Genomic DNA, 68,010 nt, shown 5'->3' with positions numbered 1-68,010 from the left:
AAAACCTCTGAAAATATATAAAATTACGGTGTGCAAATGCGTTTATTTATTCTTTCAACTGACGCAAAGTGGCATTTATCTGAGCCTTCAGCCGTAACCTTGAACTTTCACACAGACCTGCTCTAAATATTGTCTAGTGAGGACGCAGATTCACGTTAACTCTCATCAAAACATCAGCACTAATAAAAGAGTCTCACCTAAACAAAAGACTTAAATTCCGAATCAACTTTTTTTTTTCCAAGGATGACTTTTACCCTAATAAATTCTTGTTAAAATATCTATTACAGCTGTTTTATAATGACACAGTGTTACCCGTACACCATCCACACGAGTATGGTTCCTCCCATCAACCTTGTTCAATCTAGTATACATGCAATACGTCATCAACCACCATGATGACCCGACCCATGATGACCCGACCCATGATGACCCGACCCATGATGACCCGACCCATAATGAACCTTGACGACCCTATCCTCACTCGTGGGTTCGGGTCTTCAGTTGACAGGCCATACCTCTCCTGGCCACCCCACCCACACCCCCTTCCCTCTCATCTCTCAACACACTCAAGGCGCCCCTCGTTAAACACCCCTCACACACGTCCTAGGTCTTGAACCCGGATACTCCAATGTCCGTGCGTTTAAATTCCCTCATACCGGATGATGTCAGAAGGAATGGAAATTGCTCACTTAAGCTACTACACAAGGACGATAGCCCCGACTTCACCTCCTAGACCGTATTATAACAAAAACACACTGATCGTAACTGTAGTGAGGAGGAAAAACTGATTTACGATATTTTTTTTTAATCTAAACTTTACTCAAAAAAATCGTCCATAGTTTTTTAACCCAAATTAAGTTGCTGTCGAGTTTTAAAGTAATTTTTGACGTCATTTCAACACTCAATCGTTCTCACTTCTTCATAGTGGGGAAAATATGAAAATAGAAGCCATGAACACTGCAACAACACTGCAACAACTTCTCTGTGTTACTTAAAACTCCCAAAACTTCCCTCATATTTCAACACAACCAAACAAGTCTTGCCTCATTTTTCAGGTTGGGTGGGAGGGAAGGAAGGGAAGGAAAGGGGAGGGGAGGGAAGGGAAGGGGAGGTAGGGAAGAGGAGGGTCAAAATGCCTTCATTAGTCCTTATGAGTTTTGGGGGAGTTCCTACACATCAGTCACGACCATGCGAGTCTATACCATTACTAACTAACCATAAGACTTCCCTCTCTTGAAGAACAGTTAAGGTCGAGTCTTATATCTCAGTGTAATTCATTTCTCAGTGTAATTCATTCCTCAGTGTAATTCATTTCTCAGTGTAATTCATTTCTCAGTGTAATTCATTCCTCAGTGTAATTCATTTCTCAGTGTAATTCATCTCAGTGTAATTCATTTCTCAGTGTAATTCATTTCTCAGTGTAATTCATCTCTCAATATAATTAAGTATCTTTCTCATGCCTCGTGACAGCTAAACATCATCTCATCATATTTACAAAGTATATAAAGTTTACCCTTAATTACCAAGAAAAGTTTATCCCTTAAATTAAGAAAAGTTTACTACCCTTTATCACCTAAAATATCCCTCACTAATACAATAACACTTAAGATGTTATATATATATTCCCCAGGTCGTCTTCACTACATGTGTGTGTATGTGTGTGTGTGTGTGTGTGTGTGTTACTTCCCAGCACTACCAAGTACTCCTTTAGTATTCAATGGTGAGACAATTCCCCCCCCCTCAATCTCTCTCTCTCTCTCTCTCTCTCTCAGTGGTGTGTGACAGTTCCTCCCAGTCTCTCTCAGGGGTGCGAGAGTTAATTCCTTTCTTCTTTCAGCAGTGCAACAGTTACTCTCTTATCTTAGCGGTACGACAGTCCCTCCAGTCTCTCAGCAGAATGTGTTCATCTCTGTCCTTCCATATATCTTCTCTATGTCTTACCACTGCAAAAAACTCTCTCTCTCTCTCTCAGTGATCATTACCTCATCATCATCATCATCATCATCTCTTAACACCGTGTTTGTGTTCCTCCTCATCTCTCAGCAACAAATACACAATCCTCACTGTCTCTCAATCCTCACCATAGTTCTCTCCCTCCCCTCATCTCTCTCTCTCTCTCTAAGCAGCGTAGTGACCGGGCAGAAAATCCACAGACTACACCCGTGGGGGCTATTAATCCACACCCAGCACTGTATAACCTCTTATTACCTCCCCCCGAGCCATTTAAGAATTAGCCACCGAGTGAAGAGGGAGGTACAGCCAGGTGTCGGGTTACTCACTCACAAAATAGGAGTTTAATGCATTCATATTTACTACCTGGATGAGATGACGTTTAGGAGCGATTTACAGGTTTTAATGTTTCGTGGGTAAATAAAAGAATGATTGGTACAGGTAAAAAGGTGAACGCCAGGTGTAAGTATGGATGTTTTTTTTTGTCTTAGAGATGCATATTCACCTTGGCCCATCCAGTCATGTTCCCCAGAATACCTTTGCCTAATGACATCCTCTGCTGTTTACCTCTCTATGCCAGGTGTTGGTGTAGGGGCATCTGGGTGTGTGGTCAGGTGAGTGGTGTGGCAGAATGTGGGTCAGGAGTGTGTTGGGTGTGGCGCTGGATCATGGTGTGGTGTTGGAGTGTTACAGTGTGGGTCAGGTGGGGTGAGTAGTGTGAGTGGTGTGGCAGAATGTGGGTCAGGAGTGTGTTGGGTGTGGCGCTGGATCATGGTGTGGTGTTGGAGTGTTACAGTGTGGGTCAGGTGTGGGTGAGTAGTGTGAGTGGTGTGGCAGGATGTGGGTCAGGAGTGTGTTGGGTGTGGCGCTGGATCATGGTGTGGTGTTGGAGTGTTACAGTGTGGGTCAGGTGTGGGTGAGTAGTGTGAGTGGTGTGGCAGGATGTGGGTCAGATAAGAGTTAGTGTGGGAGGCAGAAGTGGTCAGGTCATAGCGTGCAATCACATGCATCTGACACACACACATTTGGAGGCATAAGTGAAATTAACAGGATATAACTATAGTGAAATTTATCAGGAATTATCATTAGACCACAGTAGGAAAGAGAGAGAGAGAGAGAGAGAGAGAGAGAGAGAGAGAGAGAGAGAAAGAGAGAGAAAAATCCTTAACTATGTATCCAATCATTTTTTACACACACACACACACACACACACACACACACACACACACACACACACCGAAAATTATCATACTTACATTAAACTCTACAATGTGAGATGAAAAACAAAAAACAAAAAAACATCTAAAACAAATTCAAATATTCTCCTTTACCTCTAAGCATTACAAAACACAAAAGACAAACAAAACAATCTTAAACCTCCTTCCTTTACCCTCAACAGCATTCAAACACACTGTCCCCACCCTCACACACACACACACACACAGACATGAGGAGGTGAAGAGGGAGGACATCACCAGCCCTGCCCGCCTGGTGTGTGGTGATGGTGATGGTGGTGGCCAAAGTGCTCAGGCAGATGGTGTCATTCAGACCATCTGTGTCCGTCTCGTCACTCCTGCCACACAAGCTTCACTCAAACACTCCAACAATGATAACCAAGTACACAAACACCGATAAAACCCCTTGATGGGAATATCCGCTTGGCTCTTGACTCACTCATTTGAATAATACTCAAAATAAGACATCAAAATGAATATCAATAAGAGGAATAAATTTTACCAATGTTCTTTTGCTTTTAAAATAGTTTGTCCTGAATCCCTAAATACCAAAGAAAGGTAAAGATTCATCAATATATTTCAATTAACTAAACTACGACATTTATTATCAAACTGTAGGTCTAATTTCGTCAGATATCAAGACCAGATGTTGGGGAAGGTTCAAGCAGTCAAAGTTCACTGTCAAAATACCTGGAAGTGAGACGTGTGTGTGTGTGTGAGGGCGACTCAGTGACTGGCGGCTTGAGACTGAGTTGAGGGAGGTGCCGTGTGAGGCGAAATAAAAAGGCTTAAGGATATTGCATAAAAGGAAGTTTACACGAGGGAATCCCCTGCAAGCAACTGTCATGTCGATGAATTAGACAAAAATGAAAGATTAATTATTTAGTTAATTTCAAATATACTACGTAATTTGTTTATACTTAAGGACAAACACGTAAGGCTCATCGAACTTTCACATTTGTTAGTTTGAATAAATTTAAAATAACTTATAACACCAAATACACACAAATAAATTAATATACTTTTCACTCAAATCATAATACAAGAAATTTAAATAAAAGAACGCAATAGTCAGAGAATTTTTTAAAGATTTTTAGTACCATAATTCAGAGAAAATGTATTATTAATATCTACACAACCCTTACACACACACACACACACACACACAAACACACACACACACACACACACACACGCACGCACGCACACATAAACCTCTTACATCTATTTAACGCCAAATCAATGTATTGTCCACATCCCAAAAGCAAAAGATATATGTAAATACCAATTCAAATTACAGGTTTTTAGTCACACTGTCATGTTAAAACCGCCCGCCCGCGAACAAAGGGGAAGAGGTGGGTGCAGCATTTAAGTTTGGTGATAAAAATGGAGAAAAATAAAGTGGTGGGTAGCGCGGGAGGGTAAAAAAGACAAGCAGTACAAATACCCTTCCTGTTTAGAGAGCCTCACTGACTATACCACGGGAAGTTATATTTTACCAAGTGGATTTTTTTTTACCTATTATAGCGACGGGTGCATTTTTTTTTCTCTGTACCAAATGTAGCGGCGGTTGTGGTGATATTAAACACTCGGTCACCCACCTATCCACACCACATTTAATTGTATCATAACCTGGTAGCTGTGATTTAATAGCATTTGGTGATGATTGATTTATCGTGAACTCAAACTACCTCTTGAACTTTCCTGAAAAATACCAGATAGACAAAAAAATCATAATCGTAGGAAATTATCATATGGTAAAAAAAAAATTGAAGGGAAAAAATCCATACTTGAAGGAAAATACACAAGTCCATCTCACTCAAGTCAATCTTTTAAGTCAATATCAGATGTTAAGAGTATTTACTGTACACTCTCGCGTTCACAAATTATAAATCTCACCTTCACGAATTTCCCACAGATGAAAGTGACTAAATATTCTCTGGGAACACCACAATCGTAGTCACTTTAATATAGCGGTTACCTTACTAAAACGACCACCACCACCACCACCTTCTTCTGTAATTATCATATTGTAATAAAACCACCCTGGTGAACTCATTTTAACGACCACCATACTATTAGTGACCACCTCACACCTACGACCACAACTTACTATAACGATAACTTAATACAACGAAAAACATACACACCCACCTCATGTATACATACCCACCTCATGTATACATCGTGACTGTTTCTCTCTTAGTATTCAACAAAATATTTACTTCCCCACATATTTACCTTTCTTCATCATTAAGATCAACAATAACAGCCCCCACCCCCTCCACCTGCCACTTACGGCCATCCACCACGCGTCCTACTTAATCATCCACCTTAGTAATCAGAGTAGCCATCTCTCTCTCTCTCTCTCTCTGTTCCCTTCCTCACACACCTCCTACACCCACCCCTCCTCTCACACCTCATCCACTCTATCACCCCCCAACCCACCTTTAATGCACCCTGGCACCCCGTAAAGTTTCAGGTGAAGGATCATGTTGGACACGCCCCTGCACCCGTCGGATTACCTGAGGAAGGCCCCGTGCAGGTTCCCCCGAATTCTATATATGGTTCGTTTCATCACACCCACTGAGCCGCTCACTCGTCCATGAAAGAAAGAAAGAAAGGGAAAAAAAAAGATTCTACATGATGTGAAAGTTTGTTTACTGTTGAAGAATTGTCTCTAGGTTTAACATTTCTCTACCAGACTAGCTTGGTATCTGTCAATGTGAATGTCCTATTTCTGTCCTACTGTGTATCTGTCCCACTGTGTACCTGTCCCAATTTGTACAAACACGGGAAGTAACATACAACAACAACAACAACAATAACAACACTAACAACATTTCCAATCATCACAACAGCGTATAAACATCTGGCAGGGATATATATGTGTGTGTGTGTGTGCGTGCGTGCGTGTGTGTGTTTGTGTGCGTGTGTGTGTGCGTGTGTGTGCGCGTGTGTGTGTGTGTGTGTGTGTGTATCAGGTATTGAACTTGCTCGACATCCGTAAATCAAGAGGAAAATCACCCATTACCAAAACCGGCTCCTGACAAAAACCTAATTGGTTCTGCATCGTGTTTTTTTTTTATCCGGCCAAAGTGTACCGGACTCTTAATCACATCAGTCTAGGTAATTTTTTTTTCTTCAGTTCCTGGTAAATGGGTGAATGCAATCTAAGGGTTACTTAATGTTTTTTTCAATGGCAATAGTGTGTTTTCCTCCTCCTTCACCCCCTTTTCTCCCTTTCAGACAATATCCATACGACCTTCCATAGATGATACATTAATACGTTGGGGTTAGGTTAGGTTAGGTTAGGTTAAGTTAGAGTAGCGTTAAGGTGTTTAATCATAGAGTAAAATAAGCTATGGTGTTTTTTTTCCCTTGTGTGAGACATATTTCCCTCTTTATCATCAATTGCCTCTTCCTCTTATTTAGTCTTATTTATCTATAATTAAAATCCTTCTACCTCACGTGCCACATAATACCTCCATAACCTCAGCCCTCGCCGCCTCCTACCTCCACCACCTACCTCAGGCTATAGACTCTGCTACACACGTTTAAAAGAATAATCCTTCCTCGAGTCTCTTAAGTCCAACATATAAGCAAGACGGTCACAGAGGAACCAGACACGTGTTACAAGCAGCAACTGACAATGACATCCTTATTTGTCGCTCTTAAACAAGTTTCCCCCCCCATCCCTCCTCCTTCTCCTCATTACCCCATCCACTCCTCCTCATTATCCCATCCACTCCACCTCCTACCCCCATTCCCCTCCCCCCCTCCCCTCCTTCTACCTCCTCAGACAATCCAACACGAGTAAGACATCTGTCACAGGGCGCCAGAGCTGCCCTGGGTCGCCACTAACACACACACACCCCCACAATTACATCTCTACCAAGACCTCACCTGCTGCCGCTTTTGGTAAATGTTCATGAATGTAATTGTGAGACTGAGGAAGGTTGGTGGTGGTGTGTACAGGGCACATGTATGATGGATCCAACCTCCACCCCACCCCACCTCCCCCACCCTTCAACCATCACCGAAATAGACTTGTTTCATTAACTGACAAATACTAAAAATGTATGATCGTATCTCTCGCCAAACGATCGCCTACAGAAAGTGGTGTTAATGGGGAGAAAACAGCTCAATGGAACACTCACCCTTATCCCTCCAGCCCACAGAGATGATCTTCACACCTCAACTATCAGGTACAACCAACACCACCAACTCAGGTACATCGGGACGGTTAACATGCATATGAATACATAGTTAGACGTGTGTTGTATAGATCAGGGTAGACCACCACCCGTTTGGCTATTGTTCGTTCTGGCCGCTGGCGGGATGAGGAGGAGCAGCCAGAAGTCCTCGATTTTTTGTTTTCACTATCCCCCAGCCAGTGTGGTGAACTGTATGTCGGCATCTTTAAGTGTGTCAGTTTTAAACGTGTCATCTGATAAGATCGTGTCAGTTATGGTGCTACAAAGTCAACACCAGGTGATAGGTGGAGCTGGAATAACACCTGACTAACTCAAGGGTAATGTTTTATCTTCAGACCTCAACTCTTAACGCCTTACCTACAGACGTCACACTGATCTCTCTTACTGCAGCGTCACCCTCCCACACACACACACAGCAGTTTGAGGAAAGGTTCTCAACAACCGTTGTAAGTCTTAGTGTTACTTTGCCACTCATAAATTTTATAGAGACGAGATTTTCCGTCAATAGGAGAGAAAAAAGATGGTTAGTTTAGTTTAGTTTAGGTTAGGTTAGGTTAGTGGATGTTTCAGAGTTGAGTTTGGTACAATGTCATTAACTGCATGTTCAGACGTCCTATAGCGTAGATCTACCTTACTTAGACGATCAATTATGACAGACAGACAGACAGACAGACAAAGATAGATAGATAGATAGATAGATATAATCAGTAACACATTAAAGCTCTCTCTCTCTCTCTCTCTCTCTCTCTCTCTCTTAGTGTACTGACCTAGGCTATAATCCCCATCCCAGTTTAGACTCACCTCCCTAATCCCATAGTAACATAGTTCATATAAAGCTTGTGTGGGTTAATCCCTATGTGGGGTGTAGACCAGCTGGCTGTGGGTAATTTCAAGCATTAATTCAGGCTTAATGTATTAGTTGATTTAATGATATTTCTTAACAAATAAATTTCTCAATATACAGTACTTTTTTGTGTGTGGGGGGTGGTGAGGGGGTGGGGTGGGGGGTACTTTCCGGGATGAATTCAAACACCAAGTACCAATAATCTTCTAATTCGTGTTTTATTTTTTTCCGTAAAGCTGTAAGATTTTTGCACATAGATGGCTTTTATTTTTATTTCATACACTAAAGTATTATTAGTTCTTGCGTTACGTCACCATCAGCAACCTCCGCCATATTCCAAACCATTCGTGCTGACTTTAATCTGATTTTACTTCCCCTTCCACCCTACCCTCTCCCCCTCTCTTCCACTTCCCCTCCCCTCCTTACCCCCTCCCCCTTCCCACCCCACCCTTCCCCTTTCCCTTCCCCTCACAGATAATAACGTGGGAATATAGTAATTTGCTTTGGGTAAACCTGACCAAGACTAACCTATCTCGTTTACTGGGCGAGCGAGGATAAAATGTTATACTCTCCTGTACTACACGTTGACGCTTCACTATTCACCCTCTGAGTGTTATGGGTCAGTTACTAAGCACATACACACGTTTGTTATCAGGTACCGGTCGATTTTATCCACTGGAGACGAGGTTAGGAAGAGTAGATGTTTAAGGAGCCAGGAGATTAGATAAAGCAAGGGCATGAAATATTAATGAGAGAACATGGATAAACGGAGCTGGTGTAATGTGGCCCCGCCCGTGATCTGGGCCAGACTGCCGCAGCAACAGACCTTTTCCCCGTATCCTACACCGTGTCGACAAGCCCATGGGTTAGTTTATATGTCCTTTACTATGTTAGTTCTCGGATATTTAACTACAGAGTACTTCGAGCTCATAAACGAACTGATAAAGGAAGAGATTTAACTAATTTGTAGACGTCATTAAGATCTTGATCAGTGAACAGAGGATCGATATACCGACTGGCGAACAACACTAAACGCGATTAGTACTGAGTGGAACACGGTACAGCTGACCTGAATGTAAAAGAGTGAGGGAGAGGAAGGGGTGAGGAAGGGGTGAGGGAGGGAGAGGGAGGGGTGACGGAGGGAGGGGGAGGAAGGGGTGGGGAGGAGAGGGAGGGGAGAGAGGAAGGGAGAGGAAGGGAGAGAAGGAGGGAGGAGAGAGAAGGGGTGAGGGAGGGAGGGAGAGGAAGGGGTGAGGGAGGGAGGGAGGGAGAGGAAGGGGTGAGGAAGGGAGCCGGAATGGGAAGGTTGTTCAGGTACGAAATTAGGAAAACTGATAAGGGAAATGAGACGCTAGGAACCAGAAAAAATCGTCTCTCTCTCTCTCTCTATCTCTCTCTTTCTTTCTTTCTTTCTTTCTCTCTCTCTTTCTTTCTTTTTAGGGTGGAGGAAGAGACGTAAGAGTGAAGATTATAAAAATTGCTATAGTTCCTAATGGCAAGTCACTGTCTAAACATCAAAATATAAGGAAATTTCAGTAGGCCTATTGGTCCATACTAGGCAGCCCTGTTTACACCCATCCCTTAACACTCATACACCTGCCCAACCTATACTTAAATCTTCCTAACAAATTCGAGTTAATGGATGATGTTTTGGTCACTTGTTCCACCATTTCCACAAACTTTATTTCCAAACCAATATTTACCTATACCTCCCCCCTAAATCTAAATTGGTCTATATCAAAACCATTCCTAACTTTTCGCACCTGGTTTGAGAGTTTTCATGTACCTTCGTTATATCAGCTTTAATTAACCCCAGTTTTATAGTTAGATCAAACGCCTAAGGTCAATACAAATCTAGTTTTCATAATGTCTCTAAACTCAAGGATCCTAATACCCGAGATTAACTTTGTCATCCTCTCCTGAATGCTTTGTAAGGAATCATTATCCACTCGATTTTCCAATGATCAAAACAGAACCGCATAGTCCAAGTACTGGTTAGGTTAGGTTAGGTTAGGCAAGGCTAGGTTAGGTTAGGTTAGGTTTACTTTATTTCATACGTAAGAGCTCTGCTGATAGTTTATTTCCCTGTTTTCTTTCCCTTGGCTATAAACTTTATTTTTTTCCACGTTAAACTGCATCTGTTAGTTCTCAGCCCAAAGAAAATTACCATACTTAAAAAAAATAATTCATAGACTAGAGCTATGAGATAACTTAAAGTAAATAAAAAAAAATTACTTCTTCACTTCCTGCCATTGAATCACACACCTCTCTAGAGTGTATATCCTCACCTACCCTTCCACATCACCTCTCTATCATCCACCCCCATCAATCCATCTTATATAGTCTCTCCTCATCATCATTTCATCCCCATAACCCCATTCAGTATCTGTACCCCATTATTCCACCCCATTATCCATACCCCATTATTCCACCTCATTATCCATACCCTATTACCTTATCCTTTAGTCTTCTTATCATCCTATCCCCATCATCCTTCCTCATTACCCCCATCGGCTGATCAATGGCCAGGTAAGACAAGACTAAACCCTTTATGACCAGCACCTAATTGGCATAACCCTTCACCTGAGACGATGGCTTAATTAGTAGACTCGACCTCCCCTTTAATACTGGCTAATTTATCATGGTAGTGAGGTGAGGTGAGGTGAGGTGAGGTGAGGTGAGGTGAGTGGCGGGTGAGACAACGCCAGCTCCTGCATCATCCCAACACATCATTAAATCCTATTCTATCCTTCATAATACATGGGTCCTATACGCCAGACCAACGTTAGTTCACCTTCTGCCTACACTGGCGATCGTTTAAACTAAAAGCACATGAAATCTAAACCTGTTGGGATCACGTTTGTCTCTTGAGTCAGTTTGAACACCTGTTTATATAGTTAACAGCTTTGTGTTCGCTTATTCAACAATATACGCAGCCACCTAACCTAACCTAACCTAACCTAACCTAACCTAACCTAACCAAACCTAACCTACCCTAACCCAACCCAACCCACCCTAACCTAACCTAACCTAATCTAAACCAACATAACCTAACCTAACCACTTGCTTGTTTATCATGCTTATCCATTTAAATGTTCCTATACCTACCGTGCAATCTGTATACCAACGATAATAATAATAACAACAATAATAATAATAATAATAATAATAATAATAATAATAATACCACTACTACTATTACTATTACTACTGCTAATAATAATGGAGAGGTTGCTTAATATAGCACTTATTTGTTCCTTTGTCCGCCTACAGTAAACAGAAAGCTCAAATAATGTGAATTGATACACAGTTAATCCGTTGTATGTGTGTATGTATGTATGTATGTATGTATGTATGTATGTATGTATGTATGTATGTGTGTTTCTGACAGTCCGGATAATGGCATGGTAGAATAGTACAATATTACGTTCTATAATCTTATTTAAAACCTTCACACTGCTTTATCTTCGTCTTGTCACTTAGATAAATAGTCATCCTATCATCCATCTCTTCTCCGCCATATTGAAAAAAAAATAAAATAAAATAAAAATAAAATAAAAAATAAAATATCCTTTGTAATATATATGTGGAATTCCTTCGTCGTATTTCATAGTGAAGATGGCTGTGTAGTGATTAAAACTCTCTAGGTTAGGTTAGGTTTGGTTAGGTTAGGTTTGGTTAGGTTTGGTTAGGTTAGGTTAGGTTAGGTTAGGTTAGGTTAGGTTAGGTATACATCAACTATCATAACACTGATATATTAAACAATTACCTTTACAACCTATCCCCACTCTTACCTTGACCAATACCTGATAAACGAGGATTGATTGATACCTGGGCCATTAATGACATAATAGAGGGAGGAGAGGAAAAGGCCGAGAGTCGTTATTAAGGTAATGGAGGTAGGTAAGTTGATACTAATTACCCGGAGATTACCTGGCTAATATGGTAGTAATGACAGGCTGCTGGTGAGGGGCAGAAAATTGGCCAGGGATAGTAGAGGCGCGGAACACAGGGGGAGGTGGCGTGGCGTGGCGTGGCGTGGCGTGGCGTGGCATACCATATAGGCCTGGTGATCTATTACGAGTACATAAGGAGTTAGCTGTGGCCGTTACTACCTTACATTGTCTTCTATTCCTCAACTAATAAATTAAATTCCCATTCTGCAGCTGGGTCGGTTCGGGACGCCCCACACAGTCAAATAGCTGGAACTGGCGAACGTTGAATCAAGATATGAGTGCAATATTGACTCGGCCAGCGTACTTGCTTGATCAATTGCGTTAATAGCGTTGAATACGGTGACGTGACAAGGTAGTAGTAGTAGTAGTGTAACCAAAGAAAAAATACTGTGACAGGAGAATGGTGGTCACAAGGTAGAGCTATTGTGACAAAGGGTAGTGGTAACGAGACACAGGGAGCCACTGAAATGACAGCAACCAATGGCCGTGTCATGTCAAGTAATGGTAGTAAGAACTTAGTAATCTAGGAGAGGAGGATTTAATTACGCTGACATAACATTTTCCAAATTATTCTGTACACTAAACGATGTTAATTTGACAAATGCATGACGATTTCACAAACAGGTGACAAAAAGCCATTGGTAATAACATTCAAAATACTACAGAGAAGGTATGGCAGGTTTCCTCCTCTTCTTCCTCCACGAGAAACCAATCGTCTTTACTTGAACCAAATCGTAACATAGAAAGAACATACACAAACACCTTCTGTTACGCCACAAACACATCCCGTATATCAACTTATACATAATTAACTCCACCGTATACATTATTATTCAGTCATATTATTAATCGAAAATACAACTAATTTATTATTTATTTCTTGAGAGGGAGATAACATTCCTACAATACCAACCACCACACAACCCCCTCCCCTACACCCAGGTACTCAAATCAACATGTTAATTACAACACCAGCAGGAGGACCTATTTATATATTCACTACCCGCACACCTGACCACTCCAACAGGATTCATGACTCACCTGACCACCGTGATTAGTGAAATTATTCCTAATGAAGAATTATAGGTGAATAGAACCCCGCCTTCATTATAACGTCAGGTGCATACATATATCTTTTCTCTCAACAAACCATAAATCTTGAAGCTGAATATACACGCCAGCGAGTCTGTAATAATGACCCAGGTGTCCAAACTTTCACCCGAGGAATATAAATGACTAGTTCTTGGCACTTGACTATATAAGTTTATGAATGTTTAAAGGCGGAAGAATGATCGTCAGGGAGAGCGTTATGACATTCTCCTCCCCGAAGTAATTAACTCAGCCTGGTGGAGCGGTAACTCAGGCTGGTGGAGCGGTAACTCAGACGAGACTATCACGAGTAATTGTGGTATGTGGAACAACTCTTCAGTCTACTCTACACCTCAATAGACTGACTAACATAATCTACAGCCCTTAGTGTGTGTGTGTGTGTGTGTGTGTGTGTGTGTGTGTGTGTGTATGTGTTTGTGTGTGCGTATGTGTTTGTGTGTGTGTGTGTTTGTGTCACGTCACTCCATCTTTTACATGAGCTGAGATGTAGACGTATGTGTTTGTGTGTGTGTGTGTGTGTGTGTCACGTCACTCCATCTTTTACATGAGCTGAGATGTTGACAATGTGTAGATTTGATCAATAAAGGCGGTGGTGATAGATTGAGGGTGAGGGTGGTGAGGGATGGGTGAGGGGTGAGGGTAGTGGTGAGGGGATAGTGGTGAGGGGGATAGTGTGAGGTATTAGGGTGATAGTGGTGAGGGTGGTGGTGAGAGAGGATAGTGATGAGTGGGTGGAGAGGTGGGGGTGATAGTGAGGGTAGTGTGGTGAGGGTGATAGGGTGTATGTGGTGAGGGGAGGGGGATAGTGGTGATGTAGGTGTAGAAGATGGTATTTGTGATGAGATTGGTGGTGATAGTGTAGGGAAGTGGAGGTTTGTGGTGGTGGGGTGAGACTTGTTAGTAGTTGGTGATGAAGGCAGGAGGAAGTGGAGGTGATGAAGGCGGGAAATGGCGGCGGCGGTGATGAGAAGTGGCGGCGGTGGTGAAGGTGGGAGAAGTGGCGGTGTTGATGAAGGCGGGAGGTGGCGGCGGTGGTGGTGGTGGGAATGGCGGTGGTGATGAAGGCGGTGATGATGAGACGGGAGGAAGTGGCGGCGGTGATGGTGAAGGTGGGAGAAGTGGCGGTGTTGATGAAGAGGAAGTGGCGGCGGCGGTGGGCGGTGGTGGTGAAAGGTGGGAGAAGTGGCAGTGGTGATGAAGCGGAGAATGGGCAGGGTGAAGACAGGAGAATGGCGGCGTGATGGTGAAGGTGGGAGGAAGTGGCGAGGGCGGAGGTGGCGGGTGGTCTGGAAGGATCACCAGGGTCTGAAGGATCCACCATGCGACCTTAACCAACCCCTCCATTCTGATCCTCCTCCTCCCTCTCTCTACGGCTCTCCTCCCTGGTTTCTCTGTGGTTCTTCTCTCCCACGGTCTCTCCCCGACCCTTGTTGCATTATAGTCACACACACACACACACACACACACACACACACACACACACACACACACACACACACACACACACAGACTCTTTTTTTATAATTAAGACCTAAAACAGTGTTTACTCCCGTTGATACAGTGGCACCCAAGAGATGTTCCTTGACTGAACGGCGACCAAACACAACCTCTTAAGTCAACCTGAGGGGGGGTGGGGTGGGGTGGGAGGTGGGGTGGGTGAGGTGGGGAGTGGGGTGTGGGGAGGTTGGGGGTGGGGAGTAATTGGGGTAGGGGTGAGGTTGGGATGACCTCTTGGCTTAATTATCTCACATAAGAACATGGAGCCTCTCCCTAAACAAGAAACCAAGGACCAAATCAGGACCAAATCAACCCGGTCTTGACCTTTTTTTTTTTATAGATTTAGAGCATAGGTCCTCCTCTCAACAACTACGCGCTGAAAGTCCGATTGCAGACCGTGTGATGAATGTACAGCTACTTAAAGTCTCTTGTGAACTCTTGCCACTGTTGGTTTGGTTTGATGGTATTAGTAAAACATCCAGATGCTGTTTATCCTCAAGTCCTTCCTTCCTTCCGTCCTTCCTTCCTTCCTTCCTTCCCTCCTTCCTTGCCCCCTCCCCCTGAGTAAGTTAAGCTATTACACGATGCTACAAATTAATGAGCTAACACTGATGATTTGAAGGTTGTATTAAACCTTAATTAACAGCAGATACAAATTACTGTAAGTGTGTACGAGGCAGACACCTATTTTACACGACTAACATCATTAATGGCAACGATAATGATGATTACCAGCGAGAGGCAGATATTACCAGTGCTAATGGAAGAAACTGGAGCTCCTTTGTTAGGCTGTAGGTTAGGTTAGGTTAGGTTAGGTTAGGTTAGGTTAGGTTAGGTTAGGTTAGGTTAGGTTAGGTTGCATTGTGATATATTATAACTGCTGTTGAGACTTTACATAATTAGCGTTATATGAACTGCATTTCTAAGACTCGGTACCAACTATAGTTATTTTCACAATGAGACTAATACTTGTAATGTAAATCAATAAAAAAATAACGATCAAGAGAAAACATACATAAATGTAAATCACTCTTGCTTCAGCTGAGTCACTCCACCTGAACACTGATGCTTTATTACACAGACCATCTAGGATTAAGTTACATTTCTGGGAGTGGTCACATTTGGTTCTCACTTCTGATAAATATACAATCGGAAAACAACAACACTAACGTTAAAACTACTACACTTATGCTCAATACTGAAACACACTTAGGAATATATATCAAAAGTGCATAACATGATATAAATAACTAGATTCAGACGGCAACACTAACGAGATAATAACGAGATACATTCAAATCAACAGAGGTCAAGAGGACAAGAATATTGTTTTATAGCTAAACATTATCAACTGGAGGTGTCCTAAGGAGGAGCGACATTATCAGAGATGGTTCATTACTCCCTCTCGTACAGGTGAGGATGCAGCATGATCACGACCGCCCGACCTTGCTTCTTCACCCTCTCTTGCCCCCCCCCGAGTAAACTTGGAGTCACCGCGTCACGCCACATCTGCTCACCTAAACGTCTCCCTCGGCCGCTATCATTCCGGGATTAATGTGTAATTTACAAAGAGAGAAGAGATTGTGGGGCGACGTTAGTGTCTCCCAGTTATCTTATCGAAATCGCAATTACCAATAAAACTGTAGGAAAATAATGAAAACCTCATTCTCATACCCTGCAGGGAACTATAAGGCTGAATATAGATATACAAGAAGTGGGGTTTTCGCCTCTGGATGAGACAACGCGCGTGGTGCCTATACCAGCCAACACCCACACCGCGGGCCGAGGGGCAGCAACACAATTATGCCGACTAAGGAGAAGCCAGTCGGTGCGGTCCAGCTCATTATGGAATCTGAAGACCATCTGGACCCCTCCGACCTACACGAACCTCCCGCCCCAGTAATGAAGAGGAAGGCGGCACATATGTAAAGTACCGCTAACCTGATAACCAGCGGGAGTGTGGCATTGGCAGCCACTGATGTCACCTGTAGCGAGATATTTATGTGTACACAACTCTTATTCCGTAATAGAGTACAACTTAGAATTTCACTTCACACAAACACACACACACACACACACACACACACACACACACACAGGAGTTTTAGTTTTCAATTGTAAAAATCTATTTCATAAGCACCTCACTAACTGACGACCCAGGCTGTTAAAAACTGTCTACCAGAGAAATGTTTTATTTCACTATTTAAAAGATGTTAGCCGTTCTACAAAAAAAATATCATATATAAAGGAAACGATTAAATTTCTTGGTACAGTTTGTGTGTGTGTGCGCACGCCAGTGTGTACGCGTGTATATGTGCGTTCGTGTGTGTGTATGAGAGAGAGAGAGAGAGAGAGAGAGAGAGAGAGAGAGAGACCGTGTTGGAATACCTTACATGGAACTTCGATTCTGAGAGTTAAGGAATCAACTCTTGTACACTTGTTCCCTCTTGGCTTTAACGACACCTACAGTATTGTCGTAGAGAATTTATGAATAATACAGCTGACAGAGATACAAACATTTGTTTAACCCTTGACGGTGTGTGTGTGTGTGTGTGTGTGTGTGTGTGTGTGTGTGTGTGTGTGTGTGTGTGCAGGGGTGTGTCTCAGCTGCCCTACCAACGGTTCAACATACAGGAGACATTAAATACGGAATGAGAAGAGTAAAGGCGAAATAACCTGAGGGAACTAATCTCCAGACACTCATCCAACACCTGATCCATCCATCCACTCCAACTGATCCATCCATCCACTTCAACTGATCCATCCATCCACTTCAACTGATCCATCCATCCACTCCAACTGATCCATCCATCCACTCCAACTGATCCATACAGACGATAAAACTTCTACTGATCCATCCATCCACTCCAACTGATCCATACAGACGATAAGACTTCTACTGATCCATCCATCCACTCCCCCTCAACCAGCAACAATTGATATGGTTTTCAGACAGTGATTCTAATCCACTATAAACCATTGCTTAAATACTTCCAGGTTATATTAAATACTGCACCGGAGACTCAACTCAAGTCGACGTTAAATTTATCGTTAATTTCACTCTCTGGGAATAAAACACAAGAAAGCAATTTTAAAATACGAGGATTAACTAACGATAATCTGTTTTAATAATAGTTCAGTTTCTAAGGCAGGTAGTTTCAGTATTAGGTCTATTTTTTTCCCCTTCTCTCAAATTCTGGTATGAAGACAACGTGTAAATGTTTATATGTGCAGTAAAAGGAAAGTCGGTTCTTGAGGCTGGAAATGTGTAAAATGGCAGATGAAATTTATGCCAATATGTAAATTACCAAAACTAACAACAAGAGTGATTCAGGTAACTTACACTTTAAAGAAACTTAATTAAAAGAGCCATCGAGTTTCATGCAAGCAAAAAGGTGTAACACAACCAATAAAAATTTAATTGACAATGAAATCAATGCAGAGGCAACCGAAGCAACACAGGTAATTAAAGTTACAAGCAAAGAATAAAAAAAACAGAAAAAAACACCAGAGGTAAGACGACCGTATAGTGTTACACGGACAAACACAAGAAAATTGCAAACGTGAAAAAAAACACCTCACAGGAGCACAACATTCTCTACAGAAACAAAAAAACAACAAAAAAAACAGGAAAGTTAGACGAGGAGAGAGACCAACCCATCTTCACGCATCAAGTGACACACACACACACACACACACACACACACAGAACAAACAAGAATAACTTTTTTTACTGCCACACTCAACACACTAAATGGCATAAATCAGACAAAAAAAAACCACCATTTATAAAGAATCCACAGCAAAAGCTCCCAGTCCCCCAAAAAGAACATCACTGCGCAATCTACCGGGACATCTTGAGGTTTCCAGCCCCCGTCCAGCCCCGACACCAGTGGCGAGTTCAAGACCCGTCCAGCAGCCATTTCCAGACATGTTTTGTTCCTCGGTGGCGCCAGGGTGGAGAGCCAAGGACTTCAGATGACGCAGATATGACGAGAAGAGAGAGCTTGGTTGGGGTTAGGTTAGGTTAGGTTAGGTTAGGTTGGGTTGGGTTAGGTTGGGTTGGGTTAGGTTGGGTTAGGTTAGGTGAAACAAGACAAGGGGGTGTAAGAGGCAATGACATCAAGAATAAGAAAAGTAAAAGAAATCGAGGATACATCTACAAATTAATAATACCCGTTAATGAAAATGTCAACAAACTGGCTTACATAGGCACAGATATAACAACCCAAAAGACATACAACTAATACCTGGTTTAGAATCATTAAACCCAATATATGAGAAATAAAACCTAAACCTACAGTGATAAAAAAAATAAAGGCAATGAGGTAGAAAGTAGATAGGTTTAAGTTTAGAAGAAGAAGGAAGCTGGAGAAGAACCTCAACAGGTCCCCCTTGAGTTTTACGACTATTAAACGACTCTTCATTAGTACTGCATGACTACAACCATAATTGATTCAGGAGGCTTTCTGCATGGTTCGTTTTGGCGTGTAATTGAATCAGGGATCACACACCATGCGAGGGTGTCTGTCCATAACTGAGGCCGCTAGGAGATGTAGGTGTAGTGTGTGTGTGGTGTGTGGTGTGTGTGTGGTGTGTGTGTGTGTGTGAGTGTGTGAGTGTGTGTGTGGTGTGTGGTGTGTGTGTGTGTGCGTGTGTGTTCAATTAGTAATCCATGCGCACCAATGACTAAAAATCGAACCAATCTTAGTTTCTGAAGAAGTAATTCAATATTATACGACTCTGTCTATTACCAAAAAAACAGACACACATACCATTGAAATTAGTCCACCACCCTCCCCCCAAAAAAAAAATAATCATGGGTAGAATTCAAGAACCTTAGGGGAATATTTATCCATAAAAGAGCTAAAAACAAAACACTAATATGAAGATGACAAAAAAATAATGCAAAAAAACTATTAAACAAATGGATCTTTCTTACGTTTACATCTCCTCTTCTACTTAACCCCCTCCTTCACCTCCACTACCCCTCATCCTCCCTACAAGCTTGGACTCTACCTGTTTCAATACCTGTCTCACACGGGATTAAGATCTACGCCATAATCACGCCACTAATTACGTCTCAATGTTTTTTTTTTTTTGTTGGTCGAGTCATCATAATTGTTGGGGAGTTAATTATTGTTCTTTGGTAAATGGCCATGGCCCTATACTTGTGTTCATGATAACCTCTAATGCAAACTAAGATAACACTGTTGTACTAAAGGGTTGTCGGGGAGATCTCTATAATGAAGAAATTATCATAGACAATAACAATGTATTAGGAAGATATTTGACCGATAATGTGTAGTCGAATGTAAATATAATCTCTCATTTCCCATTTCAACATCATTTCCTCATTTTCTTTTTCTATTCTCACAATTATTTCCATTTCAATCTATTTATTTTTCGTTCTCCATGTAAATTAATTTTTTTTCTCAAGCTTTAATCTATTTAATCTCTTAATATTAATTTGAATAGGATCAAATTTTAACCTACCTTGAATTCTATTAAAAAAAGGTAATTCTTATATCTGACTGTTCCACTCATTCTTCTTCTCCTCTTTCTCTCCTCCATCTTTTAAATATTTCCTTAATACCTTTCTTTATCAACACCTCTACGTTTCTCACCCAGGTAAATATTCACATTGTCAAAACTTGGCTCAGTAAATTGCATTATAACATTCAAGCGTAATTAGATTTTTACTCTTAACGAAAAACATAATTGATAAGAGTTAGGTAATTTTCGTTAAAGCTTAAACTGTATACACTGTAGAAAGCTGGATCATGTTCATAGTAAATAAATTTAATACGTATTCTTAAGTTTCTTAATATGGGATCATGTTCGATAGCAGCGTCAGGTAAGTATATTATCTGTTCAATCACGATGGAACCATATTGGGAGCGTCACCAAACTGAATGTTCCTCGATAAACACACTGGAGACGTGTCTGATCACGTTTATATTTATTCGATTTTCTTCTACTCGTTTAGATGACATTTTGCCAAGGTCTCTGATTTGAGTACGGTGTCTTTGTAAACTCCTCCTCTTCCTCCTGTTCATTCTCCTTCTCTCCTTCTCCTCTTCCTCGTCTTACTACTCTTCCTACTACTCCTCCTCTCTTCCTCTTCCTCCTCCTCCTCCTCCTCTTCTTGTACGTCTTCAGCCGGACCAACTTCTTGAGGTAACACTCCAGGATCCTTATTAAGATAAACATCATGCTAGTTATGACTCGGGGAATCACACACAGTATCTGTGAATAGAGCGGACGTTCACGGTGTTTACTGCTGCGTTGATTACCAGATTCTCTACCATTTGTCGGACGCAATGAGCAGAATTGTTGTGCTGATCTGATAAAACACTCCTCGCCACTCAGATTACCAAACGTCCGGTGATGGTAAATACAATTGCGTTTCTCAAGATCATTAAATTCAATATAATATACATGAAATCTGAGACATAAATGAGACATAACTGAGAAAACCACGAGTATATTTACCCATCTACAACATACGCATCAAACAGGTTCTACTAGTCGTAAAAAAAAAAAAGAGTTCCTGTGGTGTTGTTTTACAGATGATGAACTCAAGTCAACACCAGAATACACGAAGATATAAAGTTTCCTCTTCAGTAGTGGTAAACAAACCATCTACAAAACTTGCCCTCCCCTCCCTACCCATCCACCCCCCCTCCCTCAACAAAAACCCTAGTAATTGGCTCTGAATATTTGTGATCAGATAATAAGCAGTACTCGTTAATAACAAGAAATAAATAGCTCAAGAGACGAAGAAACTAAAGGTCAGTAATCCTCCCTCCAGGTAACTCGAGGGGGAGGGGAGGGGGGGTGGGAGGGGGGGAGGGAGGGGGGAGTACCCAAAAGGATGCGTTGGTGATCCATAAAAGGCAAACAAGTAAATGGTCAGGATTAATTATACTGTAATCACCTTGAACTTATGTACTGACCGTGTCTAAATCACAACTGACTGAAAAAAATAATGATATGTGTTATTACCGCCTCAGTTGGTTGTTTATTTAAGAGCGACAAACAAAACAATTGCCCTTATATATAACGATGACAACACGAGAACAGAATAATTACGATAGACGTTATTGGATAAAGATTATGCATAATTAACCCTTATTTTCCTACGATACAAACCGTCTTTACAAACGATATTAAATTACCCATCATTTTTTTCACATCTTCGTCAATATCACCCGACAAAATACTCACATTATTTCCCCACACAACTGAGTTAATGCAAAAGAGTAATATAAGCAACATTACTATAGGCATTTAGGTACTGTAATATTCAGCTGATGGGACAAGGCAAGACCACGAGTGAAATGCATGCGGGTGTGTACAGGTTAGATCAGCACGGCAGCTGCTTACCAAGTCAACATAGGGTGTGGTCTACATATTTGGTGATGTAGTGATAATATCGTGCGTGATAGATATATATATTTAGTGAGGGAGTAAAGGTGAAGTTGTCTTATATAGGTGACAGCAGGTTTGGACTCACGCCTGTGCCGATGATCACAGAACATGATGACTTTAGTTAGGGCGACTGAGGCACCAGGCACAAGGCGTCTGTTCACTCCTACTTCACCACCTTCAACACACACGTCTTATTATACAGTTCATTAATGGTTCAACACTCACCTTCATTATGCAGCTCATTTATGGTTGTACACACACACACACACACACTCATTATATTGTTTAATAATGCTTATACATACACACACAACCTCATTATATCTGTTTACTAATATTTACACACACACACACACACACACACACACACACACACACACACACACACACACATACACACACACTACACAGAGATGGTATCCCCACCCTGGCCACATTATTGCCACCTGAACGGGAAATCCCACACTTTTGACGTCAGTTCAGTGTTCAAGGTTTTAATTGTATAAAATCAGGAGGGATCCTACAGTCAGTCTCCACACTAAATTGGTCAGATTTTTAAGTATTCCTCAATGGCTCTCCACAGATTTAATATTGGTACTTATAAACATGTTTCTTTATCTCTCTGTCATATTCACCCAGTTCTCATTTTATTTATTACCTTCGCAGTACAAAATCAAGAATGGCACGAATAGAGAAAATATTTATACTACACAATAAAACACAAAATAAAATCAATAAACTGATTTAGTGAAATAAAGGTAAGAAAGATGAAAAACATAGACAGAAACAACTATATACAAGGCGACAATTACCTGGAAATTGGCTATACCTGCGCACAAGATCATCAAAATCACAATACACGTTAAACTTTCTTCCTCTAAACCTTTCCCTTCCTGTAGGCGACGCTGGAGAACCTTCACTCTATACACCTCTACTCTATTTATTTTCCTAACTATCAACACCACGTACATTATTTCTATTGTATTACATATCATACTAAAAGACGCATCTCATTAATTCTCCTGTTTGGGGCATCATTATCCCTAGGTGGTGAAGTACATTCATAGTGCGAGTCTCTACCTTAACCTCACATCACGAAGACCAACAACCACAGAATATTAAAGGCACTCCCCCCCCCCCCCATAAGTCCTTCGGCAATGGGGTTTAATGGAGGGGGTGGGAGGGGGTGGGGTGGGTGATAGCCTTGCTCAATATGGATTATGGGGGAAATTTAAGTTAAGGTTCTTGGTGAAATAAGCTTGCTAGTGACGGTGCTTTGAAGTCGACGGTGAATCTTTGCCGCTGTGAGAGAGTTATCATGACCTAAGTTTGTAAACATTGTGAAGTGTAACCAGTCGGCAGGTTACACAATACAAGAGAAAATTTAACGTTGCAGCTAAGACATTTATCCAAGCCAACTCATATAACGATACACCTGAGGGAATTTACACCTGCCTGGTATAATAATAATCTATACTTTTCTTCAATGTTGCTTCTGGGGTTTTTTAATGTGGTATATTTTTTTTTATTCTTGAAGTGTAACACCATCTGAAAGTCGTAGGATCGTTTATGTGTGTTGATAGTTCAATCATACTGGTGTCAGCTGTCAGTGTATGAGGATTTACAGTAAACTTGAATTTACTCCAGTTGCTCTTACATTTTTTAATTACTGTTCCATCCACTTCTTCCATCCCTCTCCTCTTCTCTATCCTCCATCCACTTCTCTCACCCCTCTCCTCTTGCCTCCCCTCCACCCACTTCTCTCACCCCTCTCCTCTACCCACTCCTCTCATCCCTCCCCTCTCCCTCTTAACCATCACTTCATGGCTCCCGGACACAGTATAATCAAATGGCTGTCTGTGCCTCATTGACCTATACACTGAAGTCAATAGAGCAATTAAGCTAAGTACCCAGGACAAGGTGTGTTTAAGGTTAATTACTGTGTCTGGAAGAGAACATATGGCTTATAGAACTCTACTTAGTACTAATACACAACCTCACTTGGGTGGTTTTTTTTTACATATATAATATTAGATGAGTAGCTTGTGTGGAGAGATATGTAATTACAGGTGACCCTATCAGTGTAATATCAAGGCGTTCACCAGGTAAAATACCTTAATAAATAGATAATAAGGATCAAGGTCTTTTTATTGAAAACGCCAGCGAGGTATACAGGTAAAGTTATTAATTGTTCTCTGCCAGGTAATGTGTTCGCTATAACAAGGCGAGTTATATTTTGAAAGACTTGTAAAATAATACTCGTGACAATAGAGACATGTTACCTTAAAAAAAAAATCTGTTTCATAAGGAATTAATATTATTTTTTTAAGTATTTACCGATTCTCAGGTGATCATTTATATAACAGAGACCGATCTAAAGAGGTTACCTGCTAGACACAGGTAACTAATAAAAAAAAGGTTGAAGATTATAAGTAGGACCAATTTAAGATAATTACTATATACTGTCAGCAATAGACTCCACAGGTAATCACTTAACTTGGTCTTAGGAAGTGATCACAGATTTACCCTAAAAACAAACTAGACAGAAATTTATATTGACAGAAATATATAAATCAAAGCGTTACCTCAACCAACCTGGCAGTACAGTACACCTTCAAATATATTACTACGTTTTAATAACTAAATCAGCTTAATGTTTCCTGTACAGTATTAATGTTAGCAGTAGGTTTAAATTGGGATAACTTTTGGAATGTTCATTGTTAATATAAATGATAGATACAGAAATAATATCAAGAAACACACAATTAATTGGTGTTGTTAAATCAGGATCAGCATTATATAGAAACTTGTAATACAGTCTTCAGAATCTTAATGGTTCATACTCCAGGTTTCTGTGTTTCATTCCAGCTGACATCTGGTGGAGGTGAGGGAGTCATGATCACTCTACGTCACATGATATAGTTTGTGTTTCATTAAGCAGGTATTTTTTTTAAGGTACCGACTAGTGTGATTTACTGTGGTGTGGTGACGACTGAAGGGCACAACCCGTCCTGGTCACCACAGATGAGCCATAACCCGTCCTGGTCACCACAGATGAGCCATAACCCGCCCTAGTCACCACAGATGAGCCATAACCCGCCCTGGCCACCACAGATGAGCCATAACGCGTCCTGGTCACCACAGATGAGCCATAACCCTTCCTGGTCACCACAGATGAGCCATAACCCGCCCTGGCCACCACAGATGAGCCACAACGCGTCCTGGCCACCACACTCATCTGTCACCACTTCCTCCTCACCACTGAACACCTTTTTCGGCACCTGTGATAATACTATTACTCACTTCTCTGACAACCAGGGGTGAAATTTTTTTTTCCCTTTAAAAGCAGTTCTGAATGAGTCCTGTTCACTGACCCTTTTCACTCATACACTGACACTGTGTTATTATTATTATTATTATTATTATTATTATTATTATTATTATTATTATTATTGCTGTTGTTGTTGGTGGTGGTGTTGTTGTTGTTGTTGTTGTTGTTGTTGTTGGTGGTGGTGGTGGTGGTGTTGGTGTTGTTGTTGTTGTTGTTGTTGTTGTTGGTGGTGTTGTTATTGTTGTTCCACTCATCACATACCTTCTTCTTCCTCCTCCTCTTCCTCCTCCTCCTCTTCCACTCACCATCTACCCTCTCTCCTCCACCTCCTCCACCCATCACCTACCCACTCCTCCACGCCTCCTCCACCTCCACCCTCTCCCTCACCCTCCACCCACTAGTTCATATCCACTAAGAATGACCGTCAACCTAGCATCATTAACACCTTCACTGCCTGAATAACAACGTCCTGAGACTCCTAATGTATGTAGTCTATCTTACTGAACGTCGAAAAGTTTGTGACATCATCAATACTCTCTCTCTCTCTCTCTCTCTCTCTCTCTCTCTCTCTCTCTCTCTCTCTCTCTAGTCATCTTGGACACATCAACACATACAATACAACACTAATATGTAGAATACCTGACAATGACCAATGTTATTAAATCTCCTCGCTAATGATTGAGACAATTACCGATAATTACAGGTGTAGAGATATCGGAATGATGTATACCTGATCTCATTAAGGTACACATTACAATGAGACTGTTTGTGGTATTGAATGAATGATGATTTAAATAATGGAGATATTAAAGAACGGTGATTCATACATCTCTTGCACCACAGGTATAACACGGTTCAACCCCTAAATGATTACCTGTAGATGAACATAAAACAGGTAAGTGTATAAGAATAACATAAACAATGGAATTTATGGTGATAGACGTAATGAAATATCCAGTTAAACCCTAATGTATAAGACGAGAAGTGGGTTATCATCATTATGAATAATCTACAGCCTGTGTGTGGTCAACCTGGCCATCACAAGTAACAGGGTAGCCACAGGTAACCAGGTCGCCAGAGGTAACCAGGTAGTCACAGGTAAGCATGCAGCCACAGGTAATCAGGCTGCCACGGATAACCACGCAGTTCCAGGTAAACAGGTAGTCACAGGTAAACAGGTAGTCACAGGTAACAAGGCAGCCACAGGTAATCAGGCAGCCACAGGTAATCAGGCAGCCACAGGTAATCAGGCAGCCACAGATAATCAGGCGGCCAAGGTAACCATTCGCCTTCACATTCTTAATTAACAAACTTCATATATATATATATATATATATATATATATATATATATATATATATATATATATATATATATATATATATATATATATATATATATATATCTACCCTTCGTCTGGTTCATCATCTGGTCATTCCCAGAAAACAACAACAGGTAACCAACGTAATTTTCTTTAGTCATATACAGGTAAGAAAAACAGAGAAAAGTAGAATTTAGGTTAGGTTAGGCAAGGCAAGGCTAGGCTAGGCTAGGCTAGGCTAGGCTAGGCTAGGCTAGGCTAGGCTAGGCTAGGTTAGGTTAGGTTAGGTTAGGCTTGGTTAGGTTAGGTTAGGTTAGGTTAGGTTAGGCTAGGCTAGGCTAAGCTAGGCTAGGCTAGGTTAGGTTAGGTTAGGTTAGGTTAGTATGGTGTGAAGTTTTTTGTCTTTGCTACAATGATCACAAACGTTCTCACCAGTTCAACAAGAGGGTTTGTTCACAATACATTTTAAATTAATCTTGAACGGATCATATGTGTTCCCTGATGGTCTGTACATGTAAGGAACGTCTGTAAACTTGTCCTTGGTGATCTCGGGCTATCAGCTGCTACTTATAAGGACCAGGAGAGGAGGAGGCTATTATACCAAGCCTTAACCACTAATGAACTCTACACATTAATTTACAGCAAGTCCAGAAGGTTTACGACCTGACCTCCCTCCCAGCTCTTGATTGGGGGTGTATGACCATTGTTGTCTCCTCTTGAACCTGCCAGAAAGATAACTTGCGACTGGATGATGACTTTGGATGATAGCTCCCAACTGGATGATAGCTCTGCATGTTAGTTCCCAACTGGATGATGATGGCTTTAGATGATAGCTCCCAACTGGATGATGACTTTGGATGTGGCTCAACTGGATGAAGTAGCTCTGCATGTTTGGTTCTAACTGGATGATATTCAAGCTTTGGATGATAGCTCCCAACTGGATGATAGCTCTGCATGTTAGTTCCCAACTGGATGATGATGGCTTTAGATGATAGCTCCCAACTGGATGATAGCTCTGCATGTTAGCTCCCAACTGCATGATAGCTCCCAACTGCATGATAGCTCCCAACTGCATGATGACTTTTGGATGATAGCTCCCAACTGGATGATGTCACATCTAGTTCCCCAACTGGATGATGAGTGGCTTTGGATGATAGCTCCCCAGCTGGATGATGGCTCCATGTTGAAACCCAACTGGATGATGATGGCTTTGGATGGCTCTCCCCGCTGGATGAGTAGCTTTCTGCATGTTGGCTCCCCAACTGGATGATGGCTTTGGATGATGGCTCCCAACTGGATGATAGCTCCTGCATGTTTGCTCCCAGCCTTCAGATGGTGGCTTTGGATGATAACTCCCCAACTGGATGATAGCTCTGCATGTTGGTTGTAACTGGATGATGATGGCTTTTGGATGGTGATGGCTCCCAACTGGATGATGGCTCTTGGCTGGTTCCCAACTGGATGATGATAGCTTTGGATGATAGCTCCCAACTGGACTGTTGATGGCTCTGCCTGTTAGCTCCCCAACTGCGCGATGGCTCAGCACTGCATGATAGCTCCCAACTGCGCCAGTAGCTCCCAGCTGTGGATGATGGCTCATGTTAGCTCCCAACTGGATGATGGCTTTGGATGGTGGCTCCCCAACTGGATGAGATAGCTCTGCATGATGCTCCCAGCTGCGTGATGGCTCCCCAGCTGCATGATGGCTCCCAACTGCATGATGGCTCCCCCAACTGCATGACACCTCCTAACCACTGTGTTCCAATATGGACTTGCCTCTCATTTGAAACAGATCCCAATAAGATAGAGTTTCCCTAGAGTGATGGACAGCTCTTAACTCTTGCTCCCTCATATCGAACATGAAACACACACACACACACACACACACACACACACCCAAGAGGATAATATTCAACCGGTCAACACCTTAACGGAGACGCCTATAAAATGAATGAGCATGTACTAAAAAAGAGAAACGGACATTGAGCCACACCGTAACCACACCCGAGCCACACCGAGCCACACCCGAGTCACAACCTGCTTAGCTTAGACAGATAAAGAAAAAAAAATACTCCTAATAAAACGACCACTATAACCATGAAGTCTTTGACCCTTTATCAACAAATAATCGAAAAAAATATATATTGGGTAGTGTCAGTTGGGCAATGTGGTGGAATTAAGAGGTTATGTTGCCTCACACAGCTGGTCCGAACACCGTGGTAATGACTGTACCAAGTGATTTAATAAACAGCGCTGAAGCAACATAAAACTTAATGTGTGACAAAAACAATCATAAATACCTGGATAATTAAGGTTCCCAGGTGTAACAAAACAGGTGAATATACACCTTATGGACAGGTGATATAAGTTCATCAGGACGACCATCAATGTTTATCATAATTTCTAAATCATCATTCTGGGTTAATGACTGATAAGGTTCTTCAAATCCTTTAACGAAGCTGTTTTGACCTTGGATAATGACCTCGATCATGAATAAGTCTGGTATTTGGTAAAGAAAAATCTAAAAATCTAAAAATCTTGGGCCAGGAATTTATAGTCTGCCAACGTCCCCCAGTCAACACCCAAGTACCTCACCTCCTACCTATAGTTTTCTCATCGAATTCACACTATTCCCAAGAAAGACCCAGAGAGACCAAATAGACAGCACTCCACACCAGTTCAGGATAATCACTTTGTCTAGGTATATTAAACTAAGGTATACACAGCCTAAATGTCCAAAGTTTTAATGATATTACTTTATTTTTTACTTTTTTTACTTTTTTTATTTTTTGGAATGTTTTTTTTTTAGATCCTGGTAAAGTACAATCATACATACAAGCTACATCAACAATAACCTCTGTCTTTGATATATATTCCGTCACTTTGTCACTTATTAATTGACTTTTTATTATTATTTTTAGATATACAATTGTCAAAAAAGTCATTTAACCCCAAAGAACAATTTAAAAAAAAAAACTCCAAACCTTTAGTACATAAATTTAAAACTTTGGAGCACGATACCTAACACTTATCTTAAGACACACACACACACACACACACACACACACACACACACACACACACACACACACACACACACACACACCATTCTTTTATATAGCTCACTTAACAATCCACCTCACCCAAATGAGTCGAACTACCACACTCAGGCGATTATGATTATTGCGATTATTTAACATATGCAAACTATTCAGGTTCTGAGGAGAGACTAGCTTAACCCTCATCAATTTTACATAAGCTAAAGGTTATCATAACAGATAAAACCCATCACACGACAGCCTGTTTACCGCCCACCAACCTGGACCATTTAGAGAGGCGGCCACTGTGACGGTTTTGATCCACCTGTCAACACCATTACTACTGACAACATCAACACCACTGACAACATCAACACCACTGCCAACACCAACACAACACCTCAGTACATCACCATGAGTGTAAGGGAATGCCATCAATTTTCGATAAATAAAAATATGATTGAAATTACCACGACGAAAAATCTTGAATAAAATATAAATGTTTCATCCTTTCTGTCTGAACCTAAATACCAATCCTTCTCCTTGTTTACTTGCTATTGTTTACATATATCTTTTATTAAATCAATAGGTTTATGTTTATGCTTTTGTTGTGGTAACGTGCGTTGCTCTGTTTACCTGAAGTATTAAAATAAATTGCCTAAGTCATTACTGAGATTATTAAGAAGTGCAAATCAACCCAGTGAAATGTCAAGCAAATGAATAACAAGTAACCTAATGAATAATTTCTTCACACTAATATAAAAGTTGAAATCTAATTGGGGTATTTCTAGTAACGTCATAATTATTACCTTTCTTCAATAAAACCTATTTTAAAGTAATGTTATCCACCTATCCACGTTATCGAAAGATCATGAATCTCACACCTTCAAATACTCTAAAAAAAAAAAGTTGAGACTCATCCACTCTTAACTCGTTCGGGGAAAAACTACCTAAAGTGAGAATAAAATAAACAACTTTGCTTTATAAATAAGTTAGGGATTGTGGCTGGTTTGTTGTTGTGGTGGTGGAGGGGGGGAGGTGGGGAGGTGGAGGGGGTGGAGGGGGGAGGGGGAGGGGGGTATACGATGGTCATAACTTTGCAATGTCTTCTTCCTTCACCAAGCTTTTATTTTGTTTTCTCTAACTGGTGATTTACTGGTGATAATTAGGGTGTTAGCCATCTGGTGACCGTATGATGACAACGTGATGAATAAGTACACAGTGACGCGGAAAAGAAAAATTATCTGTGTTTCTTGTTTCAAAATGCCATCGGTGACTGAACACTCCTTAGTGTTGTGCAAAAACATCATAATAATATCTCACATCTTTTACCCACAAACTTATTCACGAATTTGATCATTAATCCATTCCCTCCACCCACTACCCTTTTCCCCTCCACCCACTACCCTCACCCTTTCCCCTCCACCCACTCCCCGCCCCCCACTCTCCCCCACCTCCTACAAACATGCATGTAAGTTACCGATAAACTCATAAACACACATGGTCACAAATACACCCATTCACCACCCACAAACACCAACTATCCCACCCATAAACACCAACTATCCCACCCAAACACCAACTATATCCCAACAAACCAACTATCCACCCACAAACACCAACTATCCCACACCCACAACACCAACTATCCCACCCATAAACACCAACTATCCCACCCCACCCACACACACACCAACTATCCCACACCCATAAACACCAACTATCCCACCCACAAACACCAACTCCCACCCACAAACACCAACTATCCCACCCATAAACACCCATAAACACCAACTATCCCACCCACAAACACCAACTATCCCACCCACAAACACCAACTATCCCACCCATAAACACCAACTATCCCACCCACAAACACCAACTCTCCCACCCACCAACCAAACACAAAACACACCCACTTTCCCACCCACTCTTTGAAACAAAAACATTTACTTTACGAAACAATAAATTTACCTCGGAAAACAACAAAGAAATCGATGCACTGACCAGCCAGCAAGCAATCACGAAATACTCCGGCACGTGAGGCATGGCGACCCAGTCCTTAAGGCAGATTCTCCCACTCCATATTAAGTGCACTCCGACTACTCAGCAATAGGAGGGTTGGCACTATCTTCCAGTGTGACATCGACTACAGCGGGAGCATCTAATATGCAAATTTTTTAGGTCGCACGCAGATACAAAGTCGTGTGTACCCAGTGGTCGCACCCACCAGTCAGTGACAAGTCCTCCCCCAGCCTCAGTGACACACACACACACACACACACACACACACACACGTGCCTACCACAGGGTCTCGGTAGTGTGTGTGTGTGTGTGTGTGTCTGTCCACCGCTCCCATGGTTGAGTGCTGGGTGGGTGAAACTTGCCGCGAGAGACAACATCCGTGTCTTGCCTCACTGACAAATGAGATATGTTACAAGAGACGAAAGATCGGGAGGTAATGTGACCCTGAGATAATACAGTATGTCTTCGGTTGTGTAAAATGTGTAACACGACACCTACTGGATAACTTGGTCCTTTTCCTTGTGGTCGAGCATCTGTGTGTTGACCCGGTTACCACATTACAGTACCTCAGGCTAATAATCATACAATTACCCATGTTCCAATTGCCTCAAAATACCACCAAGGTTCATCAGACTCTTCAGTGAGCTATAATCAATGGTAACATATCTTAGAATCACTTGACAGACGAACAAATACCTCGATAAGTCTTACCAGGCAGAGAATACCACGTATAGACTTAGATCCCTGGAAGGAGACAGTTGGATTAGCCGACAAAGCCATTAACAGTATCCTTTACCACCGTTTATAATCATTAACTCACGTAACTGAGACATTTACTAAGACGGACAAGATCATTCGATGTTGACAAGTTTCTCGTTAAAAGTCGATTAAGTTTCTCGTGAAAATCAACAAAAATTTCGTCCGAGTTATTAAAGAACTTTTCTTCATCTGTGTTCTCTAGTACAGGAGGCGAGACACTGAGAACACGAGAGAGGGAAAGTGGGCACAGAACACGAAGAAAAGTGGAGGAAGATAAATAGAAAATGGGGATAAGAATGTAAGAATGTCTGTAGAATATAAAAAAACCGAAAATAATTAAGAGGAAGAGAGAGAAAGAAACACTAATAAACAATAAATATATCCAACAACTAATTAAAAAAACAAGAGACAAATCAATAAAAAAGTAAAAAAAATACGGGATGGACATAAATTCACGATAAAATAAAAAGAACTAAACCATATATAAACCTCACATCAAAAACCAAAACCACCCACAGAGAAATAAACTCATAAAACATCTCATTTCTCACCATAGAACAAACAGAACATCATCACTACTACTCTATCTGGCTCTCAATATTCAACCAGAGTTTATCAATCCACACCTACGCTTCAGAGACTAACATCGTATACAGTTTCATCTCTAGGTTAATAACTGAAAAAATATACACGAGACTACTACTACTACTACTACTACTACTACTAATAATAATAATAATAATAATAATAATAATAATAATAATAATAATAATAATAATAATAAAGCAAGCGAGAATAGACTTTAAGTACTGTTGTCACTGATACTCTTCTTGCTCAACATGGTAACTATTCAAACAAGCGGTGTCATTTCTGTACCAAATCATAACACAGTTTAAAAATAGCCAAGGACAAAGTGATTAACTCTCTCTCATAAGGTGGGGCTGCGATTATCTCCTATGAATGATAGTGTAGGAGGAAGAGGAAGGGGAGGAGGAGGGGAAGAGAAGAAGAGGAAGAAAGATAAAGGGTGTTAATGTAAGGAGGAAGAAGAGGAGGAGGAAGAAGAAGAAGAGAAAAGGGAAGATAGAAGTAAAGAAGACGAAACAGAGGTACTAAAGAAGGAAATGGATAAGGTATCAAGACATAGAGAAGGAACATGAAGTAAGAGAGAGAGAGAGAGAGAGAGAGAGAGATGAGTGACGTCGGGCTAGCAATGATTCAAGGAGACAGAACACCGCCTTCTAGGAACTTGATACCTCACATTTACTCAGCAAACTTCGATATGTTTGTCTGAGATAAGTGACTGCACAACCGAGGCGGCGTGAGCGGCAGATTTAGACACCGCGCGATCTTACACCCTTCCCCCCCAAGGTCCTCACGTGTAAATAGGGTGTGGTAAGAGTGTATACTGTACTTTCCATGAGTAGTATACACAGTTATACTCCCAGGATAGTACCGTACAGAGGGAGTATCATATTTTCCCTGAGAAAGCATCGTACTTTACCTATAATATATCTCTATTTTCCTGGAGTGCTTGTACAAAACCTCTTATTACAATAAATGACTGTCAACAAAGAAGCACCAACACAGTACACACACTTTATTTCCTTATTTACAAGCAGGACAGAGTAACGTCAGAGGCAAAGCCACAAACCACATACATATACAGTATTGCGGCCACTAAACTCAATACTCGCACTGATTTGTGATGGCGGCGCTCGCTTGACTGGTTTTTTGCGTGGCGTGATACACAGAACTCACTCACTGGAACACGCCCGGGTATAGTCTCTCGTTTAACTTGATTTATGTGAGGGATCTTATACTTCACGTCAACTGGTTCCTTATGAAGATATTACAAGGTTTGACTACAGCAGATACGCAAGGAAGAAAGTACAATTGCGGACAAAATTATATGAACACTTTTGGGGGGTTACTGTATATGCTGTACTGTAGTATGATTGGTTTATATATTGCTGCTGCTGTTTATCGCATATTATGTCAGAACCACAAAATAGGGAATAAAAACTCCTTAATACAAAGAAAAACCTGAGAAAAAAAACGCTTAAAATTAAAACATCCTTCACCTAATGATCATCCAGTACTTAAACAAATTAGATACTCCTAAGTGTCTAAGGAATTTTGTCTGCAACTGTACATAGTGAAGGAGAGGGAAGTGTTAATTATTATACGATGATTACGATACTATATTGGGTAAGACAACTGAGAATAGTGTATTGATGATAAACAATGTGAGAAGTATAGAGGATAGTTCAGAAATTAGCACAGGAATAATTATTAGTGATAAGATCAATATAATGGAAGGCGCTGCAAGACAACCATAACGTGTTAAAGGTGTTTTAACATACAACCCCCCCAATGAGCCAACCCAAGCCAAGGTGCCATAACATACGATGCTCATTTATTTTTATGTATAACAGATGTAAAAGTGCTGGAGGCTAAATCGTGCTCTGTTATAACTAGAAACAATATATTTACAAGAGAACGAAACCTTAAATACTAAATTAAAATAAGTATGAGAGGGTAAACAGGTAGATGATTATATTGATTAAGGACAATTGATAAAAGTATGAACACCTGTAGGGACAATGGGTATATACACTAGTGAACAGGTTAAGTACACTACAGCCTCTGAGATACAGTATATGCTCTCGTTCGTGTGGCCATAGACTCATGGATTAGCCCCGTCACCTATGAATTAGTTTAGTTTCAAATATGGAAAATTTTACCTGCAATCTTAAACGCCTCCGGATACGCACTGAAAGAGGCTTCTTCTATAATATTACCTTGATTGGATCTTTTCCCCTAAATTACATACCGAGGCGATATAAAGGTAAGAGACGGCAATACAGTCGTGCAAAAAAAAAAAAATGTTTTGGATGGAGAAATTTGTGGTAGGAATTCGTTAGCTGTTAGATATATAAAATAATATTTCCAAAGTATTAAAATATCAAATGAATAAGTAAATAATAAAGAGAAGATTAGGTGGATCACTTTCCTATATAACTACGTAAAATGCAGCAAGAACCTCTGATGGCAGCAATATATACAATACCTATAAATATACTATATGTATATGTATAGATGTAAAGATAAAGGAAAAAAAAAAACCCTAGGTTACATTAAGGTGTGGTAGGAAGTTGTATACAAGAGGTCAAGACCCAAGCACATGATAACACAATACGAGTCAACACAAGACCTGCTGCCTGTGGTTGACTGTATAGTGTGTGTGTGTGTGTGTGGTGTGAGAGGGGAGGATGGGGGAGGGGGAGGGGGGATGGAGGAGGAGGGATGGGGAGGAGAGGGATAGGGAGGAGGGATAGGGGTGGAGAGGGATAGGGAGGAGGGGGAGGGGGGAGGGGAGGGAAGAGGAGGAGGAGGGGGACAATTAGGGGCGAGCACGCACAAAAGCAAGGTGGTGGCGTTTGTTTGTTCCCGACGACACAATGCAAAACGTGTGTTGAGTATGGACACAGGAAGGAGAGGGTGGAGAACCGTCAATATTGAAGTGGTATTTTTTAGCGACACAAAAGAAGTAGAGAGGTTGAATATCACAAGAGGATGATGAAGGCAAACATAAAGCAGAAATGATGATGAATGTATAATGAAAATGGTGAATGAGGATGGATTATGTAGTAAATTACATAAACTATACAAGCATCTTTAAGACTCTGAGACTAAGAATGACAACTAGATTTCAGAAACATTATGTATGAGATTTTTAACATTGCTGGTAAAGTGTGTGTGTGTGTGTGTGTGTGTGTGTGTGTGTGTGTGTGTGTGTGTGTGTGTGTGTGTGATTCTGAGACACCGCAGTAACACCACTATCAAGTTAATTTACATAATACCTGAGGTGATTAAGGGCGGAGCAGGTGTAAGGGTAGAAAAGGGTGTTTTTATAATGTGTTTCTCCATGTACTTTTGCAAGGCTCAGAGAAAAATTGGGTTACCGGAACAAACTCAAGATTCTGAATATTGTAAAGATGAATAACCAAAACAATGAAACAATAACGAGCATAAGACAATTCAACACAAGAAACAGCCAGTATGATAACAAGAATTTAACATAAAGTGAATTAGCCAGATTAATAAACAGTTAATTACTTTATGCTGTCCTTAATGATGAAATGTCTATGTGTGGCGCCACTATCAATAGCTGAATCTAAACTGAAAAATAAGAGTGATGTCCAATTTATATTTCATTCTTTTCCGAGGAAGTGAATTACTGTATCTCTTTTATCCTCACTGAGTAGAAAAAAAGAGAAACTGAACACATCCCAATATTATGATGCAAATTGTCACTCTTTGGGGCAGGCAACAACACAAGCACACCACAAACACAGCTTTAACGTTGCTAACTAAGACGAACTTTCACCAAATCTGCAAGAACCCGGCCAGTGTCATAGTCATCTGCCTGTTCACTCACTCACTCACATCTACGTCAGGGCTTTAGCAACATCACCTTCTCCTTTAACTCACCCATCGGCATATCTACACGCAAGACTCCAACGCAGCTACTAAAATGGATTCCCTGTTCTTTGCAGCTTCTAAAAATACGTGTGTTGCCATTTCGGTCAATAAAACACTACTTGATCTGTTTGTCCGATTGCAAAATGTAGTCACCATGGTAAGTGGAGCAGCCACTAATGTTGAACCTTGTTTAGAGTGGTCGAGCAAGTGTACAAGAGATCTGCATATCCCCGCTATAAAGCCTGGCACTGTTCACAAAGGTTTGTTTAGCTTATTATATCACAGCGCTGTGGTATGCAATAACATAACCTGACCTTTATTTGTACTCCACCGTAAGACACGAGCGGCCCAACAATCCCTGAATCGATTATCAGCTAAATATCGAGAGAGATAATTGGTGATTTTTCACATTTTACGAGGAGCCTGGAGGACCGAGGCAAAAAGTAGACTTAAGAACTACTTCCCTTCAAATGGTGATGAGGTGGACTGGGGTTCAAGAAGGTCAACAGTATGGTATGAAGGTGAAATAAAGACTGGGAGGGGGGACGTACGCTTCCTACAGTGACCCAAAAAGTCGTCAGTAAAATATAAACAACACAATGTACCTGACTTACCTAACTAGAAAACTTCAGACAGGTTAAAAAAAAAATTAGTCACCTTGAGGATTAAATTAATTCCAAGTAACTACGATGAAGTATGTACAGAAATATCCCTGTATTGGATTCGTTTAGCAATAACCAAACTCCACTTCAGAGAGTTAAATCCACACCAAACTAAAGAGGACATACGAGAACATATAGTAAACATTGATCTAATTAAACCACATGAAACTCAACTATACTAAATTACCTCCCAGTCTTAACCAACGGAACCCAATGAACTTGACCTTTCCTCCCAAGAACACAAAAAGCAGTAAAGCTCAAGTCCTGGTCCAATTGTCTATACATATAAAGGAGATTATTGAGTTATGGTGCCAACAGGGAGACACTAATGTAACGATGTTCTCAGACGACGGCACAGCGTAGATCAGATCAAACAAAAACACAGGGATTATTTCTCTTCGCTTTATCTAACGTGATGGAGTAAGTCATAGCGAATGAAGCACTAGAGTCAACACGAAAATAATTATTAATGATTCTTTTTTTATTTCTAAGTTAAATGATCCTGGTTCTTTTAAGCTTTATGAGACCACAGCTTAAGTTTAGATAGCTTAATTTTTGCTGACTGTGAGAGAGTATTAAAATCTTCTTAACAGTGAGACAAAGTAATAAGAATATTATTATTTATTTACTGTAAGACCGAGTGCTTATAGATCTTCTTAAATGACAAACAGCATCATTACCTAACTGTTGTTTACTCAGCGCCGGACGGGCAGTACTTGACCCTGACCTACAGAGATTCCTACGTTAACCCGTTTTTCTCCTGACTGGGAATCAAGGGAGGTATTGAGTTAGATTATAGATTTAGATTGTCCTCGAGGGGGCTAGTCTATTGGGCACCCCCCCCCCTACATCCTGTGCAAGGTGAAGCACAGAAGCGTTTACAGCGCCCATCTGGAAAGCATGCGGAGTTCATGCTTGCCTTTATGACTCATGCATTAAGGGCGTGAAAGCCTGAAGGGTCATGGGTTTTGTCAGCAAGTTACATAAAGTGACAGAATGATGAGCGTGTGTGTGGGGGGGGGGAGGGGGGAAATTCCCGGTATACTTTATCTGTTTATGTCAAAGCGTGGCAGGTCCCTAATAATGCTAAGTGCCAAAGTATTGAGTTACTGTCGAGTCTCAGTGCAATTTCGACGCTCTTTTGACCCCCATCTTGTGCGTCATCATCAAAGTGAGGCCATGAGAAAAAAAAAATAACGTATGATCCTCTGAGAATCCGGGTCTTGAAACTGAGATAATCCCTCAGTGAGCCTTGCCAGCGGTGAGTGAGTTCGTGGTATTGTTGTCACAGGATCACAGAGGCTGGTCCACCCCTCATAACGCACCGCCCCTCACGAACTCTAAAACCCAACGAGTCATTCTAGTCCTTCCTTCACCACGCACCGCCCCTCACGAACTCTATAACCCAACGAGTCATTCTAGTCCTTCCTTCACCACGCACCGCCCCTCACGAACTCACAAACGAGTCATTCTTTATCACAGCGCTGTGTCTCAATACAGGTGAATAGTAAACCCTGTGAAGATACAGATATGTTGACAAAGAGAACACAAACACACCTGCAGTATGTAATCGATTTAATTATATTTATTCGTATACAGTGACTCAGGTAACTCAGGTATATGTTTCGATGTGTTAAGTACTAAATATCTATTCTCTTGTGGGTCGTATATTATGGTATTATATCTTTAGCATGGAAGTGAAAGGTAAGTACAAGCACACCTGGATGACGATATTTTCAATGCCAAGTGTACCTGAGAAACGAGAATAAACAGTCATAGATAATTACTCATAAGGGAGGGATATGCGGTTTTTTTTTCTGTTCATAAATTCACCAGCTCAACCCTGCCACTCAACATGGACCAAGACGGCAAAAACTACACAAATAATGGACTTCTCCCGACCATGTATATATACCACCTCCTCTTCCCTCCCCTCACTACCCTTCTCCTTCACCACCACCACCCCTCCCCTCTACCACCACCCCTCCCCTCTACCACCACCCCCACCACCCTCCACCCTCCACCTCTAGCCTCAATTCGGGTTCTCAAAAAAGATTCTTACTTTATGTAATATAGATTAAGGGAAAAAATTAAGTTAGTTGACACATTTCCAGTCAGGGGGAAAAGATCAAACGCATAAACGGGGTATATACACTATATTTTTCCCCTTGGTGTGGCACAGTGTCATTTCTGGATGGAGTGTCAAGGTGTCAGGTATATTATGACACTGACTTGTTCTGTAGTAAGAGTTAACAGATAGCAGATGAACGTGTGTCTGAATGTTACTCCCATCATCATTATAACTGGACCCTGGGATGTTTTATTTCTTTCGTTTACATTTTCATAATTTTATTTTATTTTCTCTACATCGAAAGAAAATAAATGTCGTGATCACCTATCTCCTGTTGCCCCGTTATTTACCACCTATCTCCTGTTGCCCCGTTATTTACCACCAATCTCCCGTTACCCCGTTACCTACCACCTATCTCCTGTTGCCCCGTTATTTACCACCTACCTCCCGTTACCCCGTTACCTACCACCTAACACCTGTACCTTAACCTGCCATCACCTCCTCCCCAGCCGCCACCAGTTCCATCCAATATTGAGGAGTGAGTCTTTTATGTTCACACGTAACTTGGACACTTCCTCTCTACCCTTCCTCCCTATCCCTACCCTTCCTCCCTATCCCTACCCTTCCTCCTTATCCCTACCCTACCCTCCCCTCCCTACCCTTCCCACCCTCTCCTACCCTTTCCTCCTTTTGACAAGCCATGACAGCACCAGATAATCCCTTGGTGTCATGTCACCCAAGGACCGATGACTGTCATGCGAGATCACTGAGCCATGAACCAATGTGACCACAATCATCATCCAGTCGACTCGAGAACTCACGGGACACCGCTTCTCCTATCGTGTTGTGACGCAGATGAGGGTCACGACGAGGTTGGGATTTTATTTATTTTTTTGTATCTTATTTTTTTTTTCTTTTATCGGGGGAGGAGACGAGGGCGGCCTGAGTGAGGTATTATGAAAGGGGAGGAAGGTTAGGCGGGGCGGAATAAATCTCTCTCTCTCTCTCTCTCTCTCTCTCTCTCTCTCTCTCTCTCTCTCTCTCTCTCTAGGATGAAACTGCCCAGGGATTTATGGTTTACACCCCAACATGGCATCACTGGGTGGGACCTTCACTCCAACATGGCATCACTGGGTGGGACCTTCACTCCAACATGACATCACTGGGTGGGACCTTCACTCCAACATGACATCACTGGGTGGGACCTTCACTCCAGCATGGCATCACCGGGTGGGACCTTCCTCCAGCATGACATCACTGGGTGGGACCTTCCACTCAACATGACATCACTGGGTGGGACCTTCACTCCAGCATGACATCACTGGGTGGGACCTTCACTCCAACATGACATCACTGGGTGGGACCTTCACTCCAGCATGACATCACTGGGTGGGACCTGACAAGACATGTTTGGTGAGTGTATCGAAGGTGTTCAGTAACTCAGAAAAGGAACAAGGAGGTGGAGAATATAATGGTGTTGGACACAAACTCACACCTCGATAACAAATGCAGGTACAATAAATGGGTAAAAGTATATAGACAATTCGACACGTACGTAAACGCAATGAATTTACCAACCAACCAAAACCACACGCATGAATGCACTCACACACACACGTTCAAGTCACCCTAATACACACCCTAATACACACACGTTCAATTCCCCCAACACAACACAACACACACACACACACACACACACACACTTACCCCTATACTTATCTGCCGCATAATTCTTTCTCAAACCAAAAAACAACAACATCCAAGCCGTGGGTCTGACACTTTATATTCGTAACTAAATCTCGAAATCCGGCACAGGCTTTGGCTACGTCTTAGAGCTCTGATGTTGACAAAAAAGTGACGTGATGAAACCATGGAATTTTGTAGTGTGTGTGTGTGTGTGTGTGTGTGTGTGTGTGTGTGTGTGTGTGTGTGTGATTATTATTGTCACTGTTTAGCATCAGTATTTGACACAAATCTCATCTCATTCTTCCTTGATGTTTAAAGAACTAATATTATACTGTAGTGAAGATGAAGAAGAAATAGAAGTATAGTTCAAGCGGCGGTGAAACAGATAGTGTAGTATTGTATAAAATATTGTCTTTATTTTCGTGAAACTGATATTCGATTTCAGTTCACGTTCTCAGCAACATGAAATTCGTTATCCTGATCTGTAGTTCCACAATATTTATTACATGTGGACGATATACTTTTAAGACTATCGTGTATTGCACATATGTAAGAAAATCGCTACATTACGGGTCGTTATTTCGTTATGACTGCGAGTTACAAAGTTAGTAATTACACTATTCTAACAACATTTATAAAATTACTAAGAGATAAAACTCACGAATTTGGACTAGGTCGCCAGGATAGCGGACTTAGTTTGACTGCGGACGAGTTGCGGAGAAAGACCTGAAATCTAATATTAGTTAAACGTTCTGGGAGCCATTAATAGTATACATCTGGAAGTCCACTAACATGTCAAGAAAAACTGTTTAGGTTGAGCTACAGGATAGTACGAACTGCATTCTTTTGCTTGTCATAATTATTCTTATATTTACATTCAAATACGAAAAAATTAGGACGCCATATTATCTTAAAGTTTGCTAAATCGTTAAACCAGTGAGTGCGGATGGGTTTGTACTAGACCTCTGCTGATTGTTCATAGTCTAAAACATAAATAACTAAGTAATACATAAAAACAAAAAGTCACTGATATAGTATTGTAGGAACGTAAAACTTCAGAGCGTATACAGTCGATTAATGCAGCTTCCAGTGAATAAGGCGTAATTACTAAACTAAATTCTATAGATCCCAGAGGAGGTGCAGTGTCTGAGAGGTTTGGTAACAACCCAAAAAACGTTTCGACTAGAGGGCCGTGATCGCCAACCCTCAGATTTAAAGATTAGTACCATAATTAACACACCGATTATGTATATATAGACCTTTGTGTAATTATGTTCTTGAAAATATATGCTTCACTGATCAAAATCCTAAAATTAATGAGATTTCCATCCAGTGTGTTCAGAAGCATTACGTAATTAACCCCAGATAGCCTACTCAGTAAGCATGACTCTCCCTCAATATGGTGCAAGATATCTAAACAAGTATGCATACCAAGTTTCATTTAAACATACGACCAATCAGGAACAAGTAGCCTCATCAATATACATGATTCTCTCTCATCAGCTACGTCGCAAGATGTTTAAGGCAATTAAACAGGTACATTGATAAACTTCATTGAAATTCATAAAAAATTTTGGGCCGAATTATTATGTAAAAAGAAAACTTGGGCTAAAATTTTGTGCACAGCGTTCAAGTTGTCTAAAATAGTGACAAGTTTCAAGGTCACACACACACACACACACACACACACACACACACACACACACACACAGCCACAAACAAACACAACAACAAACAATACAAGGCACTAGGAATGATGAATGTGGGAACATGGGTCAACACACACACACACACACACACACACACACACACACACACGAGTGGTGGCATGAGCGGGAAGAAGTGTAAGTGTTGAGGTGTAGGCGGATGGGGCAGTGGGTGGAGGAGAGGAAGTGGAGGAAGGAAGGGTAAAGAAGGAGGATGAAGAGAGGAGAGGGAGGGTGAAGTGAGGAGGGAAGATGAAGGCTACTGGGTGAAGTAAGAAGAGAAAGGGTGAGGAGCCAAAAGGAAAGAGAGAATAAATATGAGGAGAGTGTCGAGAAAGAGAGAAGGGTGATGAGACTGAGAGGGGTGAAGAGAGTGAGAAAAGGGTGATGAAAGGGAGAGAAGAGTGGTGAGAGGAAGAGAAAAGTGATGAGAGATAAGGAGAGTGGTGAGGAGTAGTGTGGGTGTCAGCACTGCGTTGTCAGCTGAGGATCTTCACCACGCAGGAGTGTCGTGTTATTGCTTGTGCTTGTGTATACGTGTGGAGAGGGGAATGACTCAGCGATCAGTATGTTTATATATTCACACATGCAAATATATATTCCAGGTACTGTAGATAATATTGTCGAGGTATGCTGATGGTACAGGGAAGTGGGTCTCAATTGCGTAACATAAAATACAAAATAATGAAAAAAATAAGTTACATTGTCAGCGTTTTAATATCAAGGTCAGGGTACAGACAGAATACAGGTGATGTGTGTGTGAATAAATACGAAAGAATGATGAACAAAAATGAATTAAAAGGGATATCCAAAAATTAATATCCATATCAATAATTAAACTTTAAATCGCTGTACAGTAATGCTGGGTTTTTGTTATTAGTCTTAGTATGATAAATGAGATTAATGCAACAGTAAATAAAATACTTTTCAGTGGAACAAAAACAAATGGCTGATCGTTCATCACAGATAATTATAAGCGACGTCTACATCGTGTCTAGATGAAGCAATGTTTATGGAGCACTGCCGAGACCCAACACAGGAGGGTCACACACACACACACACACACACACACACACACACACACACACACACACGTACATCCTCCTGGTCATTGAAGATCGCGTCTAGTATGTCTCTTGGCTCAAACACCACCACAACCAATAACAACCAGTCAAACTAATTTAATTATTTCCTTTTAGTTTTATCACTGTTCAGGAACCAAATATCTCGTAGGGGGGAAATTATGATAAAACAACTGATTCTCTGTGAATTCTTAATATTGTGTGGATGATTTGTACTGTGTTAAGCATTATGTGTCTGTACAAAATTTATTATGACTAATTTATGGATGGCCTCTTCATGGTAACAAAAATAAAACATAAGATATCTCTGAAAAACAAAACACTACGTTAACTAAAGAGGTCACACCTACCTTGTACAGCCGCCTTTGTGAGTCTGAGGACATCCAGGTTGATCTTGATCGGTTGAGAAGTGACTTGGAAGGTCGCGTCCCTGTGACCTTTCCTGACCTCATCCTTGGTTTTAATCCTCAGAAAGAATATCTGAACATCTCCCACACGCACTCGACCACTACAGGTACCATGGTCTGTGACCCCGCCCACGCCTAAAGTATTATCTAAGGTCAATGACCCCTGTTGAGGGAGGTCAGAAATACCGTCAAGAGGATCCTCAAGCATCGTGGCTTCCTCTTCCGGCAATCCTTCAGTTAAAGTCCTCAGGTAGTCCTGGTACAGTACGTCCCCCTTCAGAAACTCCTTGGCCTGGATCCTGACCAGATCATAAACCTTGTTTCTGTTGTTACCGCTGCGTGATCCAAGATAGGTGACCTTGGCAGTGAGCACCAGGTCGGCCTGCTCGGCGGCCTGTTCCACGTAGCCCGGCCAACATGCCCCAGCAGTCCAGGCCACTAACAGTACCGCCAGCGTAACACTGGCCACGATCTGCCTCACCAACATGTTTGTGTCATAAGTTATCCGAAGACACTGTAAATCACTGAGTCACTCATTCAAATTGTTCATTTTCAAATTTACGCAACACACACAAAATAAAACAGAGGTTTTATGACACAACCCGTCACACACTGCATTGTTCTGGCCGTTTCAGAATTTTTAAACCAACTTTCACTCTAAACACACTTAAAACACCTGAGTTAGCCCACACCACCTTGTTCTATTTCACAGTCAGGCAGAGAGTTACACCAAAAAATCCGTCACTGTTTTCTCTGTCACTTTCCTGGTCCTTATGAGGTTAGTCCACTTTTTATTACCTGAAAAGTAAAAAACAAACATAAGTAACAGGAAACAATATAAAAAATACATAACTTTAGGCAACATTTTAGAGCGGGACAAATGGAAGTTCCCCAATGAAGACAAGGAGGAAGATGTAAAGTAAACAAAATTGAAAACAATATAGAATAATTTTGCTTTGACTTAACAGATCACCTAAACATCCGCCCCCAGATTATTTCACCTTAAGAATAACTATCATAACGCTAACCTAACCTAACCTAACCTAACCCCACCAGGTAGCGTTAGGTGAAATAGGGAGGCGAATTTTCAGGTGATTCAACTTACTAATAAACTTCAAAAACACATTCTAACACGTCAATAACAAGCAATACCCCAAATGTAGTTATAACCCTTAATCACTTATAACCTAATAACACCAGATGATAAATTATGTTGATCACTCATTAACCATCAACACGCCTTTCAACACAGTCAAGTTTCAATAACCCGGATCACTTAATTTCACTTAATGCTTCGTAACATAACATGTATATATATTGACAAAATTAATAAAAAAAAATTAAGTATGAAATGCACACAATTTAGTTTTAGTTATCCGAGATGATAATACAAGTGTGTTTACAACTGTCAAATTAACATGGTTCACTTTGCACGTCACACAACTCACTGTGATCTTACGTGTATACACATAAAAAAAAAATCACTTCAACGTCATTAACTTACAAGACGTTCATGGAAGTCAATATTGTGTGTCAGAGATAACGTCAAAAGTCTCTGTGAGTCGAGAGGCGAGAAGACTTATGGCAAGGAGCGACTATGTGCGTCAACCGAGGTGGTGTGGGGGCAGGACGCATACTGAGCTGATTCATAGGCCCTAGTGGCTGAAGCCTTCACCAACCAGCACGAGTTACCAGTGCTCGAGGGTACTGAAGCCTCGCCAACAAGCACTAAGGGGCGGTGGGTGAAATGCAAGCCTTCACCAACCAGCACGAGTTACCAGTGCTCGAGGGTACTGAAGCCTTCACCAACCAGCACCTAAGAGGCATTGGTGAAGTGCAAACCTTCTGCTTCCTTTGAGTTGCAGTGGCGAGGTACTGAAGCCTCATAACCAGCAGCACTAAGGGAACAGTTGGTCTAAGAATTTTAAAACTGCCAACCAGCACTAAGATTAAGTGATTGACAGTATAAACTGCAAAAACCCAGCACTAAGGGGCGGTGATTGGCAGTATAAAAAGCCTCACCAACCAGCACTAAAGGCGGTGATTGAGAGTACTGAAGCTTCACCAACCAGCACTAAGGGGCGGTGATTGAGAGTACTGAAGCCTCACCAATCAGCACTAAAGGGAGATGATTGAGAGTACTGAAGCCTCACCAACCAGCACTAAGGGGCGGTGATTGGCAATACTAAAGCCTCATTGACCAATAAATAACATGCACTAATTCAACAGTCAAGAAAAACGCCAGTGTACAAAATTGTCCTTATCAATTCGATTATAATTTATTGTCATATTAATATACAGTAAAAGGATCATTCACAAGTACCCACAACAACAGGATACCACAATGAAAACAATATATACTCTTGCACTATGTTTTCCTTTTAACTTTATAGGGTGAGTGCTTCAATATGGGGGGAAGTGTTGAAAATATGGCATAATTTTAACAAGCTTTTCGTTCCATAACTGTGTGTGTGTGTGTGTGTGAAGAATCTCGAATTAATATGTATCCTGCTGCATTATGATGTATACCAACACAAGATGCCCTCACAGTTCCAGAATATCTTAATTAAACTCTTAATATATATATACGACTGATTGGCCACCTATAAACTTGTCAACATGAGATAATTGACTTTAGAGCATTGTGAAGAAGGAGATTTCCCAACCTAACGTGATTAATATTAAGGAACTATCAGGGATTGTTTTCGCTTCGTCGTGGGGGAGAAAATATAAGGAAACAATAAACACGTATTAGGATAAAAGCTGTACTGTACTGACGACGGAGGGAAACACGCAGAAGTATAGTAATTAGACTGCAAGGGGACTGTCACCAGTGTTCATGCTGTTATGGGATTTGTGACGTCAATGCAAGCTAAAAATTAGTGGATAGAACACACACCCGTTAAGATATGGGGAAAAAATTAAACTAAAATAAAAATAAATTAAAACCTCCATCATAGTTAAAGATTGTTTGAGCCCGAGGCAAACCACAGAAATCATTTAGTCCTGTAGTCCCCGACAGTGCCGACACGTGTGTAAACAGACCATACCAACGTGCTTTGTATAATATTCTTAACATTATATTCGAGGGATTAGCCGCGTACTTTTTGTTTCTACGATGTTGTTATATTTTGGAATCTAATTAGTAAAACGAATAGTCAATAAATATATGGCAAAACAATATACAAATATTTTTAGTTTGCATTGACGTCACAACTCCCACAATCCTTTGCGTGGGTATAGACACATTGCATTATGGGAGTATGTGACGTCAATGCAAACTAAGAATTGTCACTAGTGTAAATTAGTATTCACTAGTATAGTTACGTGTTTGTTGTCTATGTATTTACTATATGACAGTACATTGCATGACTCGTATCATTAATAATGTTACATATAGTTCATGCTAGCAGTGGATGCGTTAGTCCTCACCTTTCCACGTGACAATGCCCTATGGGGAGTCATCCAGGAACACTTGGTGTCCCAGAGGCGATATAACACCAAAGATGAGCTTAAAGACGCTGTCAGGGAAGTCTTTCATCTCGTCACTCCTCAAATGCTCAGGAGAATATCACACAGAACCTGGCGCATTGTTATGAGTGACAGTGCACTAACAGAACCACTGGCTGTGTGAGCTTTGTAACATTATTAAAGGTATTGTACATGTAGTGTAACGGCATTATGTAATATCATGTAATATACTGTACATGTACAGTATGTAACAAGAATATAACTTTGTACTAGTTATAATCACACCAACTTTAACACTCACCTTACCAAATTACAGAGGTGTTAACTTGACTATGATAACTCGTATCGTAAGCCACCACAGTCTCCGCCCCTCCCCCACACCTAGACACAACGAGACAAACCTGAAGAATAATGTGGAAGTGAACCGGAGCCCCGCGTCCCTGTCAAGGCCGGGCACTTAACTAGCAGTTTGACGATAGCCTGGTGCTTGTTGACGTGTTGTTTTAAACATCAAGGGTATATTTACACTCTCCGGTATAAAAACATCGAGAAACATCTTTTAGAAGGATGATTTAAGAGAAGCAAGCTGTCATAAACAATCTAATATAGAAATATTATTCCATTCATTAATCAAGAGTGTAAAATCAGTTGCTCGATGCTCGTTGAGAATTTACCACTTGGCATCATGGAGAAAAGTACACAAGCGGGAAGCCGTTTATCATTATATTACGCAGTACACATAAATAAAAAAGATAAACATGTTACAACTTACGATGGTAGTGAAGTTGATTAAAAATATATCTAATAAGTCACGTTATCATACTGACATGTGTTAGTACTAATAGCCAGCAGCATTACCTCTGAAACATTCAACGATGTCTCAGAAAGTTGGACGTCACGTAACTTAGAACAGACCTGGCGTGTATAGGGTCTGTGAAATGAGCTGTTATTAGGTATCTGTTGTGATGAAGAATTGGTTACGAGACAAAACGGCCCATACCAGAACGGCCCCACCCTGTGACCAAAACGGCCCCACTCTAACCAAAACGGCCTAACTCTAACCTAACCTAAGCTAACCTAACCAAAACTGAGCATGATAGCAGTTATGTTGACATTCTGAGCTGCTATGATTGACTGGCGAACGGAAGCGGGTCAGAGTGAAACGCTGACTGTGTAACTAACCATAAGTGGCAACTGTCAAATGTAAACGATGTAAACATTGGACCAAACAACCAGTTTTCACTTCTGGTTAGTTACCCAGCCAACTCAGACTGTCCTTTTATTTTGCTATCGTACTCAGATTTTTGGTTGAGTTGGGATTACTGGGTTAGAAGTTAGGCCGTTTTTGGTCACTTTTTGGTGAGCCGCTTTGATTTAAGTGGGGAACCTTTTGGTTGGAGTAGAACCGCTTTAATCTGAAGTGAATACCGTTCTGGTTTAGGCCGTTTTTAACTGGTGTCGTTTTCTCCTGCTACCGAAGAATTAACCGCTCGATAATTATTACTATTATTATTGGTATTTCTGATAATCGAATTTATAATGTTATATATTCTATAACTTCGCTCAACAGTTTTTCTTCACTGTATCCTGTTAATGAAAGTGTTAGTGATTACAACTCTCCCAGACTAAAATTTAATCTTCCAAAATACACCGAAAATGAACAGCAAAATCGTACGAGGACACCGAGTTAAGAAAAAACATAATGGGCCTTTAAATCCAGGGATGTCCCAGTGTTTGGTCTGCTATACCAAGGGGCTTCCAATAAAATGTAACCATCAACAATAAACTTTACTACAAGAAGCTTTATTTAATGTATTGCCATCGTGAATCAATACATCACAAGTCTACTGAGAGTTCTTGTGGGTGTTTCGTTTTTTTTTCACATACCTAACAAGTTCTAATCTCTCTCTCTCTCTCTCTCTCTCTCTCTCTCTCTCTCTACAACAGACAGAGAATAACGCACATATATTAACCTGTAATTATGGATGGAAAGACGGCCTCACCACCTCACCTGTACACTGCCCCGTCAGTTTAGTCCAGGTGGGTCTTTATTTGGAGGGGCCTACGCGCTTCACCACGAGGGTCATCTTACCCTAGTAAACATCAGGTCAGGACTTGTCAACAGTACTGAAGATGACCAGCCATTATGTGGAGAGGGTGTGTGTGTGTGTGTGTGTGTGTGTGTGTGTAGTGTAGATTATTATTGGGAGTAAATAGAAGATAAATATAGGAATATCCTTCATACTCTCCTACCTCACTGTTCTTCCTGACCCCTTAAAAACCTGCGTCCCGGACATACAACATATCCAATCCAATCCCCCCCAACATCTTCCCTCTTAATTCCAAACAACGCTTCACTACCACCCTCTTAAACTTCTTTCCTTTAACGATGTAAGACGCTGTGTGCAGGAGAGTGGCTAGGTCAACACGGTATGTAGGAAGGTGGAAGGAAGGGTGAGCTGGGCGGGGAAGGTCCTGCTCATAGTGAAGGGCGGCACCCAATACTGCGCACCCCACCCCACCCCACCCCACCCCACCACCCAACCCGTTATCAAGACCTGTGGGGAAAATCTCGACCATCTAAGGACTAAAAAAAGAAAAACATTCCCCCTCAACCAGATTTTCGCTTAATTCAACACATTTTGTTTGTATTACCTACGAGCCCTTGTAGAGAATCTCTGTGTTGGGAAATAACAACAGTAGATAAGTTTACCCTGGCACCTGTGTGTGTGTGTGTGTGTGTGTGTGTGAAGCGGGATCAGGTGAGGCCAGCCCCCCATCCTGTCAGGTGTGGCAATATAAATGTCTAGTGCAAGAGGTCCCGCCATGCCTCACCTGCTGACACACACACACACACCTTCCCAGCTGCCTGAATGAAACTCCACACCACGACAGTCAAGTTTAGCTACAAGGAAGTTTGTGTGTGGGAGGGACAAGTGTGTCTTGGGTGAAGGTTTTACTTTTACCTAATAATTCATGTTTTTACCTGGTTGATGGCTCTCTCCTTTCTCTTTCTCTAAACACACACACACACACACACACACACACACACACACACACACACACACACACACTCGTATGTTGCTTTCTATTACATTAATAATCAGAACAGCTCTCAGAGTATTTGCATGTTTGCTTTACAGGCATTAGAATAAAAGTACTCGATAAGAATAACAACATCAAGAGCAGCAATCAATGCTTCCTTTCTTACATCTTAAACCACAAATATTTTTTTCTAACTTGGATTAAATGGTACGAGTCACAGTGCATCGCGGACACTAACTGAGACTATTGTATACTTAACGGGTTGATGTGACACCTTCCTAATATTGACCAATTCATTCTACGTTGATTATAATTTACTGAATCAACTTGTCCAGTATAATGAACACTTTCTAGGATGACTGGCATGGTAGACTTGATCAATGGCAATTTGTCTTGTCATGTACTAATTGTCACACGCCAGGCAATCTCTAACAGCCGGTTGGTTGGTGTGGATGAAGGAGGAGAAAGGTGAGAGGGTGAGGATACGTGGTGGACATATAGATAGTGTGTTATTCTGCAGGTGAGCCACTTCTGTTCCTCTACTCACCTGTAGCTCTGTCTCCGTCTAGTAACACCACAGCATCCCCTGCCCCTCCTCACTCACCTTCTTCTCTTACCATTTACCTAATCAATGTTATACCGTGTCTTCCTCCCTCACACTACTGCCACCCTCTTCATCTATAACCGAGTCCCCTCCTTCCCTCTTCTTCAACCTTACCTTCTTACCAAAACTTCTTATTTCCTACACGTTCCATCATCTTTTTTTACACGCAGCGCTTCCTTTCCCATCTCCCTGTCCCTCTCTCCTGTTCCATCGTGTGTCAGTTTTCCTACCCTATAGTCAACTAACTTACTAACTCATATCAGGACTAAAACCCAAGCCGTGTAGTGTAAATTATGTAGGGTCAGTATCCATCTATACTTGAGATACTTTATACACAAGACCAGGATTTTCACTTAACCATGACCTTTGACCTTTCCAATTGACCTATGACCTCCAAAAGCAAATTAAGTCATTTAGACATTCATGTGTATTAGTTGTTGACAATACCTTACACAAGATGCGGGAAGAAAGGACATATGAACACAAGACAAAACGAAAACATAAACGAATTGATGATAAAAAAAAATGAGCCCAATGTATCCTACTATAGGTTTAAATATTGTATTCTATCATATACCATCTCATATTTCCTTCCTGATGATGATGATGATGATGATGATGATGATGATGATTGATTGATTGTTTGATTGATTGATTGATTGATTGATTGATTGATTGTTTGATTGATTGATTGATGATGATGATGATGATGATAATGATTATACAAGTTTACCGAGGATCACACCTTGACACACCAAAAGACATCATCCTCACTCCAACACATCACACCTCGGGGACCAGAAGCGTAATGGAGATGTAGTACAGTATATATTAGATGGTTTTAACACTGATCATTCCCTCACTCCCTCCCTCTCAGTGTCCTTCCCAGCCCATTCCATTCCTTTGATCCTACGATTCCTCTACCGTTGTATCCTTCTATATACTACCAAACTAAAGAGGCTCCTTCTCTGAATATCCTATTTTTCCTTCACACTCATTAGACCATCACTCCAAGGCGGATCTCTCTCTCTCTCTCTCTCTCTCTCTCTCTCTCTCTCTCTCTCTCTCTCTCTCTCTCTCTCTCTCTCTCCTGTGGCCTAAGAAGTTCCTTAGTCAACACTGGACCGCCTCAACTTTTATCTAAACATCTCTAAGGCAAAGTTAGACGTGTTTTTCCTGTAGTTAAAACCTCACGCTCTTACACCATATGACTTATAAGAGTATTGTACAGTCAGGGACAAAAGTTCACTACCCGTGGTGAAACTGAGTCACGGGAATGAGTCTCCGAACTGACTTAACCCTGACTGTTTCATCTCATTTGGGGGGGGTCGATGTTGCTTCATTTTGGGCAGGATTGAATTTTTTACCCCGACTGTACATGATTCCAGCGTCCATCACTGAGAATCTGTCTTCCCTACACACTATTATCTCACAATGGTTATCCTTATCAACCCAACTTGGATAACAATAGTGTCTTTCTCCCTCAACAGCTGATTATAAATTATGCAGCATCTGTGGCTAAACATGATATCGTTTATAACAGTTACCCCACCAGAAAGCTTTATTGACACCATAATGTTTCTTGGTCATATTGCAACTAATGTCAGAAGCGATGGTAATATTATTAAACAGTTTATGAAAAAAATTACTACTATCGGCAATTGCTTAATTAGAAAATCAACTCTGTAGCAATATCAAACAGAAACACTAACGAAAATACAGTATTGCTGCTCTCTCTACAGTAATACATTCAAGTTAGATTACCATTAAGATAATCTGTATTAACTTAAGATTTAACACAATGACGTACTGAAGTGACATCAAGACATGAACAACGTAATAATGTCTGGGTAAGTTAAATACGCTGCTATGTGACCAGTATACAAACTAATGTACTGAGATTCTACCAATGAGATGACTGCAACACAAAAGCAAACCAAGACAATTTTGTTCTCTCTTAATTTCCAGCGTAGGAAAGAGATAAGACCTTTATGTTACCTTAATATACGAGTCTCTGTGTTGTTATGAACTGTTTATGTGCGCTCTAATACTAATTACATTGGCAGCTTCATAAACGTTGTCTGTAATTAACATGATAAGGTGTCCCATTTATTGTTCACCTCTGTATATGATGTGTTCCATATACGGGCGCCTCTCGGTAAAAAAAAAATCGTACTAGTCACTATTATTGTCAGTATTATTATTATTACTATTATTTATTATTACTATTATTATTATTCTCCCTATTAAGCCCTTGAGTACAGTACAGTATATCCCCGACGTCTCCATGGCCCTCCCTGACTCCTCCGAACCACATCGAAAAAATCTCAAACACCCTAAGTACTTCTAACACCAAGAGCGAACTTTCATTAATCTAACTCCAAGATAAGGCTAACGTATACTTATTCACTTTAAATCTATAAGGCTTTAGAAATATAAGGCGAGACATGAATAAATGCAACAAGTCAGTCATCTACATCCTTCATCATTTTGAGGCGACGCTGTGAGGGGTGGGGGGCCGTCGCTTCTACACCCAAAACAGAAAAGAACAAAACGTTTTTCTCGACAGCGACTAAGTGAGATCAAACACGGGTGAGCGCTATATGGTGTTGGGTGGAAGGTGCAGCAGCCAAGACTCAGTGGGTTGAGGTGATGCCAAGCCCTGACAGATAACACACAGCCTCACCCAGGATATAAACGTTTACCCACACTGAAGTAGACAACACACACACTTAACGTTAGCGTGCTGATGTTTGGCTTCATTTTATAGAGAAACGTTTCACCAAGTCCTCTGGGGGTTTAAAATACGAAAACGTTTTCATCTGTACTCCAACGTTTAGCAGTGTTAGGTGAATAAACGTGTGAGTTAGTTTAGAGGGGACACGCACGCACGGCTAAACCCAAGATAACTGAGTGCAGCTGTCCTGAACCATTAACGAGGATGGTGTTAGACGGTGTTACCAGCGTGTGGAGGAGGAGGAGGAGGAAGAGATGTGAGACAAGGATGGGACCTACCTCAAAGGGGCACTTAAAGTCAACCATAATGCGACACAGGAAAACTTGAGAGGAAACACCCACAAGTTGTTAGGAGAGTTGAGAAAAATGGACTCCTGAAGACACACTAAAGCTGCTGCAAGATCACAAACGAACAGCACAAGAGGACCAAGACCAACAGATCAGATGGACTCCCGAGGGCACAAGAGCAGGGAACAACAATGAATTTTTTATGCGCTACAAATGACAAGTGACAGTGGGCATGACAGACACACTATCTTCGGAAACATGGCAAAAGAATGACGATGGTTCTCATGTAACCGCGAACACCACTTATGGCGAGTATCGAAGAGAATTCAAAGATCAGTCATATCCCAGGAAAGGAAATACTGTAGGTGGTAATGTAGTTTGAGAAGCCAACCTGCCAAACCCTCTAATTGTTCTCAAAGATTAAATATTAAAAAACTCAGTTGGTGGATACAAAATGAGATGCTACCAAAGATTAAAGTATGAATGGAGGAAAGTAATGGATACCTCACGTATGGAAAACACAGGTGCTGGCCACTAATACAACGTGAAGTGTATGCAGATGGTTACATACACACACATACACACATACACCTCCTCAAACCCTCAGAACCTTTCACGGTCTCAACTCAAATAACCGTGTAAATACTCTTTTATGTAAATGGAGATCACTCTAATATATCGCTGTACATAACCACGATAATGAAAATTTATGCTGGTCATTGTGTCAAGTTGGTGATAACCCCTTGACCCATGGGAGGCGTGACGAGATGACCGGCCGAGTCTCATATACACGCTAGATTCACCTACGATAATCTTGGTAAATCCTGTCGTAAGTGGCCAATAAATAAGGGTTACGAACTAGTGGAGTAATAACACATCATAAGAGACGGTCATCTGTGCCATACGCCACGGTTACTGCCTACTTTGTATGCCAAACATGTGATACGTCCTGTTTCTTCACCTATGAACTCTTGGGTCCATAGCGACGTGGCCATCTGCACATGCTTAATCTAAACTTCATATCTGCTAGAAAATCTGATTTGACGTATTAGTAAAAAATCAAACATTCCAATAATTTTCATAATACCGTAATTAATACACCGTGATTTTTTTTATAAATAGTAAAAATTTAAATCACAGTTGATACTTCGAGCAGCAAGTGGATCGTTTCGTTATCTCGCATCAAGCTGAAGCATTCAAGTCAGATAATATTCATGTGTTTACAAGTCTAATAACCTCTACTAACAGTCAGTCTACAGAGGACCACGAGTAACAAGCACTCACCATGCACAACCAAACACCTGTAATTACCTTTCCACTAACACCTGGTGAATACAAATACCACCTAACCTAACCTAACCACCAGATTTTTTATCAATTTTGACTCTGAATCTTTTTACTCAATTGTTACCCCAACAATTGACAAGCAACTCCCAGAAACATCTTCACTACACACTTAAAATAATTTCAGAATGTAGTAACTTACGGTGGCTGATTAATTACCTTCCGTATGTTAATTAGATTCTCTTATTTTAACACTTTTCATGTGTGTGTGTGTGTGTGTGTGTGTGTGTGTGTGTGTGTGTGTGCGAGTGAGACAGGAGACGAGCACAAATACAAGAACGATCCACGCAGACATAAGTGATTTAAAAATGACCCATAAGACCAAGAGACAAGGCAGTAGCGTCATAACAGTTTGAGGTCAGGTGAAGCAATAGATTAATCACCTTAAATGGTTATTTGGAAGGACGGTCAAGGAGCAGTAACCAGAAGGAATAGAAGCATAAAGGAGCTAACAACTACAGAAGTAAGAGCTGAAGATGGTGCCAATGAGAGAATCAGTGCTACAGTGAGAGGTATACCCATCCATGAAGCCGTGACAGGAGAGGTAAATCAATTGAAAGCACGGTAGTCAGAGGGTGATAGGAGTAAGAGATTCGAGTTAATGTCTACATCAGCAGTAACAGAGGTCATTAGTATTAGAAGCGGCAGCTACAAGACGCCTACAAGAATAAAGATTGATCGTAATGAACAGTTACTCCTTCTACTGGTACTGTAGCAGGAGGGTGAGCAGCAGAGTAAATGAGGTACGGTAGGAGGAGTATTAGAAGTAGGAAAATGTAATAAAACAGCAAAGGAAGGAGATAGAGTAGGTTGAAGAAGACGCGATATAAGAAAAGCGGCAGCAGGGAAGACAGTGTAACCGAAGGAGAAGCAGAAGGAAAAAGATTACTACCAGGAGGAGGACGACGGGGAGAGTCTCGCTGTGAGCTGCTGACGACACCATTAGCAGGTGTGGGGAAGACTCAGGGGTGACAGTTACACCTCGACCAGTCCTCACTCATCCCCCACAACACCACTTCACGGATCTCCCTCTCAGTCGCCTGCTCTGTGACGCTCGTAACATCTCCCCCGCCGTCGTAACACTCTGCCAGGAATGTGCCACTGGGCGTTACGAGCGAGCTATTAACACTAACATGGGGCTCTGAACGTAAACTGGCCAGGCGTGTAAGTGGCCAGAGCTCACTACTCACAATAGCCTGTAATAAGTGTCCCTCGCCCTGGCAGTGTGTCCTCCTGAACCTAAACGACCTCCTGATTGTCCATTTATCTCAACCGACCGTCGACTGTGATACTGGGACACTATTTTGAGTTACTTGTTTAATTGTCATTTGGTATATAATTTGAATATGACTGAGTTATTGAGTTTTGTATTTCTTCCTTTCAATAACTTTATATATTTTGTTCATTTCTATCTTTAGTTGTGGCGTGCATAAACTGCCTAGGAGATTCTATATATATATAAACTCAAGTGTGGTTTTTCAAGGAGAAAATTAGCATACAGTAGACAATTAAGATGCAGCAGGAAGGAAGGTGTGGCGCTACGCTCGGTGTTGTCAACTTGCCTCCTCACAGGGGCAGACTCTGATGGCCCATTGTGTGTGTGTGTCCGACCCTCCGGGGAGTCTCTCTACTTTTCATGTGCTTGTATACGTTTCATATACCCTACTACACAACTTTGTCTTACATCGTGGTGTAAACATAGTGTTGTGCAGCACATTGTTTTCTTATTTTCTTACCCTTGATGCCCACGTGTTGGTAATTACATGAGCCATTTGTTTATCTTCCATTAACGTATTTGTGTACACATACGTCGTGTTTACCTTTCTAGGTATGTGTATGTTTCTGTTTGTCTGTATTTGCGCATGAGGTTTTTCTTCTTCATATATGTGCATGATAGTTTCAGCACTTCTACGTGTGCGCCTTTGTTCACGCGCCTGCATGATTATTTTAATACAAGTTTATGTGTGTGTATGTGTGTTTGTGTGCAAGTGTACGTGTCTGCGTATATGTGAATGCATGTATGTATGTATGTGTGTGTACTGTACGTGTATGTGCGTGTACGTGTCTGTGTGTGTACGTGTACTTTATGTATGTGTGTGCGTGCACTGTATGTATGTGTGTGCGTGTAATTGTTTGTGTGTATATGTGTATGTGTCTATATGTTTGTGTGTTTGTATCTGTATGTATGTATGTGTGTGCGTGGACTGTGGGTGCGTGTGTGTGTGTGTGTGTGCGTCACCCAGGACACTCCCTCTTCCCCCGTCACTCTCTTTACGGGTATGAGCATCTAACCTTCACCATCACTTACCGCTGTGATACCATCTCCCAGGGGCCGCTACCGTGCCATAATAACAGAGGAAACATCTTCTGCACGTCAAGGAGGCGATACACACGTCCAGGCAACGATCTATCCAAGGCTGGACAGTCAGGAGGTGGACGGGCAGAAAGGCGTGAGACGCGACGGACATTCAAAGTGACACGGACACCTACCAGACAGGTGTTGGGTGACGGTAAAGTGTATCAGCCAGACAAGAAAACAAGTCTATCTTCTCAGGGTGTCATACTTGTTCCCTTAAAGAAGTATAGCGACTGATGGTGTGGGCGAGGCAGGTGTGGGGGCGGGACTAGTAGCCTAATGACAGGTTACTCTAACAGCTAGCTGCCCACACTCTGTCCTACTTAGAAAGGTAACTCTTCCGGGAAAATAAAAACTGGTTCTTCAGGAAGGATTTTTGTATCATTCACCAAGTTTACAAAAAAAAGAGACTGTACTCCCACTACTGTCTCTGGTCACTAACATAAACTGAAGGTTAATCTGAATCTCCGAATGTTGGGGAAAATCTATAAAACAGTAAGTCATCCACGTACGTAATTCTTATTCTTATATCTCAAAGTGGCTGTGATTTTTTTTGTGTTTTGATAATTTAACAAAGGTCATACAAGGTCACTGACCCACTGACCTGTTAAATACAAAATTCCACTTCCTAATAAACTTCATCAATAACTGAATTTAGCAGAACTGTCGTAGTCATTACAAGATCTACCTCTACAGACAGACATATCCAAAGACACGTGAGCAACGATGCCAGACAGACACATTCATATCACACAGTCTCACTCTTTCGCGTCCAGATAAAAAAAATTAAACCACTGTGTACTGTATAGTCTCAAGTGGGCAACAAGGACATACACTGGTTCTTACGCTGTTGGTCCTCACACAATACAGCTTCAAATCGTAACATGATCAATATGCAAATTATTTTTTTCTGTCTCGTAAGCTGTGTAATTTCTCAGGCTTCCAGGTAGTTTGTCTGCTACTGGTATACATAAAGACATAAACAAAACTGAATGAGATGCAAGGTACTAGTGTTAAATTGTGTTGCACAGAGATACGGACATGTACGTTTTACACTTAACTCGCCACCAGTAAGGACACGTACCTTGTGAGATTGTGGAACACGTCCAGTTAAAAAACAAATGAGTGTGGGCGAGGAGGCACGAAAACTCAGGTCTCAACGTTCAGTATTTGTTTATCAAGTACGACTCCCGATAGACCTTTTATGAGTTTTCACACTTGCTTCACATCACGAGTGGTGCTGCAGACACTACACCTGTTATCACTGCACATCGACGCATTTACCATCTTCACCGTTGCAATTATTCAACAATGAAAACCAATAATGGAATAATCATTGAGCGGTTAGGAGTACCGTCGTCTCTCTGATAGTACTTGAGTACACCAGAAGAACAGGAGGAACAGGAGAGAGCGAAAGGCGGGCAGACAGCGGTGAGCGGGAGGGAGAACTGAGATGAACGAAGTCTAGCGAAGTGAGCCACACGAGAGGCAGTGCCCAGGTAGAGTGTGGCCGTCCTGGGTGGAGTACCGTCACCAGGAACCAGTTCTTGCAGCACAGAGCACTACATTTGTGTCTTTACCTCTGTGCTTCTAGATCTGTTAAATAAAGGCTTTGTCAATGGTTCTATAAACAGCAATCTTATAAAAAGTCACCTCTAGGTTAGTCTGCTTCCACGTCGTACTGGCAACAGGACCAACGCACAACACGGAACGAACAGCTCCAGTAAATCATGGAAGGATCGGTCGTGGGTGTGGATTAATGATATGCACGTTGGAATGTAAAGTTCCACGCTACATAAGGACAAATTGGCTCACACAGCAGGTCCTGAGGGGATGTATCAGTAAAAAATGGGAATATCTGAATAGAACAATCACGTAACTATATTTATTTGAATATTATCACTGTTAAGGCATCATAAAAAAAATCATTCTTAAGCTTTCTCTAAGTTACTGAATAAATTTACACGTTTAGGTATTATTTTATAAACAATAACGTTTCGCTTTCCCTTCTGTGTACTCATGGTGTCATGGGGAAACTGAATTTTTTGTAATTATAATGTATCTTAATCACGGCCACACAACCTCCATATCTGAATGTTCCTTTAAAACTGATCATTGTATTTACAGTACGCTGGGTTGGCAGTACAGGTTTACTCATACGTTCTATAAATTATAAAACCAGAAGCAAATACCATCTACGTATAAAAACATTTTCCCCTTAACTAAATAAAATAGATATTATATCCCCTCAAAATAATTAATTCCACTATTGTTTACAGGAATGTGTTGAATGATTGCTGCATCCAGACAAGTAACTGCCCCATTTGCCAAGTAGAGTTGAGTTTTTATTGATATTGTTATAACTCTGTGTAAATTACTACATACATGGTTAAACTTATTCTAATTCAGTTATGGCCTTAGGTTAGATTGGGTTAGGTTAGGTTAGGTTAGGTTAGGTTAGGTTAGGTTAGGTTAGGATGTTTGTTCCTGTGTCTTATCGAATGATCGCAGTTATCCCTAAAAGGAATAAGCTATCGAGGACTATTATGGGTCTAAAATTTAGTCCCATAATAGGAGTAATAATAGCACCACCAGGAGTAATAGTAGCACCACCAGCAGTAATAGTAGCAACACCAGGAGTAGTAGTAGCACCACCAGCAGTAATAGTAGCAACACCAGGAGTAGTAGTAGCACCACCAGGAGTAGTAGTAGCACCACTCGCCTACAGCCAGCAGCAGTAACAGGTGGAGTACTTAAGGCTATGGCATCTTATTCCCAGAGCAGAGCGCCGCCTTGCCCTCTGGGAACCTCACCACCCGCGCCTAATCGCCCTGGTCGGGAGTTGGCAGGAGGCGCTATTCTAATGTTTACCGCTCACGCAAATCTTTCCTTATTTTCCTTCCAATTTCAACTTTATACAACAACTAATTATTTCACTGTCATTTCAAGTATTTCAGTGACCAGAGAGAGGTTAAAGATCAAGTAAGCGATGTGAGGGAAGGACTTGGTGAGGGTGGTATGCTGTGACACACATTATCACATGTACCTCTCGTCAAGTTTTTGCATCACTCACGGTGCCTCGCCAAATTACAGTAAGGTTTTTCCTTCCTATACAGGTTTTTATACACATATTTACAGTACGTAGGTTGTTATGTTATGGAGCTGATTAACGAGTATTATATATACCCATAACTGTTCTATTGAAAACTTAAATAAGAAGGTTTAACACAGCCGATTAAACCAAGTCCTAATGTTTTAACTATTAGTCGTATTATTAATTATGCATGTAAATATTTCATAATATCCTCGAAACAGATTACTTCACTGTCGTTTTCTTTACAGACAGCAATCACTCCTCGCCCAACACTCGAGTCAGAGATACAAGGTCACCACAGCACCACAAGCATCTCTAGACGTCTCTCAATATCAAGAAATGAACACATACATCGGTTATCACGTCACTATAAACCAGGTGTACAATCTAAGTAAAATATATTTCAATCCACATGAATTTACAGGTGGACACGGGGGCATTGGGGGCAAACGGACGTCCGGTCTAGTATACCCAGCGAGGGACTCGTGCCGGGACGAGGGATCACACGCGTCTACACTGCCTGGCGGGCCGGGGGTCACAACGGAACTGTGTGTGTATGTGTGTGTGCCCGCTGTGGTCCTCCCTGCTGCCTGCCCCAACCCCGCCCGTCCCTGGCTGCCTGTGTGGGCGCGGGGGGCGGCAATAACACAATATCAAAGGTCAGCCATAGGTCATCTACCAATCTGGCAAACTGGGAATTGTGTGTGGGAATGTAACACGTGTGTGTGTGTGTGTGTGTGTGTGTGTGTGTGTGTGTGTGTGTGTGTGTGTGTGTGTGTGTGTGTGTGTGTCCAGTTTTACAGCTCTCGTAACCTTCCTTTTAACCCGAGACACTCAACAAAAACAGAAAGTTATCTCTATTCGAAAAACGTTGTTGATGTATACTAGTCAGTTATGAGAGATGAAAACATTTATGACTAACCTCGTGGGTGGAGACGACCTAAAGCGGGAGGTTGGTGAGATAAGATTGAGGTGGTGTGTTGAGGTCCTTGGCCGCTGGTAGCTGGGACTCTGGCGAGGTGCTAGGCCTACCCCAACCCACTCACCTCAACGCTCCTCTCATCCTTGTTGACATCACCTGTTTTGACAAGGTGCGTCCACCCAACATATGTTTTCACGACCTAGTAAACTTACTCGCCGTGACTCTACTTCATAAGCAGGTAATATGACGTCTGTAACCTTACTTGGTAGGACTTTATTCCGTGGGCCTACAAGGTACGTGTGTATACCTGTCTGTTCCAGTAGGTATTCCAGTAGGTAAATCCACTGGATATACCTACTGGAATACCATCACATTTTAGTTCTCCTATAGAGTTGTTAAGTGAGCACCATTACTACAAGCATATGTATTTGTCAGCGTAGAAGCAGTATTACCAAAGAGAGAGCGAATGTATTGTAATCGGTGTATCGTTTGTGTGTACCAGTTAGACCTCATACAGTAAATATCTCTAAGGACACGTCAACTGTCTCTTTGTTTGGTCTCGACATTGTTCCTTTAGATGCACAATTCTCTCAGACTGATTTAGTAACTCAAGTTAGTTCAATGAAATTTATGTCTAAAGTTAAGGTTATTTCATCAAAGTTCTTGAGTTGAGACACACGGACCAGCTGATGTAAAATGTTGAAATGAGTTCGAACATTTGCTACCACCGCAAATGGCTTGTCTTACAGTCTAATTCAAGATGACTTTTTAAAGGCCTACCTGTGTGTGTGTGTGTGTGTGTGTGTGTGTGTGTGTGTGTGTGTGTGATTCTATTCTTATCTATTCATTTCATGGTGTTTTTATTTCACTTTTAGGAACCCTGTAACCTTAAAAAAAAATATATGAATGGAACCTATTTTACAGGTGGCAGTCATATTGTAACCTACCAAGCCACTGTGACGTTAAAATGCCTGAGAGAAGAATAAACCAACATATGGCCTACATAACTATAGTATTAACAGCCCCGTGACCCTAACGGATATTTATGTAGCCCGTTGAATGGGTTCTCGTTAAGCATAGGAACACTTACTGGATGACTACCACCAAAAGTGTTGCCTCTGCTACAGCTTAACTCCTTTCAACAGCCTACTGCGTCATGATCCTGAGCCTGGGAAGGAGATTGGATGGATGACCAGTGAATGTAGACTAATTGCTAGCACGAAGACTCTTTTTCTTTTTTCTTGGGTGTCCATAAGTCTAGCATCACCTTGAGGGTCACCGTTGGCACTCTTCTAACACCTTTAATAGGGAACTGCGTCGTGATCCTAAGCCTCGGAGGGAGGTTGGATGGATAGCCAGTGAATGACTACTGATTGCTAGCATTGATGAGTCGCTTGTTATAAGTCTGATGGAAGTCTTATGTTGTCCGTAAATGAATGTAAAAGATATACAGATTGATTTGTTCATCATGTTATTAATCTAGTTATATATTTAGTATAAAGTGAGTATATACAGTTAGGTTATACATTAATATACTCCAAATATATTTCTCATTTCCTCTCATTAAGGTATTTTATATAGACAGATCATGGGAGGTTTACAAGAATCAAGTGGGTCGCAAAGTCTCTCTCTCTCTCTCTCTCTCTCTCTCTCTCTCATCTCAGTTCATACTATATGTGAGAATGCCTCCGTCCATCACCGACACAACCACCTTGGCCAAAATAATGCACCATGATGACTTGATCACCACAAAAAGACCGACCGCGACCATTCTGACAGAACCATTCTTTACCCCGAGAACTGGTTTATTATACAAACTCACCCTCAAAGAATCTCTGTTTTTAAGTTACAGAGAAAACACTTAAATTACAACGAAATTATGAGACATTTTGGCATTATGCTTAAAATTTAACCAGAATGAGTTCGTGGTATTTATGAATATATTTTACATTTTTTTCCATTCACGATCTATATGTCAAACGTATCGTGTACACTGTCTAGCCGGAGTTGTTATTAAGGGCGTGTAAACATGGTACTCACAGGCAGTTCAGCAATACCTCCCTCATACACCTCTAATTCACCTCTTCCTACTTCGTCACACCTTCAGTACCTCACTTGGCAGTACCACCTTCTCTCACCTTATACTGTTGTTAGAGAAATTGATTTAGTCTGTGCATTAACTACTTGTTTGTCTGTCAGTCTATTCACCTGTCAATTGTCTGTCTGTCAGTCTATTCACCTGTCAACATCGAGGTTTCATCAGCCTGTCATGAACCTACTAAGTCAATGATACAGGCAGAGGGGGTAAATAAAGGATAAGACTGATCGCGGGTAAATGTCGTGTCGAGTCGAGTACAATCCGCCCCTCTAGTGTCCCTTGTCATCACTGCGCCGTAAATACATTAACTCATCTCACTCAGCTGACTCTCTTAACTAGCTTTGTTATACTCACAATAGTAAAATAGATATTAGTAAAGTTTTTATAAAGCGGATATTTTAATGTTCCTCTTATGCTACAAGAGGAACAAATAAGTTTATAGACTGGAAAAACAACATATATTTTCCTCTGATGAGATGCCCTGTGGTTATTTTTTGCCTTCGTTCACACACACACACACACACACACACACACACACACACACACACACACACACACAGTCTTCTCACTATAGAATATTTATATGAATAACTAAGGGTGGCAGCCGCCTGCACGATGTCCACACCTCCGCGACACTGAGCGCCTGATAAGCATAATCATATGCATAAAGTAGCGGTATGGTAGCGTGGAGTGGTGGGTGGTGGAGGAGATAAACCCTGCAGCCCAGCCACCCATGACGACCCGTGAGCAACACCCCCACGCAACACACTCGGCCAGGGTTGACGTGGAGGCTTTGGCTGGAGGAAGACTGGTGGAAGTTTAGCGGAAGGCTGGCGGAAGACTAGCGGAAGGCTGGCGGAAGACTAGCGGAAGGTTGGCGGAAGACTGGCAGATACATATGAAGGTAGACATCACATGATACGGAAATCAAGTAAACGAAATGAAGGTGAAGACAAGACGGGAGCAGTCAATTCTTTCCTTCGTGATGTGTACACTCGGGGAGCCGCCAGCCAAACAGACCAGCCATGGAGGCTGAGAGACGAGTGCTAAGGAAGCCAAACCATGGGCATAACACACAATGCTTTATTAAGTGACTGTCTCGCTTGCCAATTATCCTAGACTGCCGCCATAAAATATCCATAAAATAACTTTTAAACCCAGACATTCTCGTTCTTGTCTGAGTAGCCTTCACCCCAGACTGAACTTAGCTTATTATACTGGTGTGGTAAGTCATATTCTACCAAACAAATGAAGATCTCTGAGTTCAGCCCAGAAACTCGAGATGACGACCATCCTTAATGTTTCTTCCACCCGGCCTCTGGGATTTATTACCTATCTCTCCTCACCCACTTTGCAACAAACAATGAACTATACTTTTTGTTTTTATCTTGTGAACTGAGTGTCCATTCATATATTCTGCAAAATACACCATAGCATATCTTGTTCATTCTTGTCAAGAGTAATATGTAGTTAGATCGTATTTTTAAATATATTCTTATTTGTAGTTTTTTTTCATGTGAATGATATGACTACATCAATAATATTCTCTTCGCGGAAGTGAAAGACAAAATAATTTTAAGTCTATTCCGATCTTTACAATCGTCTTGTGGCATTTCCTATAATTTTACATTTATTATGTAAAGCAGAATCACGTTATTCAACCAAGAACAACGACTTTCATAAACTGAGGGTTGGCGCCCACTCCATCGTGGTTGGTGACTCCTCTATACAAATTTCACAACCCGACCAACCATCGTTTGTATGACGCCTGCCCTAATTAGTGTTGGGTCTTCCTCGCCTTATTCGGGAAATTTAAGACCTAGATCTGTAGAGGGGGGGAGGTGCGGCGCCCGGACCACCGAGGACTGTGACAAAAGGTTACCATAGACATGACACTTCACGACTCTCAGGTGGCGTCCCTTCCTGTGTTGCTCTTACTGCCATATGTCTTATACTTGTTACCTCAGATGTAGTGCTCTTTGTCGTCAGCCATATGTTGTTCGTGTTACTTATGTTGTCATGGATGTGTTGCACTTGTTGCTGAATCCGTGGTGTTCTTATCACATTCAAGAGTTGTTGTTGTTGCCATAGATGTGTTTCTGCTGTTGCCATAGTTGCCAGATATTGTTATTGTTGCCATAGATGTGTTTCTGCTGTTGCCATAGTTGCCAGATATTGTTATTGTTGCCATAGATGTGTTTCTGCTGTTGCCATAGTACCGTAGCTCTTGTTGCCATAAACGTATTCTCTGTAGGCACTTTAGATGTGTTGCCTCGGTTGCCATATATATGCATTTTTATAAGGCGACCTGTGGTGTAATGATCAACAAGTTCACCTCGCAAGTTTCTTTATATCATTTACCTCTGTCTACCCATGCAGCAGTAACTGGGGACCTAGATGTTAATCAAATTGCAGAAGGTGTTAGCCAGTGCAGTTAACGCGTTGTCCGGTCTTCTTGGATTATTCCTTAAAACTGGGTTATAAAACTCGTTAACATAGGGTTTGGTTGTTGTGTTGGCTACAGCTTCTATACCTTGAACAAATTCACGCCCTAGGGTTAGCCATCCTGGAACACGGGGAGCGACCATTATATTATATGTTTTAAATTGGTGTCATATTCAAGACTAGGATATCCCCTCAGCCAGGCTTCCCACGTATTAATCAAGATAAATTGTAATGTGCCGTCATCGTTACTGTTATTCTTGTATATATGTTACGAAGATTCTCTGATAAATGAGGCAAAAGAATATAACTATTTATGGGTGGGAATCGAACCTGTAGACCCATATATGAATAAATCTTCAAAAGATTCACGAAACAGTTGACTGAAACGAGGCATTATATCACCGAGTGCGCGCACACACACACACACACACACACACACACACACACATATATATTTATACACAAACAAATATCCTTATCTCCAGTCTTCGCAATACATGTTAAAACACCACCACAACCATCCTTCAAGACAGGTACACAGCACCACACACACAAACTGCTAACGTATGGATAAATTCAATGTTTCCGTGTGAGGAGATTTGGCCTTTGTAATACAAGGCTCCTCCCACCCCGTATACATTAGGAGCACAAGTTGTGGTGAGTCTCCACACACACACTTATGGTACGTGTCGTGTATTACAGGAGTTCTACGATACTGTTCTGAGCATATTTTTTTTCAACTTTCCTCCGCCACGTGAAAAAAAATCGTTCCTTATTATTATCAT

At 41.3% G+C, this 68,010-nt stretch overlaps 1 protein-coding gene across 1 annotated transcript; it reads right to left on the bottom strand.

The window, feature by feature from the left end:
* Positions 1-39,333: 39,333 nt before the first annotated feature.
* On the bottom strand, positions 39,334-48,685 carry LOC121866737. Its single transcript, XM_042366436.1, has 4 exons — positions 48,600-48,685; positions 44,766-45,620; positions 39,588-39,619; positions 39,334-39,381 (listed from the first exon to the last, which is right to left on the bottom strand). The coding sequence occupies exons 2-4, from the start codon at positions 45,307-45,309 to the stop codon at positions 39,334-39,336; spliced, it is 624 nt and encodes a 207-aa protein (XP_042222370.1). The 5' UTR covers positions 45,310-45,620; positions 48,600-48,685.
* Between the last annotated feature and the right edge of the window lie 19,325 nt (positions 48,686-68,010).

The sequence above is a fragment of the Homarus americanus genome, unplaced genomic scaffold (assembly GCF_018991925.1).
Source record: "Homarus americanus isolate GMGI-L3 unplaced genomic scaffold, GMGI_Hamer_2.0 scaffold22413, whole genome shotgun sequence".
Classification (NCBI taxonomy): domain Eukaryota; kingdom Metazoa; phylum Arthropoda; class Malacostraca; order Decapoda; family Nephropidae; genus Homarus; species Homarus americanus.
This window is presented reverse-complemented; position numbering and strand designations above follow the sequence as displayed.

Excerpts from the sequence above, each read along its gene's own strand:
- LOC121866737 (XM_042366436.1), bottom strand. The coding sequence starts at position 45,309 with ATGTTGGTGAGGCAGATCGTGGCCAGTGTTACGCTGGCGGTACTGTTA. Across the intron at positions 39,620-44,765 it reads CACAAAGGCGGCTGTACAAG|GTACACTTGGCATTGAAAAT; the intron begins GTAGGTGTGACC and ends CTCGTTTCTCAG. Across the intron at positions 39,382-39,587 it reads TTGAAAATATCGTCATCCAG|GGTTTACTATTCACCTGTAT; the intron begins GTGTGCTTGTAC and ends GTATCTTCACAG.